At 35.1% G+C, this 72,089-nt stretch overlaps 2 protein-coding genes and 1 long non-coding RNA gene across 3 annotated transcripts; 2 read left to right on the top strand and 1 right to left on the bottom strand.

The window, feature by feature from the left end:
- The first annotated feature begins 10,206 nt into the window (after positions 1-10,206).
- LOC141665679 (uncharacterized) lies at positions 10,207-18,576 on the top strand. The gene is made up of 4 exons (XM_074471662.1): positions 10,207-10,216; positions 16,351-17,057; positions 17,154-17,721; positions 17,801-18,576. The coding sequence occupies exons 1-4, from the start codon at positions 10,207-10,209 to the stop codon at positions 18,574-18,576; spliced, it is 2,061 nt and encodes a 686-aa protein (XP_074327763.1).
- Positions 18,577-28,690: 10,114 nt separating this feature from the next.
- LOC141667011 (uncharacterized) lies at positions 28,691-29,360 on the bottom strand. The gene is made up of 3 exons (XR_012552446.1): positions 29,233-29,360; positions 29,061-29,130; positions 28,691-28,754 (listed from the first exon to the last, which is right to left on the bottom strand). It is a non-coding gene; the product is annotated as an uncharacterized LOC141667011 (long non-coding RNA).
- A 6,637-nt stretch (positions 29,361-35,997) lies between these two features.
- On the top strand, positions 35,998-38,460 carry LOC141665678 (uncharacterized). Its single transcript, XM_074471660.1, has one exon. The coding sequence runs from the start codon at positions 35,998-36,000 to the stop codon at positions 38,458-38,460; it is 2,463 nt and encodes an 820-aa protein (XP_074327761.1).
- The last annotated feature ends 33,629 nt before the right edge of the window (positions 38,461-72,089 follow it).

Below are 72,089 nucleotides of genomic sequence, written 5' to 3'. Positions count from 1 at the left end.
TTAGTTCCACTTTAATACAGGTCAATTTTGTTTCACATTTTGGTTCTAATCAACCATGTAAGTAACTTTTCACCATATTAGAGTCAGTTTTCACCCTATAAGAGTCACTTTCCACCATATATACAACAATTAACATGTTAACATCATATACATCCAATTTGATATCCTTTTACCACCTATTAATGCCACTGTCATATAAGGTAATTGTGTTCCACATTTTTGCTCTAATCAACCATGTAAGTCACTTTTCATCATATTAGAGTCACTTTGCACCCTATAAGAGTCAATTGCCAACGTATATTGATACAATTAACATGTTAACATCATGTACATGCAATTAGACATCCGTTAACCACATCTTAGTTGCACTTTAATACAGGTCAATTTTGTTCCACATTTTGGTTCTAATCAACCATGTAAGTAACTTTTCATCATATTAGAGTCACTTTGCACCCTATAAGAGTTACTTTCCACCATATATACAACAATTAACATGTTAACATCATATACATACAATTTAACTTCCTTTTACCACCTATTAATGCCACTTTCATACAAGGTAATTGTGTTCCACATTTTGGCTCTAATCAACCATGTAAGTCACTTTTCACCATATCAGAGTCACTTTGCACCCTATAAGAGTCACTTGCCACTATATATTTATACAATTAACATGTTAACATCATGTACATGCAATTAGGCATCCTTTAACCACCTCTTGGTACCGCTTTATTACAAGTCAATTTTGGGGCACATTTTGGCTCTAATCAAACATGTAAGTGACTTCTCACAATATTAGAGTCAATTTGCACCTTATAAGAGTCACTTGCCATCATGTATTGGTTCAATTAACATGTTAACATAATGTACATGCAATTCAAAATCCTTTTAACAACTCTTAGTGCCACATTCATACAAGTCAATTTTGGTCCACATTTTGGTTCTAATTAACCATGTAAGTCACTTTTCACCATATTAGAGTCATTTTACACCCTATATGAGTGACTGTCCACAATCTATTTATATAATTAACATGTTAACATCATATATATACATCCAATTTGATATCCTTTTACCACCTCTTACTTCCACTTTAATACAGGTCAATTTTGTTCCATATTTTGGTTCTAGTCAGCCATGTATGTAACTTTTCATCATATTAGAGTCACTTTGCACCCTATAAGAGTCATTTTCCACCATATATACAAAAATTAACATGTTAACATCATATACATCCAATTTGACTTCCTTTTACCAACTATTAATGCCACTTTCATACAAGGTAATGTGTTCCACATTTTGGCCCTAATCAACCATGTAAGTCACTTTTCACTATATTAGAGTCACTTTGCACCCTATAAGAGTCACTTTCCACCATATATTGATACAATTAATATGTTAACATCATGTACATGCAATTAGACATCCTTTAACCACCTCTTGATACCCCTTTTCTTGCAAGTAAAATTTGGGCCATATTTTGGCTCTAATAAATCATGTAAGTGACTTCTCACCATATTAGAGTCACTTTTCACCTTATAAGAGCCATTTGCCATCATATATTGGTACAATTAATATGTTAACATCATGTACATGCAATTAGAAATCCTTTTACAACCTCTTAGTGCCACATTTATACAAGTCAATTTTGATCCCCATTTTGGTTCTTATTAACCATCTAAGTCACTTTTCACCATATTAGAGTCATTTTGCACCCTATATGAGTGATTTTCCACAATCTATTTGTATAATTAACATGTTAACATCATGTACATGCAATTAGACATCCGTTAACCACATCTTAGTTCCACTTTTATACAGGTCAATTTTGTTCCACATTTTGGTTCTAATCAACCATGTAAGTAACTTTTCATCATATTAGAGTCACTTTGCACCCAATAAGAGTTACTTTCCACCATATATACAACAATTAACATGTTAACATCATATACATACAATTTAACTTCCTTTTACCACCTATTAATGCCACTTTGATACAAGGTAGTTGTGTTCCACATTTTGGGTCTAATCAACCATGTAAGTCACTTTTCACCATATTAGAGTCACTTTGCACCCTATAAGAGTCACTTGCCACTATATATTGATACAATTAACATGTTAACATCATGTACATGCAATTAGGCATCCTTTAACCACCTCTTGGTTCCTCTTTATTACAAGTCAATTTTGGGCCACATTTTGGCTCTAATCAAACATGTAAGTGACTTCTCACAATATTAGAGTCAATTTGCAGCTTATAAGAGTCACTTGCCATCATGTATTGGTTCAATTAACATGTTAACATCATGTACATGCAATTCAAAATCCTTTTACTACCTCCTAGTGCCAAATTCATACAAGTCAATTTTGGTCCATATTTTCGTTCTAATTAACCATGTAAGTCACTTTTCACCATATTTGAGTCATTTTGCACCCTATATGAGTGCTTTTCCACAATCTATTTGTATAATTAACATGTTAACATCATATACATCCAATTTGACATCCTTTTACCACCTCTTAGTTCCACTTTAATACAGGTCAATTTTGTTCCACATTTTGGTTCTAATCAACCATGTAAGTATCTTTTTATCATATTAAAGTCACTTTGCACCCTATAATAGTCACTTTCCACCATATATACAACAATTAACATGTTAACATCATATAAATACAATTTAACTTCCTTTTACCACCTATTAATGCCACTTTCATACAAGGTAATTGTGTTCCACATTTTGGCTCTAATCAACCATGTAAGTCACTTTTCACCATAATAGAGTCACTTTGCACCCTATAAGAGTCACTTGCCACCATATATTGATACAATTAACATGTTAACATCATGTACATGCAATTAGATATCCTTTAACTACCTCTTGGTACCCCTTTCTTAAAAGTCAATTTTGGGCAACATTTAGGCTCTAATCAAACATGTAAGTGACTTCTCACAATATTAGAGTCACTTTACACTTTATAAGATTCACTTGCCATCATGTATTGGTTTAATTAGCATGTTAACATCATGTACGTGCAATTCAAAATCCTTTTACTACCTCTTAGTGCCACATTCATACAAGTCAATTTTGGTCCACATTTTGGTTCTAATTAACCATGTAAGTCACTTTTCACCATATTAGAGTCATTTTCACCCTATATGAGTGACTTTCCACAATATATTTGTATAATTAACATGTTAACATCATATACATCCAATTTGACATCATTTTACCACCTCTTAGTTCCACTTTCATACAGGTCAATTTTGTTCCATATTTTGGTTCTGATCAACCATGTAAGTCACTTTTCACCATATTAGAATCACTTTGCATCTTATAAGAGTTACTTTCCACCATATATACAAAAATTAACATGTTAACATCATATACATCCAATTTGATATCCTTTTACCACCTATTAATGCCATATTCATACAAGGTAATTGTGTTCCATATTTTGGCTCTAATCAACCATGTAAGTCACTGTTCACCATATTAGAGTCACTTTGCACCCTATAAGAGTCACTTTCCACCATATATTGATACAATTAATATGTTAACATCTTGTACATACAATTAGACATCCTTTAACCACCTCTTGGTACCCATTTCTTACAAGTCAATTTTGTTCCATAATTTGGATTTCTCACCATATTATAGTCACTTTGCACCTTATAAGAGTCACTTGCAATCATATATTGGTACAATTAAAATGTTAACAGCATGTACATGCAATTAGAAATCCTTTTACCACGTTTTAGTGCCACATTCATACAAGTCAATTTTTGTCCACATTTTGATTCTAATTAAACATGTTAGTAACTTTTCAGCATATTAGTCACTTTGCACCCTATAAGAGTCACTTTCCACCATATATACAACAATAGACATTTTAACATCATATACATCCAATTTGACATCCTTTTACCACCTATTAATGCCACTTACATACAAGTTAATTTTTTTCCACATTTTGGCTCTAATCAACCATGTAAGTCACTTTTTTTTTTTGCTAATTAAATAATTTTATAACCCAAAAAAAAGAATACAAGTAAGAGGGGCATACCCCAATAGTCAAGAAGAAGTCCCATGGATGGCAACTAACAACCTATCTGAGAAGCCACTATATCCCAAGGTCAGGAACTAATAAGCATTACATTAGTAGAACATTAAAACCAAAGAAGGGTTTAAACCAACCCATTTTTGAAACGTAGCTGAAGAGAACAATTTCTCTTTTATAATACGTCTAATAGTACTAATAATAGTCAAAGTAGGATTAGAAGCTCCAGGGTTATGGAGTCTAAAATTTCTTTCTTTCCATGTGTAGTACACGGCAGTAGAGAAAAACAAGCCCGCAATTTTTAACTCCTTCTTCTTCAATTGGCTAGTAACAAAGTTCCCCTGGATGCAGTCATTCCAATCTTCCGAGAAATGGAAGTGGAGAGCTTTACGCACAAGATCAAAATATGGACAGTTTGAGAAAATGTGATGGATGGATTCACAATCATTGTAGCAAAGAATACAAACCGGATCAACCTGCATGCCAAATGAAACCATACGATCCTTTGTTAGAAGTCTATTAAGAATAGCAAGCCATGTGATAAAAGAGCATTTTGGAACCGAGAAGCTATTCCAAACAAAATCCGACCAGGGCACTAAAGCATTCGAAGCACGGACGGAGTCCCAAATATTGGTTATCTTAATATTCCGAGTGAGAAGACCATCCCAAGATATAACATCCGATCTACAAATCCTAACCGAATTTGCAATGTTTCTGACCTCAATAATGTCCACATGATTAGAAGAGGGAAGATCCCAAATCCCATTACGAAGATAGACATTAATAGGCACCATCGAGGTAGATTCTGATGTGGATATAATAGAATCAGATATTTTGATAAGAGATTTACCATTCGCCCAAGGATCATGCCAGAAAGAAAACACCGAATTTGGCCCAATATCATACTTGATAAAAGATGAGAAACCCACTCTAGCATTGAACAATTTCCTTATAGTCCAGGAGCATTTATAAGGCATTTTACACGTCCAAAATTTTTTATCCTTTAAAAGACAATTCTTCACCCAAGTTATCCAAATAGAAGAACCTGTATTGATTTGGATGAGATGCCAGATTTGGTGATAAATAGCTGCAAGGTTCCATTAAAATAAGCTACGAAGCCTCAACCCTCCTTCCGACTTCGGTTTGCAACAATCCTCCCAATTTACCTTGTACTGGCACTTACCCAAAGGCTTGTAGAAACCTCCCCACAAGAACTTAAACATAAGCATGTTTAATTTTTTTAGGATTCCTTTTGGCAAAAACAAGTAAATACTCCAGTAACCAACTGCTCCATAGAGGACACTACGAATTAATTGAAGCCTACCCGCAAAGTTAAGGAATTTAGCAGTCCATTGCTCAATACGCTCACATAGTTTACTAACCAGTGGCATACAGTCACGCTGACAGAGTTTGCCTGTGATTAAAGGAAGGCCCGGGTAGCAGATAGGCAATAAACCCTGTTGGAATCCCGTGAAGTTCAGAATTTGCTGGACAACCTCATCATGAACATTTGCAAAGAAACATAAGGATTTATCAGCATTGACTACCAAACCTGAGATCTCCGAGAACAGGTTAAAACCTTGCATTAAAGCAGAAACAGATTCCAGGTTACCATAGCTGAAAAGGAAGATATCATCAGCAAAGATGATATGATGAAGATTAATGTCTTTCATTCGCCAATGGAATTTAAATGAAGGATCTAGAGTACTTTTATTTAAAAGAGCCGTTAAAACCTCCATTGCAATAAAAAACAAATAAGGAGAGATGGGGTCACCTTGCCTTAAACCCGAGAGTCCCTTGAAGTATCCCTCAAGACTACCATTAAGTTTAACAGAAAACATCGTCGAGGTTACACAAGATCTCAACCAAGCAATAAATTTTTGGGGAAAATTCATTAAACGGAGAGCATTAAAGATAAAGTTCCAGTTCAATGAGTCAAAAGCTTTATGAATATCCAACTTAACAGCACACCTCGGCTGACCAGAACGAAGGTGGTAATTTTTACACAAAGCCTGGGCTAACATAACATTATCCCCAATAGAGCGAGATGGAACAAAAGCAGATTGGAAATGCGAAATAAGAGTCGGCATAACTCCCTTCAAACGACTAGCCAACATTTTTGAAATACATTTATATAACACATTACAACAAGAGATAGGTCTAAAGTGATGCATTTCAGTTGGATTTTCAATTTTTGGGACCAAGCAAATGGCAGCCGAGTTCACTATTCTTGGCAGAGACAAAGTCTGAAAGAAATATAGTATACCCTTTGTTACTTCCTCACCAACAATCGGCCAACTTCCTAAGAAAAATTCTACAGAGAAACCATCCGGACCCGGACATCTATTTTTTGCCATGCTTTTAAGAGTAGTAAGTACATCCTGGGCAGAAAAAGCAGCACACAATCTTTCGGCTGTCAAATCAGAGATCAAAGGTAAGGTGAGCGAATCAGGAAAGTTACCCACCTCCGTAACATTTCCTAACAAACTTTTGAAGTAAGAGGTTGCAATATCAGCCATATCTTCATGCCTAGTAACAGTGTCACCAGCAGAGTTAACCAGAGACAAAATCTTGTTTGAGTTCCATCTTGCTCTACAAGAATTAAAAAAAAACCTGTTGTTTGAATCCCCATTCTTTAACCAGTGAATTCTAGACTTTTGTTTTAGAAATTTTTCTTCAATGGAAAGTGCCTCAGAAAATCTGGAGATCAGGGACTGTTCCTCAATGATTTCACTTTCAGTGTAAGACATATGATTCTGAAAATCAGAGAGCGCTGTGCGAGTCTCATTAACTCTTAGATGAATATCACCCACTTCCGAGTTAAGTTTCTTCAAAGCATTCTTCACAATTTTTAATTTACTAGTAAGCACATACCATGGATTTCCCGAGATTGGGTTAACCCAGGCTTGTTTTACCACCTTTAGAAAATCCGGGTGATCCAACAAGAAATTAAAGAACTGGAACGGTTTAAACCCACCTTGATAATCCAATCCCAAAGACGTAGCAGCAGGGCAGTGATCTGAAAGACCTCGAGACAGAAATCTGGCAGAAGACCCCGGAAAAAGCCTATGCCAAGCTGAGTTAATAAGAACTCTATCAAGCTTACGAAACTTAGGGTTGGAGATATTAGAATCCCACCAAGTAAGAAAATGCCCCGTAGCACGCAAGTCAGACAACCCCAAGGATAACACCAAGTCCTTAAATTCAACCATTCCTGATGACCAACCACTATTACCTCCCTGCTTTTCATTCGTACTGAGACACGAGTTAAAATCACCACTAATAGCCCAAGCAGCATCCCTCACAGTATTTTGTAGCCTAGAAAGATCATTCCACAGACTACGTCTATCCACCACATCATTAAATCCATAGACAACCGTAAAAAAGAACGTAACATTAGCTTGAATCAAGGTAGCAGAACATGTCATTTGTTGAGCAGAAGTATCCAAAATAGATAAATTCCAAAAACGGGGATTCCATCCCAGCCATATACGGCCTCCCTGGTGATGAGAATAATTAAACAACCATCTAAACCCAGGGGATATCTCCGAGGAGATATACTTTGCAACGCTCTCCTGAACACGAGTTTCCAAAAGGCCAATCAAGGATAATTTATTAGCTATCAAAAAATCCTTGATAAAATCAACTTTATTATTAAGGCCACGAACGTTGAAAGTACAAAAATCTAACATCAAAATTACTGAGAAGAGGGGAGGGTCCCTGGGCCATTCCTGACCCTCTTCGCTCGACCACCCTTAAGATGTTTAGCAACATTAACACCCTTTGCACCTACTTCATCCACAATCACGTTCTTAAATAATAAAGGAGAGGGAGTACCCTTCGAGAGACTTCCTGAAGATTGTGTAGAGGCAGGAGATGACACCGGCTTCGTTTTAGATTTAACTTCAGTCCATGGTTCCTCATTGACAGTAGTCATCAGACCCTCTTTTTGTGGATCTCCATCTACCTTACCTCCTGGAGTATCTCTATCTGGTAATTTTTCTTTCACCACTGGAGCAGCACTAACAGGCTCACTAGGTTCTTCATGATTGGGTGGTGAATTTACCCCAGATTTTTTCCTCCAAAGTCGAGATGCTTCAGGACAAGCATTTATACGATGACCCGGGGAATTACAAGCAGAACAAAATAAGGGTTTGTTTAGATAAGAAACCTTGACCAAAACCTCCTTCTTCTCCTCTGTAGTTGGGTCCATATCCATTACCGGAATAGAACTTGGTAACGGCTCCCCCACCTTATAGCTAACACACATCTTAGCAAATGGAAGGATTTCCAGCTGGAAGTAAGAGCATCTGCTGCTAGAGGGATTCCAATAACACTAGCAATACGACTCAGTCCATCTTGTGTCCAGTAACAATCCGGAATATTAGAAAATTTTACCCATAACGGAACCGTCTTCAATTTCTCTGTATCCAATTTTCCTCCCCAATTAGATAGCACTAGGGGCCTGTTCTTAAAATACCAAGTGCCCCGGAAAAGGACGCCCAACTTGTCTTCCTCAGTGTGAAATTTAAACACGAATGTAAACTCATCCTTCTGTGACACCAGCACTAGTTTCTTTTTCCACATTCCAAAGGCCAACTCCTTAACAACACCAAAGGGAAGAGTTGTTTTTGTGAATTTACCAATAATGCAACATTTAAATTTCTCCAGACCCTTTTTTAGCACCTCATCAGGAGGAGACACTATTGATTCACCATTTTGTAATGGTACATAATCAAAAACTACTTTATTAATCGGGGGCGGAGGGTTCTGTACCACATTAGACCAAGATTTTCTCCCCGGATTGGGCTTTTTTAGGATACCCTTTAAACTACCTTGAGCCTCATCTTCACCATTCTCGATACCAAGATTCCGACTGGAGTTCCCAGATTCCCCAACACCTTTAGTTTCCAGAGCAGACCTAATTTCACATCCATTCCCATCCTTTGTCCCCGAAACTCCAGTTTCTCGCCTAACTCGAGGTACCTGAAGACCAAAAACCTCTAGTCTGTCTTTCACACCCCCCGAATTCAACCCAACTGCATCGTTAAAATTTTCCTTTCCAACCAAAATTTCCTTCTCTATGTCCGTAAGAGACATTCCTTTTTTTCAAAATAAGCCCTAAGATCCAACATTTTTTCCTTGAGAGCCACCAATTCCTCATTTTTATTTTTGTTAACTGCAAACGCAGCTTTCGAGGCCCGATGAACAGTGAGCTGCTCCATAGCCTCCCTATCAGTTATCATTTTATTATCTTCATCCGAGCTAGTCCAATCTTGCACCACCGGAATACCCCCCGAGCTACTCACCTTAACCTTATTTACACTATCATCCAAAATAGGATCTTTCTCAATATGCGAGACTTCATCCTTTTCCACCTGTTTGGTATTAGCAATCTCCCTCAAAACCGAGCCCACCACTGGAAATGAGGCACCAAATTCCTCTAATCCATACTCCAGATTAACCCCATCCTGGTCACATGTACCCCCACACGAGTTGTCACTAATAGAGCCCCCACCACGAAGTCTTAAGACCTTGTGGTCATCTTCACCTTCCTGAGATTCCTCATTCTCACCAGATTCCCCAACACCCGCTCCACCTCGAAGCCTAAGTACCTTATATTTCCCTTCATTCGAGGAATGGGAGTCCTTAGCAAGGAGTCGACCATAAGAATAATCAAGCTTACCCGCAAAACCCCCCTTTTTTGAGGCAGCAGTATAGCTAGTGTCCGAAATAGCATCCCCATATTTCTCCTTCAAGCTCTGAATTAAATCATCCCCTTCCTTGAGTAATTTGAGAGTAGAGTCTCTTAATTTAGCGAAATCATCTTTATCATCCACAATTTTCTTTGCTTGTGTCCTCGAAAAACCCATGCTTTGCACAATCTCATAGCGTTTCTCCCGATCTGCTTGAATAATCTTGTCATTTTGAAGAAAATACATTGCTTCAAACCTTGTAAAACCACAATCTTGATATTTCCACAGTCGCAAGTTCACATCAGAAGAGTCTAGGTTTTGATCCATATTTGTACTAGAAGCAAGAAACCAAGGCCTAATAAAGTAAATTATAGAATATAAAAAATATAGTGTTTAGGTGTAAGAGGTGAAGAAGCTGAGATGGATTCGTGAGTAAAATTGTTTAGATCTGATGGATGAATGTAAGAAAAAGAAGCTGATAATTAGGTGGCGGCTAGGGTTAATAGAAAGAGGCTAAGTAATTTCTAGAGAGAAGGCAGAGAAAAATTTTAGAGAGAGAAACATCTTTGGGCCACATTTTTTAGGATATCTAATTGCATGTACATCACTTTTCACTATATTAGAGTCACTTTGCACCCTATAAAAGTCACTTTCCACCATATATTGATACAATTAACATGTTAACATCATGTACATGCAATTAGACATCCTTAAACCACCTCTTGGTACCCCTTTCTTTCAAGTCAATTTTGGGCCACATTTTGGCTCTAATCAAACATGTAAGTGACTTCTCACAATATTAGAGTCACTTTGCACCTTATAAGAGTCACTTGCCATCATGTATTACTTCAATTAACATGTTAACATCATGTACATGCAATTAGAAATCCTTTTACCACCTCTTAGTGCCACTTTCATACAAGTGAATTTTTGTCCACATTTTGGTTCTAATTAACCATGTAAGTCACTTTTCACCATATTTGAGTCATTTTTCACCCTATATGAGTGACTTTCCACAATCTATTTGTATAATTAACATGTTAACATCGTATACTTCCAATTTGACATCCTTTTACCACCTCTTAGTTCCACTTTAATACAGGCCAATTTTGTTCCACATTTTGGTTCTAATCAACCATGTAAGTAGCTTTTCATCATATTAAAGTCACTTTGCACCCTATAATAGTCACTTTCCACCATATATACAACAATTAACATGGTAAGATCATATACATACAATTTAACTTCCTTTTACCACCTATTAATGCCACTTTCATACAAGGTAATTGTGTTCCATATTTTGGCTCTAATCAACCATGTAATACACTTTTCACCATATTAGAGTCACTTTGCACCCTATAAGAGTCACTTGCCACCATATATTGATACAATTATCATGTTAACATCATGTACATGCAATTAGACATCCTTGAACTACCTCTTGGTATCCCTTTCTTACAAGTCAATTTTGGGCCACATTTTGGCTCTAATCAAACATGTAAGTGACTTCTCACAATATTAGAGTCACTTTACACCTTATAACAGTCACTTGCCATCATGTATTGGTTCAATTAACATGTTAACATCATGTACATGCAATTCAAAATCCTTTTACTACCGCTTAGTGCCACATTCATACAAGTCAATTTTCGTCCACATTTTGGTTCTAATTAACCATCTAAGTCACTTTTCACCATATTAGAGTCATTTTGCACCCTATATGAGTGACTTTCCATAATCTATTTTTATAATTAATATGTTAACATCATATACATCCAATTTGACATCCTTTTACCACCTCTTAGTTCCACTTTCATACAGGTCTATTTTGTTCCATATTTTGGTTCTAATCAAACATGTAAGTCACTTTTCACCATATTAGAGTCACTTTGTACCCTATAAAAGTCACTTTCCACCATATATACAAAAATTAACTTGTTAACATCATATACATCCAATTTGATATCCTTTTACCACCTATCAATGCCACTTTCATAAAAGGTAATTGTGTTCCACATTCTTCCTCTAATCAACCATGTAAGTCACTTTTCACCATATTAGAGTCACTCTGCACCCTATAAGAGTCACTTTCCACCATATATTCATACAATTAACATGTTAACATCATGTACATGCAATTAGACATCCTTTAACCACCTCTTGGTACCCCTTTCATACAAGTCAATTTTGGGCCACATTTTGGATCTAATCAATAATGTAAGTGAGTTCTCACCATATTAGAGTCACTTTGCACCTTATAAGAGTCACTTGCAATCATATATTAGTACAATTAAAATGTTAACATCATGTACATGTAATTAGAAATCCTTTTGCCACCTTTTAGTGCCACATTCATACAAGTCAATTTTGGTCCACATTTTGATTCTAATTAACCATGTTAGTCAATTTTCAGCATATTAGTCACTTTGCACCCTATAAGAGTCAATTTCCACCATATATACAACAATAGACATTTTAACATCATATACATCCAATTTGACATCCTTTTACCACCTATTAATGCCACTTACATACAAGTTAATTTCGTTGCACATTTTGGCTCTAATCAACCATGTAAGTCACTTTTCAGTATATTAGAGTCACTTTGCACCCTATAAAAGTCACTTTCCACCATATATGGATACAATTAACATGTTAACATCATTTACATGCAATTAGACATCCTTAAACCACCTCTTGGTACCCCTTTCTTTCAAGTCAATTTTGGGCCATATTTTGGCTCTAATCAAACATGTAAGTGACTTCTCACAATATTAGAGTCACTTTGCACCTTATAAGAGTCACTTGCCATCATGTATTGGTTCAATTAACATGTTAACATCATGTACATGCAATTAGAAATCCTTTTACCACCTCTTAGTACCACTTTCACACAAGTGAATTTTGGTCCACATTTTGGTTCTAATTAACCATGTAAGTCACTTTTCACCATATTTGAGTCATTTTTTACCCTATATGAGTGACATTCCACAATCTATTTGTATAATTAACATTTTAACATCTTATACATCCAATTTGACATCCTTTTACCACCTCTTAGTTCCACTTTAATACAGGTCAATTTTGTTCCACATTTTGGTTCTAATCAACCATGTAAGTAGCTTTTCATCATATTAAAGTCACTTTGCACCCTATAATAGTCACTTTCCACCGTATATACAACAATTAATATGTTAAGATCATATACATACAATTTAACTTCCTTTTACCACCTATTAATGCCACTTTCATACAAGGTAATTGTGTTCCACATTTTGGCTCTAATCAACCATGTAAGTCACTTTTCACCGTATTAGAGTCACTTGGCACCCTATAAGAGTCACTTGCCACCATATATTGATACAATTATCATGTTAACATCATGTACATGTAATTAGACATCCTTTAACTACCTCTTGGTACCCCTTTCTTACAAGTCAATTTTGGGCCACATTTTGGCTCTAATCAAACATGTATGTGACTTCTCACAATATTAGAGTCACTTTACACCTTATAAGAGTCACTTGCCATCATGTATTGGTTCAATTAAAATGTTAGCATCATGTACATGCAATTCAAAATCCTTTTACTACCTCTTAGTGCCACATTCATACAAGTCAATTTTCGTCCACATTTTGGTTCTAATTAACCATGCAAGTCACTTTTCACCATATTAGAGTCATTTTGCACCCTATATGAGTGACTTTCCACAATCTATTTCTATAATATATATGTTAACATCATATACATCGAATTTGACATCCTTTTACCACCTCTTAGTTCCACTTTCATACATGTCAATTTTGTTCCATATTTTTGTTCTGATCAACCATGTAAGTCACTTTTCACCATATTAGAGTCACTTTGCACCCTATAAGAGTCACTTTCCACCATATATACAAAAATTAACATGTTAACATCATATACATCCAATTTGATATCCTTTTACCACCTATTAATGCCACTTTCATACAAGGTAATTGTGTTCCACATTTTGGCTCTAATCAACCATATAAATCACTTTTCACCATATTAGAGTCACTTTGCACCCTATAAGAGTCACTTGCCACCATATATTGATACAATTAACATGTTAACATCGTGTACATGCAATTAGACATCCTTTAACTACCTCTTGGTACCCCTTTCTTACAAGTCAATTTTGGGCCACATTTTGGCTCTAATCAAACATGTAAGTGACTTCTCACAATATTAGAGTCACTTTACACCTTATAAGAGTCACTTGCCATCATGTATTGGTTCAATTAACATGTTAACATCATGTACATGCAATTCAAAATCCTTTTACTACCTCTTAGTGCCACATTCATACAAGTCAATTTTGGTCCACATTTTGGTTCTCCCTAACCATGTAAGTCACTTTTCACCATATTAGAGTCATTTTGCACCCTATATGAGTGACTTCACACAATCTATTTGTATAATTAACATGTTAACATCATATACATCTAATTTGACATCCTTTTACCACCTCTTATTTCCACTTTCATACAGGTCAATTTTGTTCCATATTTTGGTTCTGATCAACCATGTAAGTCATTTTTCACCATATTAGAGTCACTTTGCACCCTATAAGAGTCACTTTCTACCATATATACAACAATTAACATGTTAACATCATATACATCCAATTTGATATCCTTTTACCACCTATTAATACCACTTTCATACAAGGTAATTGTGTTCCACATTTTGGCTCTAATCAACCATGTAAGTCACATTTCACCATATTAAAGTCACTTTGCACCCTATAAGAGTCACTTGCACCATATATTGATACAGGTAACCTTTTAACATCATGTACATGCAATTATACATCCTTTAACCACCTCTTGGTACCCCTTTCTTACAAGTCAATTTTGGGCCACATTTTGGATCTAATCAATCATGTAAGTGACTTCTCACCATATTAGAGTCACTTTGCACCTTATAAGAGTCACTTGCAATCATATATTGGTACAATTAACATGTTAACATCATGTACATGCAATTAGAAATCCTTTTACCACCTTTTAGTGCCACATTGATACAAGTCAATTTTGGTCCACATTTTGATTCTAATTAACCATGTTAGTTACTTTTCACCATATTAGTCACTTTGCACCCTATAAGAGTCACTTTCCACCATATATATAATAATAGACATTTTAACATCATATACATCCAATTTGACATCCATTTACTACCTATTAATGCCACTTACATACAAGTTAATTTTGTTCCACATTTTGGCTCTAATCAACCACGTAAGTCACTTTTCACTATATTAGAGTCACTTTGCACCCTATAAGAGTCACTTTCCACCATATATGGATACAATTAACATGTTAACATCATGTACATGCAATTAGACATCCTTTAACTACCTCTTGGTACCCCTTTCTTACAAGTCAATTTTGGGCCACATTTTGGCTCTAATCAAACATGTAAGTGACTTCTCACAAAATTATAGTCACTTTGCACCTTATAAGAGTCACTTGCCATCATGTATTGGTTCAATTAACATGTTAACATCATGTACATGCAATTAGAAATCCTTTTACCACCTCTTAGTGCCACTTTCATACAAGTCAATTTTGGTCCACATTTTGGTTCTAATTAACCATGCAAGTCACTTTTCACCATATTAGAGTCAGTTTGCACCGTATATGAGTGACTTTCCACAATCTCTTTATATAATTAACATGTTAACATCATATACATCTAATTTGACATCCTTTTACCACCTCTTAGTTCCACTTTAATACAGGTCAATTTTATTCCACATTTTGGTTCTAATCAACCATGTAAGTAACTTTTCACCATATTAGAGTCAGTTTACACCCTATAAGAGTCACTTTCCACCATATATACAAAAATTAACATGTTAACATCATATACATCCAATTTGACTTCCTTTTACCACCTATTAATGCCACTTTCATACAAGGTAATTGTGTTCCACATTTTGGCTCTAATCAACCATGTAAGTCACTTTTCACCATATTAGAGTCACTTTGCACCCTATAAGAGTCACTTGCCACCATATATTGATACAATTAACATGTTAACATCATGTACATGCAATTAGACATCCTTTAATTACCTCTTCGTACCCCTTTCTTATAAGTCAATTTTGGGCCACATTTTGGCTCTAATCAAACATGTAAGTGACTTCTCACAATATTAGAGTCACTTTACACCTTATAAGAGTCACTTGCCATCATGTATTGGTTCAATTAACATGTTAACATCATGTACATGCAATTCAAAATCCTTTTACTACCTCTTAGTGCCACATTTATACAAGTCACTTTTGGTCCACATTTTGGTTCTACCTAACCATGTAAGTCACTTTTCACCATGTTAGAGTCATTTTGCACCGTATATGAGTGACTTTCCACAATCTATTTGTCTAATTAACATGTTAACATCATATACATCCAATTTGACATCATTTTACCACCTCTTAGTTCCACTTTCATACAGGTCAATTTTGTTCCATATTTTGGTTCTGATCAACCATGTAAGTCACTTTTCACCATATTAGAGTCACTTTGCACCCTATAAGGGTCACTTTCCACCATATATACAGTGGAAGTTGGGACCTTGAATGTAGATAAGGTGTCTGTGGATTCGTTTCTTAGTAAGGAGGAGTTAAAGGTTGGGGCTAAGGGCTTGTCGGGTTCTGCTGGTGTATCGGATGCAAAGGATAACTTGGGAAAAGAAAAAGATGAGAGAGCAGAGGCTGCCAAATCTTCAGCATCTTTAGAGCCGAATGCAGAGAAGGAGCCTCAATCTAAAACATGGTCACAAGTTGTTAATGACGTACCTGGGAAGGTTAAGATTAATCTTGCTTATCTGCCACCGACCCAAGGCTCACGAGTGGTCACTCCCTCGGACGATATTCTGAGAAAAGGTAATGACAAGTTCAAGTTCACCATTGTTGGCTCACTTACTAGAGGAATAGTATCTTACACCAAGGTTTGCAAATTTGCTCGCACAATGTGGGAAGGGAAAGGGTTGTTAAATGTATCTCAGAAAGATGCTCGTACTTTTCACTTTAAGTTTGACTCCCTAGCCAGTAGGAACAATGCTCTCTCTAGAGGTACTTGGTATTTAGACAGGCAACCTATGGTAATGCTAGCCTGGGGATCCTCTGTAGGCTTGGTTAAATCTCTACCACTGTGGGTCAAATTTGAGCATGTCCCTGACTGCTACTGGACAGAAGAAGGTCTAAGCTCTTTAGCTAGCACCATTGGACCTTCTCTAGAGGTAGATGAGTTGACATCTAAATTAGAGGTGCTGCTATTTGCGAAGATTTGTGTGCAATATACTATTGGCAATGACTTGCCTTATGAATTGGATGTTACCACCATTGACCCGTTATCTGATTAGAAGTCTATCTCCAAGGTTTTGGTGAGCTACCCGACTAAGCCACTTATATGTAATGGTTGCAAGTCTCTGGGCCATTTAGTGGGAGCTTGTCCCAAATCAACGAGGAAATGGGTACGGAAAGAGCAGCAAGTGAATTCAGCTACTACTGTGGAAAATACAGATACTAAAAACTCTGCAGATGAAACGGAACAGGGTGATATAAATCTACCAGGGATTACTTCAGAGAAGGTTGAACCGGACACTAAGGTCCATAACAGGGATGATGATATCTGGCACACAGTGGTCAATAGAGAGCATAAAGCTCCGGCTTCTGACTCTGCTTCCTTGGAGGAGTCACCTGTACCGAAAATGGCTATCCATGAAGTGTCAAGGGATCCCGTGAGCCCTAATTTATCTCCTTCCCCAGCTGCTACTTTCAAGAACCTAAAAGTAGTTGATGAAATTGATACAAAAAGAGCAGCAATGGGTGGTAGCAAGATTCGTCTTACTAAGTCTCAAAAGAAGCGTGCTCGAAAGGCACAAGAGGGTACCCCTCCTAACCTCTCCACTTTTATGGTTTTTGATTTTTGTACATATAATATTAGAGGATTGAATAAATAAACAAGAATTTGCCAAAGACTTTATTAGGCATAATAGTGTTGGTTTAGTTGGGTTTCTGGAAACTCATGTCAAAGAACGTGATGCGGAGTATATTTCTCGTAATTTGGCCGATAGATTTACTTGGGTGTTTAACTACAATTACCACTCGAATGGGCGCATTTGGCTTGGTTGGGATAGCACCATTTGGAAAGTCATGGTGCACTCTGTTTCGGTACAACAAATTTCCTGCACAGTGACTAAGCTTAACACTGGTGACTCCTTTGCTTGGTCCTGTATTTATGGTCTCAACATTTACCATGAAAGAAGGGAGCTTTGGGCTGAACTCCTAAATTTTGGTAATTTAATGGAAAAAAATACTCATTGGTGCCTCTCGGGAGATTTCAATGTTTGTTTAGGACCTCAAGAAACTAATAAGGGTACGAGATGGACTAGAGGAATGCTAGATTTCAGAGATTTCATGGTGCAGATGGGTCTCTCGGACTTGAGCTGCTCAGGACCTGAGCTAACTTGGTGGGATAGCAACAAAGCTGACCCTTGTTTTAAAAAGCTTGATAGATGTATTGTTAATGGAGATTGGCTAGTTAAGTATAGTATGTCTAAAGCTCTAGTCTTACCTCGAGGCCTCTCAGATCATTGTCCTATTACTGTTAGCATTGGGCTTGCCTCCACTCGTCTCCGGAAGCCTTTTCAGTTTTTCTTACACTTGGTTGATGACCCAAATTTCTTACAAGTGGTGCAAGAAGCTTGGTTGGAAGAAGTCACTGGTGATCCGTGGTTTATTCTCACCATGAAAATCAAGAAAGTTAGAGTCTTCGTAGGCTGAATTTTGATAAAGGTAATTTGCATGTAATGGTGGAATCTTCTCGTAATGCTCTTCTTCTTTTTCAGTCTGCTCTGCCTCAATCCCCTTCTCAAATTCAATTTGAGGAGGAAGAGAAGTTAAGAACAGATCTGCAGCTTCACCTCAAAAACGAAGAATTATTTTTGAAACAAAAATCGAGAATTAAGTGGCTCAAGTGTGGAGATAACAATAACAGATTTTTCTTTAATTCTTGCAAAGGTCATTGGAATTCTAACAAAATCCTCAGTCTCAAGGACTCTAGTGGGAGTTTCAAATGTACGCATGAAGACATCTCAAAAGTGGCCGTAGATTATTTTCAGAATTTGATGGGTGGTAGTCGAGAGCTTGAGGTTTTCCCCACCGATATTGATTTGCCTCAAATATCAACTAACCAAAAGGAGGTTCTTGCTGCTCCTTTCTCGGAGCTAGACGTGCTTAATACTTTCAAATGTATGGCTAAAAATAAGAGTCCAGGCCCAGATGGGCTCCCGGTTGAATTTTATCTTGCTGCTTCGAAAATTATTAGCCAGGAAGTCACAACTGGTATCCTTCATTTCTTTGCGACAAGGAACCTTACTCGCATAGTAAACTCTTCAGCAATTGCTCTGGTGGCTAAAACTCACTCAGCTTCTTCTATGGGGGATTATAGACCAATCTCGTGTTGCAATGTCCTCTACAAATGCATTACCAAAATGCTTACTTCCAGGCTAAAGCTTATCTTACCTTCAGATATCTCGCAATGTCAGTCTGCTTTTATGGCCAAAAGGTACATAGGTGACAACATAATGCTTGCGCAAGCACTATGTAAAAACTATCACCTTAGCTCAGGCCAGGCTAGATGCACCATAAAAGTGGATATAAAAAAGGCCTTTGATACGATTAATTGGCAGTTTTTGTTGACAGCTATGTCCCGAATGGGTTTTCCTGATGACTTTATAAATTGGGTGTCCGCTTGTTTATCAACTTGCATGCTATCGGTGAAAATCAATGGTTCATTAGAGGGATACTTTGCTGCTAAATCAGGCCTTAGACAGGGCGATCCGCTGTCGCCTTATCTTTTTGTAATTGCTATGGAAGTTATGACAGCTTGTATTAAAAAATCAGTCTCTAACTCTAATTTCAGTTATCATTGGTTAACTAATGAAGCAGCAATTTCCCATCTTATATTTGCTGATGATGTTCTTTTATTCTGTAAGGGCAACCTGGAATCTGCCACTAGTCTTATGCAGGGACTAAAACTCTTTTCCAATGCCTCTGGACTGGTTCCTAAAAATGATAAGAGCCAAGTTTTCTTTGGTAATGTTCCATTAGTAACCCAAAACTCTATTCTTAGAATCACAGGGTTTCAGCGAGGAGATTTGCCTATAAAATACTTGGGTCTACCTCTTATCTCTTCCAAGTTAAAGAAGTCTGACTGCACTCCTCTAATCCATAAGATCTGTCGGAGTATTGATACCTGGACGTGCAGATTTCTTAGTCACGCGGGTAGATTACAGCTTCTTAGAGTTGTGTTGTATGGTATCCAAGGATATTGAGTCTCTCACATGTTTCTACAGAAGGGTATCCTCAAGCAGCTTTCTTCACTGTTCATCAAATTCTTGTGGGGAGGAAGTACTACTTCGACAAAGATGGTAAAAGTCTCGTGGCTGAACTGCTGTTATCCGAAGGAGGAAGGTAGTCTAGGGTTAAAAGATTTATTTCTTTGGAATGAAGCAGCAATTTATAACCAACTCTGGAGACTCTTGAGGCCAAATAATAACTCCATCTGGATTACTTGGGTCCAAAAAACAGTGCTAAAATGTAGCGCTTTTTGGACAATGAAGATACCCTCATACGCTTCGTGGTGTTTACAAAAAATCTTCAAGGGTCGTACTGGAGCTAGGAGATTCGTCAAATACTCAGTGGGAAGAAACTCTTCTTTTCTTGTGTGGCATGACCCATGGCTGGAGGGTGGTCCTCTAATCAACAGCCTCCCTAATAGCATTTTTACGCTAACAGACACTGCTAATTTGGAGCAAGTGAGACATTGGATGAATAATGGCACCTGAGAGCTGCCGACCTCTAATCACGTCTGGGTTATGGACATTAGAAGGAAGGTTGGAGGGATGAATATCAATTATCGTGACTCGATAACTTGGAATGATAGCGAGGAAGTTACTATCTCGGATGTTTATAATTCGGTCCGCAGAAGACTCATGCCTCCTCCATGGATTAAAGTGGTTTGGCACTCTCTACAGATCCCAAAATGCTCATTTTTCTTATGGTTAGCATTTAGGGGGAGGCTTCTAACTAGGGACAGAATGAATAATATTGATTTAGCAGCAAATAAATTTTGCATTCTTTGTAACAGTGGTGAGACCGAGACTGTGGAACATCTATTAACATCCTGCCAGTTCACCAAGCCAATTTTTGATAATTCTATGTTAAAGCTGAAGAATAGTTGGCCTGATTTTCTTCAAGGAGAGCTTTTCACCTGCCAGGCCCCTAAAATGCATGAACAGATCGCGCTCCTCTTCTTCTCGGTGGCGGGTCATACCATTTGGAAAGAACGTAATAACAGAGTTCATTTAAACAGCCGCAAGTGTACCTCTACACAGTTGATTAGCATGATCAAACAAACAGTAAGGGAAAGGGTATTTCTTAACAAGATATACCCCAGAAAGGCTTTGAGTAATAGAGACCTACTATGCTCCATGTACTAGATGTTTATAAGCTGTCTTTTTGATTAAACTGAGACTCAATAGAGTAAAGCTCTATTTTTGACTTAATTTATTTTTGCTTGTTGCTCATGCTAATGTCGCGGGGTATGCCCCTAGAATTGTAACTACGTTTTTGCTTTGTCTATAAAATTTTTATTTAACAAAAAAAAAAATTAACATGTTAACATCATATACATCCAATTTGATATCCTTTTACCACCTATTAATGCCACTTTCATACAAGGTAATTGTGTTCCACATTTTGGCTCTAATCAACCATGTAAGTCACTTTTAACCATATTAGAGTCACTTGTCACCATATATTGATAGAATTAACATGTTAACATCATGTACATGCAATTAGACATCCTATAACCACCTCTTGGTACCCCTTTCCTACAAGTCAATTTTGGGCCACATTTTGGATCTAATCAATCATGTAAGTGACTTCTCACCATATTAGAGTCACTTTGCACCTTATAAGAGTCACTTGCAATCATATATTGGTACAATTAACATGTTAACATCATGTACAAGCAATTAGAAATCCTTTTACCACCTTTTAGTGCCACATTCATACAAGTCAATTTTGGTCCACATTTTGATTCTAATTAACCATGTTAGTCACTTTTCACCATATTAGTCACTTTGCACCCTATAAGAGTCACTTTCCACCATATATATAACAATAGACATTTTAACATCACATACATCCAATTTGACATCCTTTTACCACCTATTAATGCCAATTACATACAAGTTAATTTTGTTCCATATTTTGGCTCTAATCAACCATGTAAGTCACTTTTCACTATATTAGAGTCACTTTGCACCCTATAAGAGTCACTTTCCACCATATATGGATACAATTAACATGTTAACATCATGTACATGCAATTAGACATCCTTAAACCACCTCTTGGTACCCCTTTCTTACAAGTCAATTTTGGGCCACATTTTGGTTCTAATCAAACATGTAAGTGACTTCTCACAATATTAGAGTCACTTTGCACCTTATAAGAGTCACTTGCCATCATGTATTGGTTCAATTAACATGTTAACATCATGTACATGCAATTAGAAATCCTGTTACCACCTCTTAGTGCCACTTTCATACAAGTCAATTTTGGTCCACATTTTGGTTCCAATTAACCATGTAAGTCACTTTTCACCATATTAGAGCCATTTTGCACCGTATATGAGTGACTTTCCACAATATCTTTGTATAATTAACATGTTAACATCATATATATCCAATTTGACATACTTTTACCACCTCTTAGTTACACTTTAATACAGGTCAATTTTATTCCACATTTTGGTTCTAATCAACCATGTAAGTAACTTTTCACCATATTAGAGTCAGTTTACACCTTATAAGAGTCACTTTCCAGCATATATACAACAATTAACATGTTAACATCATATACATCCAATTTGACTTCCTTTTACCACCTATTAATGCCACTTTCATACAAGGTAATTGTGTTCCACATTTTGGCTCTAATCAACCATGTAAGTCACTTTTCACCATATTAGAGTCACTTTGCACCCTATAAGAGTCACTTTCCACCATATATTGATACAATTAACATGTTAACATCATGTACATGCAATTAGACATTCTTTAACCACCTCTAGGTACCCCTTTCTTACAAGTCCATTTTGGGCCAAATTTTGGCTCTAATCAAATATGTAAGTGACTTCTCACAATATGAGAGTTACTTTGCACCTTATAAGAGTCACTTGCCATCATGTATTGGTTCAATTAACATGTTAACATCGTGTACATGCAATTAAAAATCCTTTTACCACCTCTTAGTGCCACATTTATACAAGTCAATTTTGTTCTACATTTTGGTTCGAATTAACCATGTTAGTCACTTTACACCATATTAGAGTCACTTTGCACCCTATAAGAGTTACTTTCCACCATATATACAGCAATAGACATGCTAAAATTATGTATATCCAATTTGACATCCTTTTACCACCTATTAATGGCACTTTCATAAAAGTTAATCTTGTTCCACATTTTAGCTCTAATCAACCATGTAAGTCACTTTTAACTATATTAGAGTCACTTGCCACCATATATTGATACAATTAACATGTTAACGTCATGTACATGCAATTAGACATCCTTTAACTACCTCTTGGTACCCTTTTCTTACAAGTCAATTTTGGGCCACATTTAGGCTCTAATCAAACATGTAAGTGACTTCTCACAATATTAGAGTCACTTTACACCTTATAAGAGTCACTTGCCATCATGTATTGGTTCAATTAACATGTTAAGATCATGTACATGCAATTCAAAATCCTTTTACTACCTTTAGTGCCACATTCATACAAGTCAATTTTGGTCCACATTTTGGTTCTAATTAACCATGTAAGTCACTTTTCACCATATTTGCGTAATTTTGCAGTCTATATTAGTGACTTTCCACAATCTATTTGTATAATTAACATGTTAACATCATATACATCTAATTTGACATCCTTATACCACCTCTTAGTTCCACTTTAATACAGGTCAATTTTGTTCCACATTTTGGTTCTAATCAACCATGTAAGTCATTCACCATATTAGAGTCACTTTGCACCCTATAAGATTCACTTTCCACCATATATACAACAATTAACATGTTAACATCATATACATCCAATTTGATATCCTTTTACCACCTATTAATGCCACTTTAATACAAGGTAATTGTGTTCCACATTTTGGCTCTACTCAACCATGTAAGTCACTTTTCACCATATTAGAGTCACTTTGCACCCTATAATAGTCGCTTGCCACCATATATTGATACAATTAACATGTTAACATCATGTACATGCAATTAGATATCCTTTAACTACCTCTTGGTACCCCTTTCTTACAAGTCAATTTTGGGTCACATTTTGGCTCTAATCAAACATGTAAGTGATTTCTCACAATATTAGAGTCACTTTACACCTTATAAGAGTCACTTGCCATCATGTATTGGTTCAATTAACATGTTAACATCATGTACATGCAATTCAAAATCCTTTTACTACCTCTTAGTGCCACATTCATACAAGTCAATTTTGGTCCACATTTTGGTTCTAATTGACCATGTAAGTCACTTTTCACCATATTAGGGTCATTTTGCACCCTATATGAGTGACTTTCCATAATCTATTTGTATAATTAACATGTTAACATCATATACATCCAATTTGACATCCTTTTACCACCTCTTAGTTCCACTTTAATACAGGTCAATTTTGTTCCACATTTTGGTTCTAATCAACAATGTAAGTAATTTTTCACCATATTAGAGTCAGTTTGCACCCTATAAGAGTCACTTTCCACCATATATACAACAATTAACATGTTAACATCATATACATCCAATTTGATTTTCTTTTACCACCTATTAATGCCACTTTCATACAAGGTAATTGTGTTCCACATTTTGGCTCTAATCAACCATGTAAGTCACTTTTCACCATATTAGAGTCACTTTGCACCCTATAAGAGTCAATTGCCAACATATATTGATACAATTAACATGTTAACATCATGTACATGCAATTAGACATCCTTTAACCACCTCTTGGTACCCCTTTCTTACAAGTCAATTTTGGGCCACATTTTGAATCTAATCAATCATGCAAGTCACTTTTCACCATATTAGAGTCACTTTGCACCCTATAAGAGTCACTTTCCACCATATATTGATACAATTAACATGTTAACATCATGTACATGCAATTAGACATCCTTTCACCACCTCTTGGTACCCCTTTCTTACAAGTCAATTTTGGGCCACATTTTGGCTTGAATCAAACATGTAAATGACTTCTCATAATATTAGAGTCATTTTACACCTTATAAGAGTCACTTGCCATCATATATTGGTACAATTAATATGTTAACATCATGTACATGAAATTAGAAATCCTTTTACAACCTCTTTGTGCCACATTCATACAAGTCAATTTTGGTCCATATTTTTCTTCTAATTAAACATGTAAGTCACTTTTCACCATATTAGAGTCATTTTGCACCCTATATGAGTGACTTTCCACAATCTATTTGTATAATTAACATGTTAACATCATATAAATCCAATTTGACATCCTTTTACCACCTCTTAGTTCCACTTTCATACATGTCAATTTTGTTCCATATTTTGGTTCTGATCAACCATGTCAGTCATTCACCATATTAGAGTCACTTTGCACCCTATAAGAGTCACTTTCCACCATATATAAAACAATTAACATGTTAACATCATATACATCAAATTTGATATCCTTTTACCACCTATTAATGCCACTTTCATACAAGGTAATTGTGTTCCACATTTTGGCTCTAATCAACCATGTAAGTCACTTTTCACCATATTAGAGTCACTTTGCACCCTATAAGAGTCACTTTCCACCATATATTGATACAATTAACATTTTAACATCATGTACATGCAATTAGACATCCTTTAACCACCTCTTGGTACCCCTTTCTTACAAGTCAATTTTGTTCCACATTTTGGTTCTAATCAACCATGTAAGTAACTTTTCACCATAATAGAGTCAGTTTGCACGCTATAAGAGTCACTTTCCACCATATATACAACAATAACATGTTAACATCATATACATCCAATTTGATTTTCTTTTACCACCTATTAATGCCACTTTCATACAAGGTAATTGTGTTCCACATTTTGGCTCTAATCAACCATGTAAGTCACTTATCACCATATTAGAGTCACTTTGCACCCTATAAGAGTCAATTGCCAACATATATTGATACAATTAACATGTTAACATCATTTACATGCAATTAGACATCCTTTAACCACCTCTTGGTACCCCTTTCTTACAAGTCAATTTTGGGCCACATTTTGGCTCTAATCAAACATGTAAGTGACTTCTCACAATATTAGAGTCACTTTGCACCTTATAAGAGTCACTTGCCATCATGTATTGGTTCAATTAACATGTTAACATCGTGTACATGCAATTATAAATCCTTTTACCACCTCTTAGTGCCACATTCATACAAGTCAATTTTGTTCTACATTTTGGTTCTAATTAACCATGTTAGTCACTTTACACCATATTAGAGTCACTTTGCACCCTATAAGAGTTACTTTCCACCATATATACAACAATAGACATGTTAAAATCATATACATCCAATTTGACATCCTTTTACCACCTTTCAATGGCAATTTCATAAAAGTTAATTTTGTTCCACATTTTGGCTCTAATCAACCATGTAAGTCACTTTTAACTATATTAGAGTCACTTTGCACCCTATAAGAGTCACATGCCACCATATATTGATACAATTAACATGTTAACATCATGTACATGCATTTAGACATCCTTTAACTACCTCTTGGTAACCCTTTTTTACAAGTCAATTTTGGGCCACATTTTGGCTCTAATCAAACATGTAAGTGACTTCTCACAATATTAGAGTCACTTTACACCTTATGAGAGTCACATGCCATCATGTATTGGTTCAATTAACATGTTAACATCATGTACATGCAATTCAAAATCCTTTTACCACCTCTTAGTTCCCCTTTAATACAGGTCAATTTTGTTCCACATTTTGGTTCTAATCAACCATGTAAGTCATTCACCATATTAGAGTCACTTTGCACCCTATAAGAGTCACTTTCCACCCACTACAAGAAAAACATGATCCTACAACCGTTTTTCACCGTTGTTTGATGTCAAAATTTTTGGTCGTCTATTGAGGAGCCGTGTGATTTCGATCAGACAACAGTGCATCGAACCATTACTAGAAGCTACAGACACAACAGGTTCATAACTGTTACCGAAACTGTCATTCTACAACAGGTTGTATAAAAGACTGTATTGTTGGAACAGTTTACCTGCAACGGTTTTCCTCAAGAAGACAACGGTGTATTACTGTCAACTAAGAGTGCAAAATTTCTATATATTATTTGTCAAACAACGGGTAGTTTGTTGATTGTTGTTTGAAAGGCTAACCACAATAGGTTTAGGACAATACAGTTATGTTATGATGTCTTAGACAACACCTTGAGCCAGAGTATTGTAAGGAAGTCTTTCAAACATCGGTTTGTGAAATGTATTTCCAATAATGAGTTGTGGTTAACGGCCATTTTAAAGCTCTTTAGACCACATTTTTTGTTTAACTCCTATTGTAGTGCACCCCTTGAGACAACAGCGTCGTATATAATGTTGTTTGAAAGGCTAACCACAACAGTTTTAGGTCAATACTGTTATTTTATGCTGTCTTATACAACAGTTTTAGGTAAATATTGTAAGGAGCTATTTCAAACAATGGTTTGTGATAGTATTTTAATACTAAGTTATGTTAACTGCCATCTTAATGCTCTTTAGACCACATTTTTTGTTTAAAGCATATTGTAGTGTTATCCTTGAGATAACACCATCGTATATTTTGTCGTTATGTGAACATGATAGACACAATATTACCATGTTTTAAAGTGTTGTGAATAGAGCTTTAGTCAACTGTTAAAACAATGTTACAGTGTTGTTCCAATTAGTTTGGTACAATGGCTGTTTTTGATTGAGAACACAATCATCTGTTGTATATAAAATTTTGCATATAAAATCCTGATTTCATCCAAACCACCTGTTTTCTAAAAACTAAATCCCAAAAATGAATCCACCAAAAATGAATCCACCAAACGAACAAACCGAGAACTAACTACCAATCACAAAAAAATCAAAATCCACCAAACCAACAAACCTAGAACTAGCTAGAACAAGAACAAGCCAATATATATAAATTCACCAAACCAACAAACTTAGAACTAGCTAGAACAAGAACAAGCCAATATATATAAATCCACCAAACACATATCAATCCAACAATCCTAGAACAAGCCAATATATATATATATCCACCAAACATCTAATATAAATCCACCAAACACAACCAATCCAACAATCCTACAACACTAGAACAAGAACCGGACAATATATATAGATTGAGCACAATATATATAGATTGACCATGCAATCTACTAATAGATTGAGACAAATCTATCAATCTACCGACAATTCTGTTTGGATTGGACCAAAAAGTGCATCACCATGACCAACTGCATAATTTAAAGTTCAAATCCGACTACTAGTTCAAACAAAAGACCACAAATTTGGAACCTAGATTGCATGGCGTTTCATGAAATATTTTGCAAAATCACAGCGGATCTCGTTAATGTCATCATCAGTGTAAACCAAGTTTGATCTGCGCATCCACTGAAAAATAACCCAAAATTTTACATAAGTCATACAATTAAGTACTGTACGAGTAAGAGTATAAGTCAATGGGAAAACCCAAAGTGAAAATCTCACCTTAGCAGCAAACTCAAGTTCTTTGTCCTGAACAATCTCCTTCATATAGCGCATCACAAACAGGCCACAATCCTTGGTTCCTGACTGCACTGGAACTCCCTGGATTAATTAAAAATGCATTACAAAAGCTGTGAATTGGAGAGAAAGAAGCTCTTGTATGTATATTGCAGAGAGATAACTATACAAAACAGATTTGGTGAATGTAAAAAATAAGTCTCTAAACTATGAGTGCAGTAGTGTTTATATACAAGCATTAATCTAACTAACTTCTATCCTTAACAACTAACTGAGATGTAACAAATAATTATTTAATTACAATATCAACTAACTGAGATGTAAGAAATAATTATTTAATTACAATATCCTTAATAGCATAGAAAAAATATGATGAGAATTGATTATTACCGCCATGTTCTCCCACAAAATTTTCTTCTTGACAACCTTGTTGAGATCCTCTTTGTAAATTTTAATGGCACTACAACCAAAATAATACCAGCAAAACCATTAAGCAACTGAAAAATGCGTGGTCTATCAAAGTTCAAGACTCCATACAGATATTTTAGAAGCTGAATCTTACTTGTCGACAACATCCAGCCATTCCACATTAGCGATTCGACGTTTTAGAGGGTCCATGTGGTAGACAACCTCTGCCTCAGGATTTGCAACAGTTAAATTCCAATGGTTCCTACACAAACATGAATGAATTGAAGCCTTGTCATAAAAATTGAAACTTAGAAGCTCCAAAAAAAATCAATTTAAAAAGGCATGTGATCCTGTTTAGCTAAAACATTATATGAGAATGTCTAACTAGCTAGCTCTTGGATTAAAACTTACACGTCATTGTAAGGCATAAGAAAGTATTGCCCTTTCTTAGCATTCTTAAATCGTGCAGCGAGTGCACGCGACCTCTGCCCTGCATTACCACAGCCAATGGCACCAATTGTGGTGGGATCTACGAACTTGATCATGTTGGTCATCTTATTTTTTTTGACGTATTCGTTTATGGAGCTACATATAAAAATATGAGAGATTAAAAAAAAATCGTTTCTGGAGCCACAGACTAACTATGAGATATTAAAAAAAAAATTGTGGAGAAACTTACTGAATAAAAAGGACGATCACAGACCCCGACATTTCACCTCCAGAGCACATCGAATATATTTCTGATAAGTAAATGGCCATCTTTTTTGTAGAGCCAAAGGCTTCTTGGGATAGTTGAAAAGAAACCGTTCGTTCATCAGCTAAGGCACCCTTTGCCCATGTCCACAAACGATTTAATGCAGATGGGTAATTTGCACCCATCTCAACAACAAGCTCTGGTTCAACATCAGCGACTAATTTATAAGTCTTCTTTTTTCCCTTTTTCTTGGCTTTCTGCAGAAAATACACATGAAAATAGTAAGAAAGAAAATACTAAATAAAAACATTCTAGCTATATAGTGCTATTCTAAATATTTTTACCTTCGGAGCTGACAAAACATTGGAAGTGCTATTGTTCCTCATTGTTATCAAGTTTCTTGGCCATGCAATAAAAGTTCCCATGGCTTGTTCCACGGTCAAAATCTCGTCACCGATGGGATATGGAATCTTAGCATCTCCTTGAATGACTTGAGTGATTGACACTCTTGCATTCTCTTCCCCAAGTCTGACTCCATGGATTGTCTCCTCTCCTTCAACAACAACAACTTCATCAATCTTCGCACAAGCTACAATGTTGCTGAGCGATCCAAGAGCCAATTTACAAACAGAATTATCCGGAGCATTCACTTTAACTTCTTCACATCTGTCTTCCTCAAAAACAATTCTACAACTTTCATCCTTGCCATCCAACCTCTGAGCATCCTCAGGATCCACCCCTAAATCAACAAACAAACTTTCAATCTTTTGAATTTTCAGACCACCTCCCTCCTGTTGAACAGGAAATAAATTCTTTGCAGTTGTAGGTGTAGCAGGATGGTTTACAGCTGCATCAACATCAACCCCGCCGTTAGAGTGACAGCTTGCTTGTTGGGAAGGATGCGTTGGAGTACATTCTTGTTGTACGGGCCTTTTCAAGATCTCTGCCCTCAGCTTTTCCATTTCAGCAGCCCAAAAATCATCTCTCGCTTTAATTATTTTTGGAGTCTCCTCTGCCAAGTACCTCTGAACTCTTTCCTGTATCTTTTCATCCATTGTTCTAGCTTTTTTTTGCCTTGGAAGATCAAAATAAACCGACTGCTTTACATGAACACCTTGTCCACGGACCCGTCCACCATGCTCAGGCTTACCGAGCGCGAGTGTTAAAACATCATCAACACCTTCAGCTATTAGTTTCCCTTCCTTAACCTCCTTTTTCAATTTTTCCTAAAATATTAAGTGTACCATATTATCACAGTCTGAGCTATTTCCATGTAAAAGACTAACATAATTAAGTACCATATACTTTCAATTAATTAAGACAAAAATTAATATATAACTTACAATTTCCGTTGCTTTATCTTCAACAATTTTTCCTAAAAATTTACCATCTTTGTCCTTCCTTGCTAGGACCCAGGTTGACGACCGATCAACTTCCTCTTCATCTGGATGAGATTGATACTGCATTCACATGTATATGATCAGGAAAGTATAATAGTATAAATATGTTAGACAAATTAGTTTGTATTAGAATAATAACTATGTCATTTCACTATTACGCACCCATTCATTCTCGAGGTTAGCATAACCTTTTCGAGACATCCGATGTGGATATACACTCAGCATCCTTCTTTGTATAGCATCATCATGACATTTCTGCATAAGAAGCACGAATGTGGTTATGAAATCAATATTAATTAAATACCAAAAACTAGAAACAACAAGTATGTTTTAATGCTAACTAGAAATAAGTATGTCATAATGCTAACTGGAAACATACCAAAAACTCAGGTGACGTGCGATCAGCAACAAATATATCCCAATGCGATTTTTCTATGAAAGAGAAATCTGCAGGAGGATAGGCCAACACTTCAGGTTGATCTCGATAAGGGAGAATGTAATTTGTGGTCAGTCGACTTTTGAACTCCCTCCATTTCTGACCAGCGGAACGTAAAACCAACTTTTTCGCAGACGGAGGTAAAATGAAACCCAGCTACATACATAAGAAATTAAAAAGATATCAGATACATAAGTAATGAACATATAATGAAAGATACATAATTATTTGAGTTTGTTTTACCAGAACACACTCCCAAAGCTTGTTCTTTGTCTCATCGGGAACACATTTCCAACTATCATGCCAGATTGGTGCTTTGGTTCTTGCCAAAACCCCAATATAGGATTGCATTTCTGCCGCTTCAGGACCATACGGCTCTCCCTTTCCATTAAAAGACACATTAAGTTTATTCCCCTGGATCTTTCGTCTCACAATTCTATGCATCGTTACACAACCTCGCTTGAGTAGTTTTAGTCCTTCATTGTTGTTCGGGGTGGTAACAGGTTTCACTTTTTTCTTCTTATTTTTGGAAATTTTTTTCTGTAAGATTTCAGATATAGGCTTCTTCTTCACAGACTTTGGGGAAGAAGTGGATGGGGTGGGGGTCATAGCAGGGGTCTGGTTGTTTAAGGACCTGGTCTTTCGTAAAGCCCTGATCACATTCATGGTAGTTGGGTGGGATGAAGACCTGGACCTTTTAAGCTCTTTCTTCTTTGGCCCTGTTCTCGGTGACTTTCTTGTGTTCAATTCTGTCTTCTTTGACTCACTTTTCTTTTTCGGAGTGGCCATTATCTATACACCAAATAAAAACTAAAGTTTAAAACACATGTATCAAATGTATATGGAAGAAAAACCAAATTTCAGAGTCACATAATATAGAACATGTAAAATGAGCTGTCATATATCTAAAAGGACTTCGCATATATGCACGAAACATATATACTCAAACAGAGGCAATGTGTTTATGTGTTCCGTGAATCAAACAGAGGCAATGTGGATCAAAATCCACAAAATCTTAAGTGAAACATTAAAATCAAGCATAGTGAAACACTAAAATCAGGGATGCTGAGTGTATATGCAGAGTGTATTTAGAGGAACACTAAAATCTAGAGTGAAACATAGAACACATGAAATCAGGGACTCACAAGCATAGTGAAAATACAAAATCAACACCCACAAGCATAGTGAAAACCACAAAATCAACAAAATAGAACACCCCACAAGCATAGAACACCCCACAAGCATAGTGAAAACCCAAAAAATCAACAAAATCAACACCCACAAGCAGCATCATATATTCAAAACCCCACAAGCATAGTGAAAACCCACAAAATCAACACCCACAAGCAGCATCATATATTCAAAATCCACAAAATGCATTTCTCAAAATCGAAACCCACAACCCCTAAATACATGAAATCGGGGACTCAAAATCGAAACCCACAACCATCATATATTCAAAATAGAAACCCAAAACCCCTAAATACATAAAATCAGGGACTCAAAATCAAGAGTGAGTGACAAAATGCATGCAAAGGACGCATATAATCGGAATGAAGATACCCAAAATATCATATACTCTACAACCCCTAAATACATAAGATGAAAAAACCCCAAATACAAAAGATAAAATCAGGGACGCTAGGGTTCTAGGGTTTAAGCCCATACCAGTGATTAAACGGTTGAGTAATCGCCCTTGTCGCGTGTGATGCTAGGTTGAGTAATCGCCGTTGTCGCCTGTGATCGCCGTTGTCGCGTGTGATAAAATGAAAATGAAAAATGAAATTGTGAATGTAAACTGGTAAAGTAAACACCGCGAAGCCAAGGTGGGAGACAATTTTTGATTGGGGGGAAATGAAAAATCAAATGAACGGTGCTGATTTGAGATAGTACCTCAATCTAACGGTATGTAATGTCTTTTAATATATTTTAATTTTTAAAAATTAAATTATCTTGTCTGAAAAACTGTTGTTAGACATACTTTGTTACAATTGTTTAGTTAATAATTTCGATTAGAAGATTTTTATTCGGTTCAGTGTTTCGTTAAAAAGATGACTTTATTTTAAGCATCTTATATTTTCCGATAAAATCTGTACATGACTACACTAAGTCGATATTAACATCCGTACGGTTGGATCGTTGACAAATCCATTTTATAAATTAATTAAGTCAACTGGGTAGTAGTACCCGTGTCAGGGACTACAGCTTTTACCGGATTTCTATTAAAAAGACGAACAAGAAGAGTTGATTATTTTCCGATAAAATTTGTACATGACTACAATAAGTCGATATTAACATCCGTACGGTTGGATCGTTGACAAATCCATTTCAGAAATTAATTAAGTCAACTGGGTAGTAGTACCCGTGTCAGGGACTACAGCTTTTACCGGATTTCTGTTAAAAAGACGAACAAGAAGAGTTGATTATTTTCCGATAAAATCTGTACATGACTACACTAAGTCGATATTAACATCCGTACGGTTGGATCGTTGACAAATCCATTTTATAAATTAATTAAGTCAACTGGGTAGTAGTACCCGTGTCAGGGACTACAGCTTTTACCGGATTTCTGTTTAAAAGACGAACAAGAAGAGTTGATTATTTTCCGATAAAATCTGTACATGACTACACTAAGTCGATATTAACATCCGTACGGTTGGATCGTTGACAAATCCATTTTATAAATTAATTAAGTCAACTGGGTAGTAGTACCCGTGTCAGGGACTACAGCTTTTACCGGATTTCTGTTAAAAAGACGAACAAGAAGAGTTGATTATTTTCCGATAAAATCTGTACATGACTACACTAAGTCGATATTAACATCCGTACGGTTGGATTGTTGACAAATCCATTTCAGAAATTAATTAAGTCAACTGGGTAGTAGTACCCGTGTCAGGGACTACAGCTTTTACCGGATTTCTGTTAAAAAGACGAACAAGAAGAGTTGATTATTTTCCGATAAAATCTGTACATGACTACACTAAGTCGATATTAACATCCGTACGGTTGGATCGTTGACAAATCCATTTCAGAAATTAATTAAGTCAACTGGGTAGTAGTACCCGTGTCAGGGACTACAGCTTTTACCGGATTTCTGTTAAAAAGACGAACAAGAAGAGTTGATTATTTTTCGATAAAATTTGTACATGACTACAATAAGTCGATATTAACATCCGTACGGTTGGATCGTTGACAAATCCATTTCAGAAATTAATTAAGTCAACTGGGTAGTAGTACCCGTGTCAGGTACTACAGCTTTTACCGGATTTCTGTTAAAAAGACGAACAAGAAGAGTTGATTATTTTCCGATAAAATTTGTACATGACTACAATAAGTCGATATTAACATCCGTACGGTTGGATCGTTGACAAATCCATTTCAGAAATTAATTAAGTCAACTGGGTAGTAGTACCCGTGTCAGGGACTACAGCTTTTACCGGATTTCTGTTAAAAAGACGAACAAGAAGAGTTGATTATTTTCCGATAAAATTTGTACATGACTACAATAAGTCGATATTAACATCGATAAAATTTGTAAATGACTATCCATAAGTCGATTTTTATTTGGATTTAATTGATTTTGACATTCTTGGACATAATTTAAGGATTATTTAAAATTTTAACAACCCAATCATTGAGCTTTGTTATGTCTGAATGAGAACATAATAATTGAAGTCAAAATTAGGTCATTCATTACTCCTCATCTTATCCCCTCCTGTACTCTCCATCGTGATTCGTGGCGGCTCCATCGCACCTCGACCTCCTCGAACCTCCATCGACCTCGACCTCAAGCTCGACCTCGACCTCAAGCTGCTTCGCACCTCCTCCATCGCACCTCGACCTCAAGCTCAACCTCCCCCATCGAACCTCGACCTCCATCGCAGAGACCTCCATTTTAGGTAAATTCGTAACCTAAATTATCTTTTTAGTGTTTTAGGGTTCCTCCATTGTTTCAGTGGTTTAAGCTCTAACACAAGCTCACCTCTGCAATTAATTGTTTGAAGTGATAAGCTTAATAGTTAATTGTTTAATTAGTTAGTCATAATCTTAATTAGTTAATTGTTTAATTAGTTAGTCATAATCTTAATTAGTTAATTGTTTAATTAGTTAGTCATAATCTTAATTAGTCACCTCTGCAATTAATTGTTTGAAGTGATGCACATTGGGAATTTGGGTTTGTGATAAGCTTAATTAGTTACTAATTGCTAATAGATTATGTAGTTGTTGCTGATTGTTTTGGTTTGGTAGTTAGTCATAAGCTTAATAGTTTTGGTTATTTGGGAATTTGGGTTTGTAATTGTTTTGGTAGTTAGTCATAAGCTTAATAGTATATGCTCTGTTTTTGACCATCATGTCACTTTCTTTTTGCAGCTTGTTTTATATCAAAATATGGATAGGTCATGGTTAAAAGCTGATAGAAGAACAAGAGAGTTTGAGAATGGAGTGGACGATTTACTTATGTTTGCCTTTGAGAATGGATATAACGAAGACAAAATAAGTTGTCCATGCTTAAAGTGCGCACATAGCAAATCTTGGAAAGCTCGGATTGTTAAAAACCATCTGTTTCAAAATGGTATTGATGAAACGTATACTCGCTGGATATGGCACGGGGAGCCAAATATTGTAGAAAGTCCTGTATTGGATGAAAGTGACAACTCGGTATCTTCTAATTACCAATTCTGCACAAGAATGGGTGAAGCTGACGATGATGATGTTCTTTCTTCAGATTCTTCAGATTTCATCAACCATGTGAAAGGTGAGCATGAACCTCTTTATCCTGGTTGTGAGAATTACACTAAGATGAAAGCTTTGGTTAAGTTATTCAACTTGAAAGTGAAGCATGGTATGTCTGATTCATGTTTTTCTGATGTTCTATTATTGATTGGGTCTTTGCTACCAGAAGGCAACAATGTCCCTTCTTCTTTCAATGAAGCGAAGAAAACCTTATGTGCATTAGGAATGGGTTATGATAAGATACACGCATGCCCGAATAATTGTCTACTATATCGTGGGCCACAAGATGAAGATGAGACTACTTGTCGCATATGTAAGGCCTCTAGATGGAAACTGAATAAGAAAGGAGAAGAACAAGAAGGAGTCCCTGCTAAGGTCTTATGGTATTTCCCCTTGATACCAAGAATAAGAAATTTGTTCAATACACCAGCGATTGCGAAGGACATGACTTGGCATGAGACCGAACGACAACAAGATGGTAAAATGAGGCATCCAGCAGACTCGCAAACATGGAAGGATGTCGATCAAAAGTGGCCTGATTTTGCATCGGAGAGTAGAAACCTCCGGTTAGCTTTATCCGCCGACGGTTTCAATCCTTTTCGTGGAAACCGTACTGATCACTCAAGTTGGCCAGTTTTGCTATCGGTTTACAACCTTCCACCTTGGCTCTGTATGAAAAGAAGGTACATTATGCTTTGCTTGTTAATATCAGGACCGACCGAGCCTGGAAATGATATAGATGTGTTCCTTCAACCACTTATTGAAGATCTGCAGGAGTTGTGGCGCGGGAAACAAGTGTACGACGCATATAGACAAGAGTCTTTCGTACTTAGGGGCATATTATTATGGACAATAAGTGACTATCCGGCCTTGGGGAACTTGTCGGGACATGTAGTTAAAGGATATAATGCTTGTATTGTTTGTGTTGATAAAACAGAGGCTACTAGGCTGGTTCACTATCGGAAGACGGTAGTTATGAGGCATAGGAGGTGGTTGCCTCGTCATCATCCGTATAGAAAGCAAAAGGCAGCTTTTGATAATAGCGTTGAGACAGGTGCTGGTCCTATTCCATTAACTGGTGAGCAGGTTTTTGAAAGAGTACAACATCTAAGGGACCATGTCTTTGGTAAGACACAACGCCAACATAAACGGAAGAAAGGTGATGCTAGACCAGTTTGGAAGAAGTTATCTATCTTCTTTCAACTTGAGTATTGGAAATTTTTGCCAGTTAGGCATGTTCTCGATGTGATGCACATCGAGAAAAATATATGTGAGGCTTTACTTGGAACTTTGCTAAATATTCCCGGAAAGACAAAAGATAGGGAGTCAGTCCGTCTCGATATGGCAGAAATGGGAATAAGAATGGAGCTAAGGCCAAAAACTCCCGGAAAGAAAGAGAAGGTACCTTTGGCTGCATGGAACTTATCAAATGCTGAAAAGAAGGTAGTTTGCTCATCATTTCTTCAAATGAAGTTACCGGATGGATTTTGTTCAAATATCAAGAATCTTGTAAATATGGAAAAACTTCGGCTTGTTGGAATGAAATCTCATGATTGCCACACAATATTGCATCATTTGCTTCCAATTGCGATTCGGTCGGTACTGCACAAAAAAGTCAGGTGCACAATAATAAGGTTTTGCCTTTTCTTCAAGGCAATTTGCAGCAAAGTCATCGATGTAGATAAATTGGAAAATATGCAATCTCAGTTGGTGGAAACATTATGCCAGCTGGAAAAACACTTTCCCCCTTCGTTCTTCGATGTCATGATCCATCTCTCAATTCATCTTGTGAGAGAGGTTAAGCTTTGCGGGCCAATCTTTCTACGTTGGATGTATCCTTTTGAGAGATATATGAAGGCGTTTAAAGTATATGTTCGAAATGCTGCTCATCCCGAAGGTTGTATTGCCGAGGCATATGTTGCCGAAGAGGCCGTTGAACGTTTGGTCAATTTTGAAGAAGCTACCATAGGTTTGCCAAAAAATGATAGGCATGAGCAAAATGCAATAAGCAAACCTTTATCTGGTGCGACAATGATCAAGCCAAGCAAAGAGGAATTGCATCTAGCACACTTATGTGTTCTGCAAAATAGCAATCACATGAGGCAATATTTTGAGTAAGTTACTAACATATGTGTGTGTGTGTGTGCATTTTGTTATTTTCTCATTATCTGCAATTTGGTAAATATATTGAAGCAATTGATTTTACTTGTAGTGAACATATGGCATCTTTAATGCTAAGATACCAGCAGCATGAAAATGACGAGGTGTGGCTAAAAACCAAGCAGAATGAACAATTCCCCGAATGGTTCAGGAAAAAGGTAAGTTTTATTTATGTGTTTATTACCTTGTTACGTAGTCCTGATTAAAAACAATACAGACAAGTAATATAAGAAGTCGAAGACATCCAATAAAAAATAAAAACACAGACCTAAAAAAATTGTTTAATTTTTTTTTTATTGTACAGATTGAGACGGAATTGCTCCATGACCATAATAGCATAGGTGATGATATAAGGTGGATGGCAGAAGGGCCTAACAAGAATGTTCCTACGTTTAGTGGTTATAAAATCAGCGGGGTTATTTATAGCACCAAGGAGCGTGATAATAATAGACAAGTACAGTGTAGTGGTGTTTGTGTTGTTGCAGATACATTAATGCTTTCCGAAAAATTTAAATCTGTTGAACATACTTCACATACCTATTATGGAGTTATAACAAGTATATGGGAGCTAGACTATAATAATTTTAGAGTCCCTATATTTCGTTGCAATTGGGTAGATATGAACAAAGGGGTTAAGGTTGATGAGTTGGGATATACATTGGTTAATTTAAATAAATTAGGATTTTCAAATGATCCTTTTGTTCTAGGGAAACATGTTAAGCAAGTTTGCTACATTGATGATACTCTTGAAAAATTTTGGTCTGTGGTGTTGAAAGTCCCGGAAAAGAACTTTTATGACCACTGTGATGATGAAAATGAAGGCTCTGTAGAAATAGAACTTGAGAATGAGCTGCAGTTGCCCGTGTTCCCGAATGTTGATGAACTGGACGATGAAAATACTAGCTATATGCGAGAGGAAGAAGAATGGATTCAACTTCCATAGTGGTAATATATATAATTATTTATAGATACTTGAGTCCATGTACCGCTCACTTTATTCTTTTTGTAGGTGAAGCTCCCATTATCCATGTGTACTGCTCGTGAACCCCTTGATGAGATTACTTTTGCCGTGATAAAATCATCATCTAGTTGACTGAGTTTTCAATTTGTGAATGCTGCTGGTTGATGCTCTTCTTATAATAGATGATGATTTTATCATAGCAAAAATAATCATTCGGCGGACATACAAGTATGGCTAGCTTCTACTGCAGAAACAGGGCTTGGAGATATGTTATCTACTGCAGAGGATAAATTATAAAATTTTCCACATCAAACTTGTGCAAATTAATGTTGATCACTTGTTTTTGTGTTTATGCAGAATTACCAGCATACGGCGGTTGTCAAGGCGTGCAAAATTATGGCTAAGCAGCATGCATGTTACCAAAGGCAGTAAACAAGGATTGTGTTTCCATTTTCATTGTAATATTCACTACTAAACAACTCTGTCTTGTATATATGGAACAATGTAATTTGAAATCTCTGTCTTGTTTAATTGAAAGTGTATGGTTTGCCAATTTTGAGGAATGGCTTACAATTTTGATTGAGGATCTCTAGTTTGTTGTTGGTTGGACCTTTGGCTGATTTATGGTATTATATCTGTTGGTTTGGGTTTATTCAGATTGGACATCTTATTGTTGGTTTGTGTACAGCAGGGTTGGGATATGTAATATGTGCAAGTCAATTTTTTTTTCCATCTTTGCTGTATAGACAACGGTTTCTTTTGCTAATCAGTAAACTGTTGTATGAACCTCTATTATCCCATAATGTTAATAACCATTGTCTATGAACTTTGCTTTCTACAATGGTATTTTAAATCCATTGTTTGATAGAGTCTAAGATATCAGTTTTAGTAAACCATTGTCTAAATTAGACAACGGACTTGTCAAAAACTGTTGTCTTAAGATGGAATGAATTTTTGTACATACAACATGCATGCAACATTATGTAAAAGGGTTACAAACAACAGCTCGTAAAATAACAGTTGTCTTAAGATAGAATGAGTTTTTGGACATACAACATTGGTTCACGCTTGTTTAAAATAGTCATAAACAACAGTCCATGAAATCACAGTTGTCTAAATAAGTCAAATCGAAAAGCTTAGACAATAGTGTGCAAAAACCTCTATAAACGTTGTTGGATGGAAAGCAAGACAACTGTTTTTTCATAGCTAAGAAAACCCCGTGGTTTGATTTTTTGGGACAACGGGTATATTTTGAACCGTTGTCTCATGACAGTTGTGTGAATGAGATTTTGGTGTAGTGACCATATATACAACAATTAACATGTTAACATCATATACATCCAATTTGATATCCTTTTACCACCTATTAATGCCACTTTCATACAAGGTAATTGTATTCCACATTTTGGCTCTAATCAACCATGTAAGTCACTTTTCACGATATTAAAGTCACTTTGCACCCTATAAGAGTCACTTTCCACCATATATTGATACAATTAACATTTTAACATCATGTACATGCAATTAGACATCCTTTAACCACCTCTTGGTACCCCTTTCTTACAAGTCAATTTTGGGCCACTTTTTGGATTTAATCAATCATGTAAGTCACTTTTCACCATATTAGAGTCACTTTGCACCCTATAATAGTCACTTGCCACCATATATTGATACAATTAACATGTTAACATCATGTACATGCAATTAGACATCCTTTAACTACCTCTTGGTACCCCTTTCTTACAAGTCAATTTTGGGCCATATTTTGGCTCTAATCAAACATGTAAGTGACTTCTCATAATATTAGAGTCACTTTACACCTTATAAGAGTCACTTGCCATCATATATTGGTTCAATTAACATGTTAACATCATGTACATGCAATTCAAAATCCTTTTACTACCTCTTAGTGCCACATTCATACAAGTCAATTTTGGTCCACATTTTGGTTCTAATTAACCATGTAAATCACTTTTCACCATATTAGAGTCATTTTGCACCCTATATGAGTGACTTTCCACAATCTATTTATATAATTAACATGTTAACATCATATAAATCCAATTTGACATCCTTTTACCACCTCTTAGTTCCACTTTCATACATGTCAATTTTGTTCCATATTTTGGTTCTGATCAACCATGTAAGTCATTCACCATATTAGAGTCACTTTGCACCCTATAAGAGTCACTTTCCACCATATATACAATAATTAACATGTTAACATCATATACATCCAATTTGATATCCTTTTACCACCTATTAATGCCACTTTCATACAAGGTAATTGTGTTCCACATTTTGGCTCTAATCAACCATGTAAGTCACTTTTCACGATATTAGAGTCACTTTGCACCCTATAAGAGTCACTTTCCACCATATATTGATACAATTAACATTTTAACATCATGTACATGCAATTAGACATCCTTTAACCACCTCTTGGTACCCCTTTCTTACAAGTCAATTTTGGGCCACATTTTGGATTTAATCAATCATGTAAGTCACTTTTCACGATATTAGAGTCACTTTGCACCCTATAAGAGTCACTTGCCACCATATATTGATACAATTAACATGTTAATATCATGTACATGCAATTAGACATCCTTTAACTACCTCTTGGTACCCCTTTCTTACAAGTCAATTTTGGGCCACATTTTGGCTCTAATCAAACATGTAAGTGACTTCTCACAATATTAGAGTCACTTTACACCTTATAAGAGTCACTTGCCATCATGTATTGGTTCAATTAACATGTTAACATCATGTACATGCAATTCAAAATCCTTTTACTACCTCTTAGTGCCACATTCATACAAGTCAATTTTGGTCCACATTTTGGTTCTAATTAACCATGTAAGTCACTTTTCACCATATTAGAGTCATTTTGCACCCTATATGAGTGACTTTCCACAATCTATTTGTATAATTAACATGTTAACATCATATAAATCCAATTTGACATCCTTTTACCACCTCTTAGTTCCACTTTCATACATGTCAATTTTGTTCCATATTTTGGTTCTGATCAACCATGTAAGTCATTCACCATATTAGAGTCACTTTGCACCCTATAAGAGTCAATTGCCAACATATATTGATACAATTAACATATTAACATCATGTACATGCAATTAGACATCCTTTAACCATCTCTTGGTACCCCTTTCTTAAAAGTCAATTTTGGGCCAAATTTTGGCTCTAATCAAACATGTAAGTGACTTCTCACAATATTAGAGTCACTTTGCACCTTATAAGAGTCACTTGCCATCATATATTGGTTCAATTAACATGTTAACATCGTGTACATGCAATTAGAAATCCTTTTACCACCTCTTAGTGCCACATTCATACAAGTCAATTTTGTTCTACATTTTGATTCTAATAAACCATGTTAGTCACTTTACACCATATTAGAGTCACTTTGCACTCTATAAGAGTCACTTTCCACCTTATATACAACAATAGACATGTTAAAATCATATACATCCAATTTGACATCCTTTTACCACCTATTAATGGCACTTTCATAAAAGTTAATTTTGTTCCAGATTTTGGCTCTAATGAACCATGTAAGTCACTTTTAACTATATTAGAGTCATTTTGCACCCTATAAAAGTCACTTGCCACCATATATTGATACATTTAACATGTTAACATCATGTACATGCAATTAGACATCCTTTAACTACCTCTTGGTACCCCTTTCTTACAAGTCAATTTTGGGCCACATTTTGGCTCTAGTCAAACATGTAAGTGACTTCTCACAATATTAGAGTCACTTTACACCTTATAAGAGGCACTTGCCATCATGTATTGGTTCAATTAACATGTTAACATCATGTACATGCAATTCAAAATCTTTTACTACCTATTAGTGCCACATTCATACAAGTCAATTTTGGTCCACATTTTGGTTCTAATTAACCATGTAAGTCACTTTTCACCATATTAGAATGATTTTGCACCCTATATGAGTGACTTTCCACAATATATTTGTATAATTAACATGTTAACATCATATACATCTAATTTGACATCCTTTTACCACCTCTTAGTTCCACTTTAATACAGGTCAATTTTATTCCACATTTTGGTTCTAATCAACCATGTAAGTAACTTTTCATCATATTAGAGTCACTGTGTACCCTATAAGATTCACTTTCCACCATATATACAACAGTTAACATGTTAACATCATATACATACAATTTAACTTCCTTTTACCACCTATTGATGCCACTTTTATACAAGGTAATTGTGTTCCACATTTTGGCTCTAATCAACCATGTAAGTCACTTTTCACCGTATTAGAGTCACTTTGCGCCCTATAAGAGTCACTTGCCACTATATATTGATACAATTAACATGTTAACATCATGTACATGCAATTAGACATCCTTTAACTACATTTTGGCTCTAATGAAACATGTAAGTGACTTCTCACAATATTGGAGTCACTTTACAACTTATAAGAGTCACTTGCCATCATGTAATGGTTCAATTAACATGTTAACATCATGTACATGCAAATCAAAATCCTTTTACTACCTCTTATTGCCACATTCATACAAGTCAATTTTGGTCGACAGTTTGGTTCTAATTAACTATGTAAGTCACTTTTCACCATATTTGAGTCATTTTGCAGTCTATATTAATGACTTTCCACAATCTATTTGTATAATTAACATGTTAACATCATATACATCCAATGTGATATCCTTTTACCACCTCTTAATTCCACTTTAATACAGGTCAATTTTGTTCCATATTTTGGTTCTAATCAACCACGTAAGTCATTCACCATATTAGAGTCGCTTTGCACCCTATAAGAGTCACTTTCCACCATATATACAACAATTAACATGTTAACATCATATACATCCAATTTGATATCCTTTTACCACCTACTAATGCCACTTTAATACAAGGTAATTGTGTTCCACATTTTGGCTCTAATCAACCATGTAAGTCACTTTTCACAATATTAGAGTCACTTTGCACCCTATAAGAGTCACTTTCCACCATATATTGATACAATTAACATTTTAACATCATGTACATGCAAAATTAGACATCCTTTAACCACCTCTTGGTACCCCTTTCTTACAAGTCAATTTTGGGCCACATTTTGGCTCTAATCAAACATGTAAGTGACTTCTCACAATATTAGAGTCACTTTGCACCTTATAAAAGTCACTTGCCATCATGTATTGGTTCAATTAACATGTTAACATCGTGTACATGTAATTAGAAATCCTTTTACCACCTCTTAGTGTCACATTCATACAAGTCAATTTTGTTCAACATTTTCGTTCTAATTAACCATGTTGGTCACTTTACACCATATTAGAGTCACTTTGCACCCTATAAGAGTCACTTTCCACCATATATACAACAATAGACATGTTAAAATCATATACATCCAATCTGATATCCTTTTACCACCTATTAATGGCACTTTCATAAAAGTTAATTTTGTTCCACATTTTGGCTCTAATCAACCATGTAAGTCACTTTTAACTATATTAGAGTCACTTTGCACCCTATAAGAGTCACTTGCCATCATATACTGATACAATTAACATGTTAACATCATGTACATGCAATTAGACATCCTTTAACTACCTCTTGGTACCCCTTTCTTACAAGTCAATTTTGGGGCACATTTTGGCTCTAATCAAACATGTAAGTGACTTCTCACAATATTAGAGTCACTTTACACCTTATAAGAGTCACTTGCCATCATGTATTGGTTCAATTAACATGTTAACATCATGTACATGCAATTCAAAATCCTTTTACTACCTCTTAGTGCCACATTCATACAAGTCAATTTTGGTCCACATTTTTGTTCTAATCAACCATGTAAGTAACTTTTCATCATATTAGAATCACTTTGCACCCTATAAGAGTCACTTTCCACCATAAATACAACAAATAACATTTTAACATCATATACATATAATTTAACTTCCTTTTACCACCTATTGATGCCACTTTTATACAAGGTAATTGTGTTCCACATTTTGGCTCTAATCAACCATGTAAGTCACTTTTCACCATATTAGAGTCACTTTGCGCCCTATAAGAGTCACTTGCCACTATATATTGATACAATTAACATGTTAACATCATGTACATGCAATTAGACATCCTTTAACCACCTCTTGGTACCCCTTTATTACAAGTCAATTTTGGGCCACATTTTGGCTCTAATCAAATATGTAAATGACTTCTCACAATATTGGAATCACTTTACACCTTATAAGAGTCACTTGCCATCATGTATTGGTTCAATTAATATGTTAACATCATGTACATGCAATTCAAAATCCTTTTACTACTTCTTATTGCCACATTCATACTAGTCAATTTTGGTCGACATTTTGGTTCTAATTAACCATGTAAGTCACTTTTCACCATATTTGAGTCATTTTGCAGTCTATATTAGTGACTTTCCACAATCTATTTGTATAATTAACATGTTAACATCATATACATCCAATTTGACATCCTTTTACCACCTCTTAGTTCCACTTTAATACGGGTCAATTTTGTTGCACATTTTGGTTCTAATCAACCATGTAAGGCATTCACCATATTAGAGTCACTTTGTACCCTATAAGAGTCACTTTCCACCATATATACAACAATTAACATGTTAACATCATATACATCCAATTTGATATCCTTTTACCACCTATTAATGCCACTTTCATACAAGGTAATTGTGTTCCACATTTTGGCTCTAATCAACCATTAAGTCACTTTTCACCATATTAGAGTCACTTTGCACCCTATAATAGTCACTTGCCACTATATATTGATACAATTAACATGTTAACATCATGTACATGCAATTAGACATCCTTTAACTACCTCTTGGTACCCCTTTCTTACAAGTCAATTTTGGGCCACATTTTGGCTCTAATCAAACATGTAAGTGACTTCTCACAATATTAGAGTCACTTTACACCTTATAAGAGTCACTTGTCATCATGTATTGGTTCAATTAACATGTTAACATCATGTACATGCAATTCAAAATCTTTTACTACCTCTTAGTGCCACATTCATACAAGTCAATTTTGGTCCACATAGTGGTTCTAATTAACCATGTAAGTCACTTTTCACCATATTAGAGTCATTTTGCACTCTATATGAGTGACTTTCCACAATCTATTTGTATAATTAACATGTTAACATCATATACATCCAATTTGACATCCTTTTACCACCTCTTAGTTCCACTTTAATACAGGTCAATTTTTTTCCAAATTTTGGTTCTAATCAACCATGTAAGTAACTTTTCATCATATTAGAGTCACTTTGCACCCTATAAGAATCACTTTCCACCATATATACAGAAATTAACATGTTAACATCATATACATACAATTTAACTTCCTTTTACCACCTATTAATGCCAGTTTCATACAAAGTAATTGTGTTCCACATTTTGGCTCTAATCAACCATGTAAGTCACTTTTCACCATATTAGAGTCACTTTGTACCCTATAAGAGTCACTTGCCACCATGATACAATTAACATGTTAACATCATGTACATGCAATTAGACATCCTTTAACCACCTCTTGGTACCCCTTTCTTACAAGTCAATTTTGGGCCACATTTTGGCTCTAATCAAACATGTAAGTGACTTCTCACAATATTAGAGTCACTTTACACCTTATAAGAGTCACTTGTCATCATGTATTGGTTCAATTAACATGTTAACATCATGTACATGCAATTCAAAATCCTTTTACTACCTCTTATTGCCAAATTCATACAAGTTAATTTTGGTCCACATTTTGGTTCTAATTAACCATGTAAGTCACTTTTCACCATATTAGAGTCAGTTTGCACCCTATATGAGTGACTTTCCACAATCTATTTGTATAATTAACATGTTAACATCATATACATCCAATTTGACATCCTTTTACCACCTCTTAGTTCCACTTTAATGCAGGTCAATTTTGTTCCACATTTTGGTTCTAATCAACCATGTAAGTAGCTTTTCATCATATTAAAGTAACTTTGCACCCTATAAGAGTCACTTTCCACCATATATACAACAATTAAGATGTTAACATCATATACATACCATTTACCTTCCTTTTACCACCTATTAATGCCACTTTTATACAAGGTAATTATGTTCCACATTTTGGCTCTAATCAACCATGTAAGTCACTTTTCACCATATTAGAGTCACCCTATAAAAGTCACTTGCCACCATATATTGATACAATTAACATGTTAACATCATGTACATGCAATTAGATATCCTTTAACTACCTATTGGTACCCCTTTCTTACAAGTCAATTTTGGACCACATTTTGGCTCTAATCAAACATGTAAGTGACTTCTCACAATATTAGAGTCACTTTACACCTTATAAGAGTCACTTGCCATCATGTATTGGTTCAATTAACATGTTAACATCATGTACATGAAATTTAAAATCCTTTTACTACCTCTTAGTGCCACATTCATACAAGTCAATTTTGGTCCACATTTTGGTTTTAATTAACCATGTAAGTCACTTTTCACCATATTAGAGTCATTTTGCACCCTATATGAGTGACTTTCCACAATCTATTTTTATAATTAACATGTTAACATCATATACATCCAATTTGACATCCTTTTATCACCTCTAAGTTCCACTTTCATACAGGTCAATTTTGTTCCATATTTTGGTTCTGATCAACCATGTAAGTCACTTTTCATCATATTAGAGTCACTTTGCACCCTATAAGAGTCACTTTTCTCCATAGATACAACAATTGACATGTTAACATCATATACATCCAATTTGACATCCTTTTACCACCTATTAGTGCCACATTCATACAAGACAATTTTGGTCCACATTTTGGTTCTAATTAACCATGTAAGTCACTTTTCACCATATTAGAGTCATTTTGCACCCTATATGAGTGACTTTCCACAATCTATTTGTATAACTAATATGTTAACATCATATACATCCAATTTGACATCCTTTTATCACCTCCTAATTCCACTTTCATACAGGTCAATTTTGTTCCATATTTTGGTTCTGATCAACCATGTAAGTCACTTTTCATCATATTAGAGTCACTTTGCACCCTATAAGAGTCAATTTCCACCATATATACAACAATTAACATGTTAACATCATATACATCCAATTTGATATCCTTTTACCACCAATTAATGCCACTTTCATACAAGGTAATTGTGTTCCACATTTTGGCTCTAATCAACCATGTAAATCATTTTTCACCATATTAGAGTCACTTTGCACCCTATAAGAGTCACTTGCCACCATATATTGATACAATTAACATGTTAACATCATGTACATGCAATTAGACATCCTTTAACCACCTCTTGGAACCCCTTTCTTACAAGTCAATTTTGGGCCACATTTTGGATCTAATCAATCATGTAAGTGACTTCTCACCATATTAGAGTCACTTTGCACCTTATAAGAGTCACTTGCAACCATATATTGGTACAATTAACATGTTAACATCATGTACATGCAATTAGAAATCGTTTTACCATCTTTTAGTGCCACATTCATACAAGTCAATTTTGGTCCACATTTTGATTTTAATTAACCATGTTAGTCATTTTTCACCATACTAGTCATTTTGCACCCTATAAGAGTCACTTTCCACCATATATACAATAATAGACATTTTAACATCATATACATCCAATTTGACATCCTTTTACCATCTATTAATGCCACTTATATACAAGTTAATTTTGTTCCACATTTTGGCTCTAATCAACCATGTAAGTCACTTTTCACTATATTACAGTCACTTTGCACCCTATAAGAGTCACTTTCCACCATATATGGATACAATTAACATGTTAACATCATGTACATGCAATTAGACATCCTTAAACCACCTCTTGGTACCCCTTTCTTACAAGTCAATTTTGGGCCACATTTTGGCTCTAATCAAACATGTAAGTGACTTCTCACAATATTAGTCACTTTGCACCTTATAAGAGTCACTTTCCATCATGTATTGGTTCAATTAACATGTTAACATCATGTACATGCAATTAGAAATCCTTTTACCACCTCTTAGTACCACTTTCATACAAGTCAATTTTGGTCCATATTTTGGTTCTAATTAACCATGTAAGTCACTTTTCACCATATTAGAGTCATTTTGCACCCTATATGAGTGACTTTCCACAATCTATTTGTATAATAAACATGTTAACATCATATACATCCAATTTGACATCTTTTACCACCTCTTAGTTCCACTTTAATACAGGTCAATTTTGGTCCTCATTTTGGTTCTAATCAACCATGTAAGTAACTTTTCACCATGTTATAGTCAGTTTGCACCCTATAAGAATCACTTTCCACCATATATACAACAATTAAAATGTTAACATCATATACATACAATTTAACTTCCTTTTACCACCTATTAATGACACTTTCATACAAAGTAATTGTGTTCCACATTTTGGCTCTAATCAACCATGTAAGTCACTTTTCACCATATTAGAGTCACTTTGCACCCTATAAGAGTCACTTGCCACCATGATACAATTAACATGTTAACATCATATACATGCAATTAGACATCTTTTAACCACCTCTTGGTACCCCTTTCTTTCAAGTCAATTTTGGGCCACATTTTGGCTCTAATCAAACATGTAAGTGACTTCTCACAATATTAGAGTCTTTTTTTTTTGCTAAGTAATAATTGTATAAACCCAACAAAGAAAAATACAAAATACTAGGGTATACCCTAGAGCATCAAAGATCAGGAACAGACTCCCAACAAAGCCAAGACATTCAATATTAGAGTCACTTTACACCTTATAAGAGTAACTTGTCATCATGTATTGGTTCAATTAACATGTTAACATCATGTACATGCAATTCAAAATCCTTTTACTACCTCTTATTGCCACATTCATACAAGTTAATTTTGCTCCACATTTTGGTTCTAATTAACCATGTAAGTCACTTTTCACCATATTAGAGTCAGTTTGCATCCTATATGAGTGACTTTCCACAATCTATTTGTATAATTAACATGTTAACATCATATACATCCAATTTGACATCCTTTTACCACCTCTTAGTTCCACTTTAATGCAGGTCAATTTTGTTCCACATTTTGGTTCTAATCAACCATGTAAGTAGCTTTTCATCATATTAAAGTCACTTTGCACCCTATAAGAGTCACTTTCCACCATATATACAAGAATTAAGATGTTAAAATCATATACATACCACTGAACTTCCTTTTACCACCTATTAATGCCACTTTTATACATTGTAATTGTGTTCCACATTTTGGCTCTAATCAACCATGTAAGTCACTTTCCACCATATTAGAGTCACCCTATAAAAATTCACTTGCCACCATATATTGATACAATTAACATGTTAACATCATGTACATGCAATTAGACATCCTTTAACTACCTCTTGGTACCCCTTTCTTACAAGTCAATTTTGCGCCACATTTTGGCTCTAATCAAAATGTAAGTGACTTCTCACAATATTAGAGTCACTTTACACCTTATAAGAGTCACTTGCCATCATGTATTGGTTCAATTAACATGTTAACATCATGTACATGAAATTCAAAATCCTTTTCCTACCTCTTAGTGCCACATTCATACAAGTCAATTTTGGTCCACATTTTGGTTCTAATTAACCATGTAAGTCACTTTTCACCATATTAGAGTCATTTTGCACCCTATATGAGTGACTTTCCACAATCTATTTGTATAACTAACATGTTAACATCATATACATCCAATTTGACATCCTTTTATCACCTCTTAGTTCCACTTTCATATAGGTCAATTTTGTTCCATATTTTGGTTCTGATCAACCATGTAAGTCACTTTTCACCATATTAGAGTCACTTTGCACCCTATAAGAGTCAATTTCCACCATATATACAACAATTAACATGTTAACATCATATACATCCAATTTGATATCCTTTTACCACCTATTAATGCCACTTTCATACAAGGTAATTATGTTCCACATTTTGGCTCTAATCAACCATGTAAGTCACTTTTCACCATATTAGAGTCACTTTGCACCCTATAAGAGTTACTTGCCACCATATATTGATACAATTAACATGTTAGCATCTTGTACATGCAATTAGACATCCTTTAACCACCTCTTGGTACCCCTTTCTTACAAGTCAATTTTGGGCCACATTTTGGATCTAATCAATCATGTAAGTGACTTCTCACCATATTAGAGTCACTTTGCACCTTATTATAAGAGTCACTTGCAACCATATATTGGTATAATTAACATGTTAACATCATGTACATGCAATTAGAAATCCTTTTACCATCTTTTAGTTCCACATTCATACAAGTCAATTTTGGTCCACATTTTGATTCTAATTAACCATGTTAGTCATTTTTCACCATACTAGTCACTTTGCACCCTATAAGAGTCACTTTCCACCATATATACAACAATAGACATTTTAACATCATATACATCCAATTTGACATCCTTTTACCATCTATTAATGCCACTTACATACAAGTTAATTTTGTTCCACATTTTGGCTCTAATCAACCATATAAGTCACTTTTCACTATATTAGAGTCACTTTGCACCCTATAAGAGTCACTTTCCACCATATATGGATACAATTAACATGTTAACATCATGTACATGCAATTAGACATCCTTAAACCACCTCTTGGTACTCCTTTCTTACAAGTCAATTTTGGGCCACATTTTGGCTCTAATCAAACATGTAAGTGACTTCTCACAATATTAGTCACTTTGCACCTTATAAGAGTCACTTGCCATCATGTATTGGTTCAATTAACATGTTAACATCATGCACATGCAATTAGAAATCCTTTTACCACCTCTTAGTACCACTTTCATACAAGTCAATTTTGGTCCACATTTGGTTCTAATTAACCATGTAAGTCATTTTCACCATATTAGAGTCATTTTGCACCCTATATGAGTGACTTTCCACAATGTATTTGTATAATAAATATGTTAACATCATATACATCCAATTTGACATCTTTTACCACCTCTTAGTTCCACTTTAATAAAGGTCAATTTTGTTCCTCATTTTGGTTCTAATCAACCATGTAAGTAACTTTTCACCATGTTATAGTCAGTTTGCACCCTATAGAGTCAGTTTCCACCATATATACAACAATTAATATGTTAACATCATATACATCCAATTTGACTTTCTTTTACCACCTATTAATGCCACTTTCATACAAGGTAATTGTGTTCCACATTTTGGCTCTAATCAACCATGTAAGTCACTTTTCACCATATTAGAGTCACTTTGCACCCTATAAGAGTCACTTGCCAACATATATTGATACAATTACCATGTTAACATCATGTACATGCAATTAGACATCCTTTAACCACCTCTTGGTACCTCTTTCTTACAAGTCAATTTTGGGCCACATTTTGGCTCTAATTAAACATGTAAGTGACTTCTCACAATATTAGAGTCACTTTGCACCTTATAAGAGTCACTTGCCATCATGTATTGGTTCAATTAACATGTTAACATCATTTACATGAAATTAGAAATCCTTTTACCACCTCTTAGGGCCACTTTCATACAAGTCAATTTTGGTCCACATTTTGGTTCTAATTAACCATGTTAGTCACTTTACACCATATTAGAGTCACTTTGCACCCTATAAGAGTCACTTTCCACCATATATACAACAATAGACATGTTAAAATCATATACATCCAATTTGACATCCTTTTATCACCTATTAAAGGCACTTTCATAAAAGTTATTTTTGTTCCACATTTTGGCTCTAATCAACCATGTAAGTCAATTTTTACTATATTAGAGTCACTTTGCACCCTATAAGAGTCACTTGCCACCATATATAGATACAATTAACATGTTAACATCATGTACATGCAATTAGACATCCTTTAACTACCTCTTGGTACCCCTTTCTTACAAGTCAATTGTAACACCCCCAAATCCGGGGTCGGGGATCCGGGTTGTCACGAGTTCCATTTCCCTTAATAATACTTAATCTTAATAATCAACCAACTACTGTGTACTGTGACCCCATAATATACACACACACACCACAAGTTATAGTCTCAGAGATGAATACCAAAAATAACACAAGTCATTTTATTCCACAATTATAAGTCATTACATCTCAAAAGGGTTTCTGAATAAATTTACACATTCTTTGCCATTATTACAATTTATAAATATACATAAGTCTGGTACAACAAAAGTTGAAAGCCTAGCCTATTGGTAGACCCTACCTCAACTACAACGGCATCAACGCCTACAGGAAACTGCGGAACATTTCCTATCCGCTCGCGAATTGGGAGCTTGATCATGTTCATCTTGTCTATCTGTTGTTGTGTGATGAAAGAAGAAAGCAAGGGTGAGCAACAAGCCTACCAAAATAATATGTATTATAATTAACAATATATGAGCATTCTCATAGTACTCATGAAAGTCTTGGTCAAGAAGAAATGAACCAAGTTTGTTATTTTAATGCGACGAAGTCGCAAAATATTCAGTATACATATATACTTCTCAAATCTTTGAAATCCTCTGACATGTATAATATACACAGAGTTCCAGTTTATAATTGTATAAAATATCGTTGCAAGGTGATCTCATATATCTAACCTTGTCTCAACGTTTTTCTGAAAATCTTTGTCATGCATAAGATAATCATTTACTAGATATAAGTTAAAAAGATGAAGTTACAAGATACTCCCATATACTTATATCTTTTCCGAATACTACTTGAACTACCACCGTTCAAGTTATAATTAGTTTCAAAAGTTCATCACACAGATGAGACTACAAGATAATACTTGAATAGATTCAATCTTTGAAATATTATTGAATGAAATGAAGTTACGAGATACTTCATTAAGTCCCGATATATATCCATATATATCTCTCATACATTTCCTAAAAACCTCTGTCATGTAAAGTATGAACAAGAGTTGCAATATCCAATGAATTTGGAAAGAAATGAATTTTGGCATAGACCCGATATCTTGCTGATCAGGCAAAGATACCAATAAGTAACCTTTTCTACTAGTAGATGGATAAATCCCCCACCGGTCATCACCCTGGCCGCATTAGGACCTTGTGCTGGACCGCCACCCGGCCTCTTACGCGTTGATGGACTGCCACCAGCCACTTACACTTTGATAGACCGTACCCCGGCCTGTTGCTTATGCCGACTCAATTAGATGGGCTTACTTCCCGAACATTGGGCAAGTAATCGAATTGTTTTCTCAAAACAGCAACCTCGTTGCGAATGTAAAATACATCACAGAGCCGGATCCCTCAGATTTTGAGCGAGTATTTAAATCCCCTTCGAAAGGAGGATCTTAAATATAAAAATGAGTTTTGGGATCCGTCCTAACTTTTAAAAATCATTTTGAAGACTCGAAAACATTTTTAAGAATGTTTGGAGTAATGCTGATTTAATGAAATAAATCAGTCCCGATATATTAGAAAATATCTGAATATTATTATTTAAATAATATTCCCATAAGGATAACCTTTATAAAAAAATAATTGAAGTAGAAGTTTTAAAACTCATACTTGAAATGAATAATAAATAACCAAAGATATACTTATGCGAAAGTACGATCTTTATTTGAATAATCGAAAATAAGTTTGATTATCGAAACATTATTCTTTAATAAAATAAAGAATATTATTTAATAAATAAGCGGAGTCATAAGTCCACGAATGAATATTCAAAATAATATTCATTAAATAAAATAAACGGAATCATAAGTCCTCGAATGAATATTCAACTAATAATATTCATTAAATAAAATAAACGGAGTCATAAGTCCTCGAATGAATATTAAACTAATATTCATTAAATAAAATAAACGGAGTCATAAGTCCTCGAATGAATATTCAACTAATAATATTCATTAAATAAAATAAACAGAGTCATAAGTCCTCGAATGAATATTCAACTAATATTCATTATTTAAAATAAAGTTATCGAATAAACCTTATTCGATTAATAGTTCTGAAAACTATATATATATATAAATATATATATATAATATACTCGGGAACATCGACTCCCGGTTTAGAAAATGTTCACCTTTGGGTCCCCTATACTAAGGGTATACGCAACTACTGCTTATCTCTAGCATAGGTATTATGCAACTTATAAGCTTTTGAATCAACAATTAGATATCAAGATTATAAAACAGGCATGCATATAAATATCATATCACATGCCCCAATATATCGCAAGACTTTGCTAATAATAATCATCCACTTATCACAAGATAATGCATATACATATATACATCACAACAACAGTATAACGGGTAGAAAACTTGCCTGAGTATTCCCAGTTAGACTTAAGTTTAGAGTGGGTCCGATAACCTATGAACAACAACATAAGTCGGAATTAAACCACGGTCGCTTAAGAAACTAGACTTTAACCAATCGAACCCTAACGTTTGCGTATGGTCACTTCTACGCTTAACGAATCACATAAGTCGTTCGAGTACCCTTGGCTCCACCATTTTTAATAAATTAACCATTAAGAATTTTAAGGCGATTCTTTCGCGAGTACCCTACCAACTGCCTAATCCACTTTACATAATTGTTTCATACTCCAATTAGGCATTTAAGGGCCTTAACCAAGGTTTCAAAGTAAGGCGAGGGGTAATGGTTCGTTTGCGAAACGACGTTACTTAAAACGGTCGTTTCTCCTAAACCGTACATCGGAACCAAGTGATCCACATATCAAAACGAAGCTTACGACATGCTCTAGCTAAACATGGCAATGTTACAGATTGTTTATTGAGTTTTCTATCCTGAACACTAAGAACAAGCAGTTGAATAAAAATGGGCATTACGACGGCTATATTTACGAGTTTTCCAAGTTTCTCACTACACCAAAACCTCACCAAACAACCCACAATCATTAACAAATAAAAACCTCAACTAAATAATACTATACCAGTCCTTATTCTTCAGATTCTTCATCTCAACCAACCACAATCAAGTTTTATTAACTATAACAAGATTCATTCACCAAATCACTCCAAATCCAAATCAAACTACTAATAATCAAAGGTCATGCTTCTCATTTAGAAAACCAACCATCAAAATCACTAATAATCAAAGTAAAGGATAGGATTTGAAGTTTATACCTTTCTTGGGAGGTGTTAAGTTGCTAGGAAGCCTTAGGGAGCCTCCTACAAGCTTGATCTTTCCAAAGAAATCAAGAACACAAAGTTAGGCTTTGAAGTTTCTAAAAGTCCGATTTAAAGAACTGTAAAAATGAGGATCTTACGATGCTTATTTGGATGAGACTTGTGAATAAGAGTTGTAGGCCATCTCAATACCTTTCCAACGAGCTATAGAACACAACATTTGAGTGAGAAATGAAGGAGATACAGCAGTTTTAATGTGCTGGTTCTGTTTTGGCCGAGAGCAATGAAAATGGGGGAGGAAGATGAGAGCTTGTGTTGACTTGAACTTGTGGTGGAAATGAAATGATTTTAGGATATTTACTTGACTAGTTGTTTTGTTTAAATTAGTGGAAAGTGACATAAGCATGGTGATGTCATCAAACTTACATAATCCTTGCCACTTGTCTCATCCTTATGGTGGAAGCATCTTTTTAAGCTTAATCCTTATATTAAGATATTAACTAAGTGCATTAATCTTGCACTAATTGACCCTCCTCCTTGCCTCTTGCATTACTTAGTCGTTTAATTAATTTACGACTCGTTTATTGTTCATTCTCGTTGATCGTTTGAGGGATCATATCCGGGATCTCATTACTTGGGTTCCCCTAAACCTTTCTCAATATTTCATATTCTTTTTATGGTCCTCTCTTATAATCCTTGAATTTAAATCATTTTAATCATGTTACCTTATACTCAATTCTTTCGGTATCTGGTGGATTTTCGGGAAAAATCAAAGTGTTCGAATTTGGATTCTGACGATCTTTACATACACTTATATACCATATGGAGTACTAATAAGATCTCAGAATATCAATAAAAGAACTCCTACATAGTGTGGCATGAAAAGTTTTCTTAATCAGCATAATCAGCAAAATCACTATTCATCAGTGTTTCAAAGATTCCAAAAATTGGGGTTATTACATCAATTTTGGGCCACATTTTGGCTCTAATCAAACATGTAAGTGACTTCTCACAATATTAGAGTCACTTTACACCTTATAAGAGTCACTTGCCATCATATATTGATTCAATTAACATGTTAACATTATGTACATGCAATTAAAAATCCTTTTACCACCTCTTAGTGCCACATTCATACAAGTCAATTTTGGTCCACATTTTGGTTCTAATTAACCATGTAAGTCACTTTTCACCATATTAGAGTCATTTTGCACCCTATGGATTAAGGGAAGGGAGTGAACTGAGTGAGAGTCTAGGTTGCTCCCTGGAAAAAGGAGAGGAAAAGAGTGAAAATATGCAATCCAGTTCTTCAGGATTGGCAAAAGAGAGTGTGAGGAGTCCCACCTTAGATGGTGAAGGTGAGGGTATGAGGGTGGTGAGCCAAGGTGTGACCTTGATGCAATAAAAGAGAGAAAATGAGAGAAAATGCGGAAAGGATGCTAAACTTGGTGCAAACCATACAGTCCATGCAAAGAGCTAAGGATGCCATCACAGCTTTGCCTTCTACAGCTGGTGATGTTGATTATGAGACTGGTGGTTCAAAAGAATTCTTTGGAGGTGAAGGTGAAGATAGTGAAGAGGAGCCATTAGACATAGGGGGAGAAGTAGGCTCTAGTTCAAGATCAGGCATACCATCTTGGGCATTTTCAAAGCAATGTGATGAACACTACTTCAAGACAACCCTGATTTAACTCATAAATCAGACAAATTCTGCTCTTCAAACCACCACAAATGCTAGCACCAAAAAGCTCCTTCAAGCATATCTTGCTTCTCTGCAACTACAACAAATCTAAGGTTTTTAATATGCTCAAGATGTCAACACTATCAAAAGTGATATTGATGAGATGAAAAAGGCCATTTCTGACAAGATGGACTCTAAACTTCCAGAAGCTACAATGCTTGACATTAAGAGACAACTCAGGAAAAATTCTGATCTTGCCACAAAGATAGATGCCTTGGATACAAGAATGACAGAAATGGAAGCATCTCTTATAGTAATTCATCTACACCAAGCTCAACAAACAGACTTGCTTCAGAAACTGGTGGCTGCACAAACCTCCTCATCTACTCAGCTTGATGATAACAAAAATGGGGAGAAAGAGAGTTCTAGGAGTGAGGGGGAGCAAAAAGTGCTCAACATTCAAGTTAGCAAAGTAATTGTGCCTACAATTACTATCTCAAAGCCACCAGCTAAGGACAGTATTGATCTGATAAAGGAAGCAGCAGCTACTTTGAAAGAAGCTGAAAAGGAGCAGTTGAATCCAATCAACTGGGAGAAAATTGATGAGGATATTCAAAAGAAGTTTGGGCTATCAAAGAAGCCAGAAAAGTCATCCATTCATCACTCTCAAGTCAGGCAAATCTCTGTGAATGAAATGAGCATGAACTATTTGGAATGAGGACAGCCATCCTGCATCAAATCTCCAAAGGCTGAAGTACTTTTGAATTCAAGGGTGAACTATCCAAAATCATCACTAAAGAACCCTTTGAATACAGTGTATGAGACACCAAAGCCTGGTGAGAAGAAACCGTTATCAAGATCCATTGCCTTCTATAAAGATCCAGCTGATTCAGCTTTGAAAAGGAGAATTGCTAAAGTTTTCAGGAATGGTAAAGAAATTTGTGTGGTGGCTGGACATCCTCAATTTGCTGAAGCAAAGAGAGAAAAAAAGGCAAGATTGAAGCAAGAAAAGAAGCAAGTTGCTCTAGATGCTAAAAAGGTTAAACAAAAGAAAGAGCAAGCTGCTATCTTGGCCAAGCTACAAGCTGTGAAACCAACACAACAAATTCCTGCTCAGCCATCTGAAATCACTGAATCTCAAGATCCAAAGAAACAAGTTGAACCATAATAGAAGAAATCTCACATATACAAGGAATTGGCCAAAAAAACAAAAGGAAATTGAACTTTGTTGGTAAGGAATTGGAGGATCAGTTTCCCAAGGAATCTATTCCAACTACAACTTAAGCATCAAAACCCTCAGTGGTATTTGAAGATATTAAGGTGGTGGATCCTTACAGGAATATTCATGGTGAACCTATTGTGCCTAAGGATGAACCAATAGACTGGGAAAGTCTACCAATTCCTGACTTCAATTTGCCAATCTTTAACAAGCCAAAGAGAACAAAGTCAAGAGCAGTCAAGAAAGTGAAGTTGTCACCTCTCAAATCCAAATCTCTAACCAAAGCTCAATCCAAATTCAACAAGGGAGATTACATGTACTTATGTGACATCAAGGAATTCTTTGATCTAAACCTCTATCTAGATTAACTAGAAGAAGTTAGAGGGATTGATGCCTACAGGAATCTACCTGAAAGGTTAGTTTTCAAGTACAAGGGAGGAAAGGAGATTCAATGGCCACTTCACAAGATCCTTCAAGAAAGCCAATCTGTGTTGATAAAGGTTTATTCATCATTCAAGAAGAACTTTGGATTCAATGTAACTGTAAGAAGACTTGTTCTAAAGAAGATTGAAGAAACGAGGAGTATTAGAGCTAAAGATGCACTCCCAAAGACTCTAACTATTCCTTACACAGGGAGTAGAGTGCATCTAAGGCCCTACTGGCTGATGGAGTTCATGGATGATAAAGGAGTTAGAAGATTTTTTAGATTAAAAGACCAATTGAGCATCTCTAGCAATGAGACTCTTTTGGAAATGCAAGAAAAGCTAAATCTCTCAGAATCTGATGAACTGGAATTCCACAGACAGCTCCAAAATCAGATAGAAGAAAACAACAGAAAGCTTGGAAAGAGATCCAGATCTTTAAGGAATTAAATTAATATGCTCAGGCTAGAGGAGCACCTTGAAAATGACTGTGAGCTAATCTTTGTGCATTTTGTTATTTGAAGCACTTTACAGTTTTATCTACTTACTTTTAAAGTTGTATTTTTAGGGTGTTTTTTTATCATCAAGTTTCTCTTAATTTATGGCTACAATTCCGGTAGACATAAATAGGGGGAGATTGTTGTGGATATGTTGTGAACTTGATGATTTCATTAACAAAACACCTTAGTAGATTTTACTTAGTGAAAATGTAGCACTCGATGGATAAGGAATATAGTCCCGACGGATGACTCAATATAGTCTCGACGGATGATGATTTATTATCCATCGAGTGAGTAGCTTGTGTAATAATGAGTCTGTAGCACATTTCTGCATACACCTTGTTTAGATTCTGTAGTAGCACTCAAGTCATGTTGACTTTAATTAGATATGCAGAATAGGTTGATTAATTATACATAGATGATGTTTTGTAATTCTGCATAAATGAAATGAAGTCAAGTGTCAGATAGACAAGGCAATAAGGCTACTCGACGGATGATCAACAAGGCAACCCGACGGATGATCATGTACCCGACGGATAATCAATTCAAACATCTGTTGACAGTGATAACACAGTCACATGTGTCAAGTGTATGCAAAAGGAATGTGGAAGCCTATTTAACTGGGTTTTAGAGAATAAAGAAGCATTGCCATTTCCATGCTATTATGAAGATATTCAAAGATGCTGGAATAGAGTAATGAAGCATCATAGTATTAGACTTGATAGGTTTTGTTTTATCATCTTGTCTTATTACTTTGTAATCTTGGTGATATATGAACCAAGAAGTAGCAAATAGAACAACAAGAACAAGACTAAGAACATTCTCTCAGAGAAACAATTCTAAGCTGCATCCTTAGTATTTCTCTGTAAACTTAGTTGTTCATATTTGTAAACAGCTGTGAGCTAATCTTGCTACACAGAGTTCTCTTGATATAATATATATCTCTGGTGGATACATTTAAATCCACCAGAAAGTTTTAAAGACTTGTGTTTTTAATTACTTATGTTTTGATTTTACTAACTTCTTATTCCGCACTTTGCAAATCAAACACTTATATATTATTAAGATAGAACATTTTATATCTTTTTGAAAAAGGTTCAAGAATTCCATTCAACCCCCCTTCTGTAATTCTTGTTGCATTGTTAGGGACTAATAAAGCTCTTCCAGATGCTGACTGAATAACAATAATGCAAGATAAGCTTAATGAATTTGAAAGGAACAAAGTCTGGAATCTTGTGCCAAGACCAAAGAACAGATCAGTTGTTGCTACAAAGTGGGTGTTCAGAAACAAAACTGATAGTGAGGGCATTGTTACACGAAATAAAGCAAGACTGGTTACAAAGGGCTATTTACCAAAAGAAGGCATTGATTATGATGAGACTTTTGCTCCAGTTGCAGGGCTTGAGGCAATCAGAATTTTTCTAGCCTATGCTGCTCACAAGAAGTTTAAAGTGTTCCAAATGGATGTAAAGAGTGCATTTCTAAATGGAGAACTCGAAGAGGAAGTTTATGTTGAACAGCCTCCAGGGTGCATTGATCCAAAATATCCAGATAATATCTACTTATCGGATAAAGCACTCTATGGACTAAAACAAGCTCCAAGGGCCTAATATGAAACACTTGCTCTATTTCTGTTAGAAAGTGGTTTCACAAGAGGTACAATTGACAAAACTCTCTTTTACAAATACCATTGTAAAGACTTGTTATTAGTACAGATATATGTTGATGATATCATTTTTGGTTCTACTAATGATAAGCTTTGTGAGAGATTTACAAAGCTAATACAGTCTAGATCTCAAATGTATATGATGGGAGAATTGAGTTATTTTCTGGGATTACAAGTAAGACATACTGATGAAGCGATCTTTATAAATCAATCCAAATACACCAGGAATTTGCTCAAAAGATTTGGAATGCAAGACAGTTCAACTGCATCAACTCCCATGGCCACTGCAACCAAGTTAGATTTAAATACAGACTCATCCGTAGATATAACTAACTACAGAGGTACGATTGGCTCACTCCTATATTTGACTGCTAGTGGACCTGATATCATGTATGCTACCTGTCTTCGTGTAAGGTTCCAAGCTGATCTAAGGGAACCTCATCTATTAGCTGTGAAAAGTGTAACGCCCCCAAATCCGGGGTCAGAAGATTTGGTCGTTACTATAAAACCTCAATCCAAATTAACCTGTTAAATCAATAAATAAATGCCAGCGGAAGATAATTATTATTTATGACCCCAAACTACTCCAAGATCTTTTAAGGTTACAGTTCTAGAAATAAAATATCCAAATTCCATAAATAATTTTTCACTTTCTTTTAAAACTCTTTTCAATTAAATCTAACTCAAAACTAAACCCACTAGTATAACTTCGAAATGAAGTATAATAGGCCCAAATAAAATAACACAAATATAATACAATATAATATAAATAGCTTTACACAATAGAACTTACACTAGCCCGCAAACCCTGGAACAGTCACCTTCCAAAAGCTTCTTCTATGCTTCCTCGAATTACGTAGTTAAATAGCGCAAGCTAGTCCTCACTTGAGGTTAAATTTAAAACAGGCAAGTATGAGCGAAAGAAATGCTCAACAAGATCATTGTAATATATATGGTCGTTTTGATATAAAACCGACGTCTGCAATAGCGCAGAACATTTAAAATCATAATTGCTGAATCATAAAATTTTAGTTGAGGAACCCCATAATTGATTCCTTAATTGTATTCAAAACCATTTTGATATTTTTGAGCGTAATGCTTCAGCAATACTTTGAATCTTGACGAGAATAAAACTCGTAAAACAGTGTTTACGGAAATATCGTAAACTACAATAACATGAAACAATGATTATAGAATGAATTATAAACTTTACTCAAAACCGAACTCTTGATATTAATACCCATTTTGTTGTCATATCAAATTAGATATCAATACGAACTTTGATGCTCACAACATCCCATACTGAAGTCAGCATCAATCATCTATACTAATACCACCTTTGATATTTAACAACAAAGTAAATATCAGCATGAATCAGAACTGAATCAAAACGGCTTTCCACCTTTTATCCGAAACAGAAATAGTTGATAAACCATTTATTCTATGAATATCAAAACAATTTAGAAACAACAGTTTAGATTTGAACCAATTATATTTCATGTTGTTCCTGATGATCAGTCATGAAACAGCACCGGTATCCCGCAGCCATACCATAAATATAGGTACTACCCGTATCCCGCAACCATACGGTACCTATAGGGCGCCAGAAAAGGCATATACTCACCTTGAAAGATATTACAGTTGGACCGATATCTCGATCACCAACGCTGTAACCAGTAACCATTCCAATTTTAAAAACCTTTTTCATTGAAAAAGGACCTGAATCAATCGACATCCTAAATAAATTTTTTCCCCATTCACTTGGGCAGGAATTCTCGCAACAAAATCATCTTTCTCAAAATCCAAAATATTTATAAATCCATTAATTTGATAAGTAAAACATTTAACTATTCTGAACATAGAATAACAGGGGTACTTGTATAAACAGAATCATTTAATTCAGCGATATGTAAAACATTTATTTATTCTGAACTGAGAATAAGGAAAACAATATTTGCATAATAGGATTCAAAATAAATCACTTGAACAATAAGTGATGATAGGGATACTTGTCTTTGGTCCTTAGCAATCATACACACTCGCAATAACACAAATATCTCATGATGCTTTCTCAAGACGTCACCATTTTCTATTCTTAATTATTTGATATGTCGCTAATGCGGTTACTGCGGTCTGATACGAAATCTTATCCAACTTCAGTCTTGATCCCCAACGTCTGGTTATGTTTGTCTCGAACCATCCGTAACTACTGAACCACTATGCAACTTTCCCTTTTTCTTTTCTTTTGCTTGGTCTCACGCCCTTAATGCCCAATCCTATCATAAGCAAAAAGATACTACTTTAGTATCCTTCTGAAATGACTATCTTATTTCCACCCTTTCGCGTTATATATATACATATATATATACATATGGCACATTATATAACACATAACAAGTAGCACACATTATAGTTTAAAACTTACTACCAACTCAGAATATTATTTAACACGAGAACGCGTAACTTATGATAATATTTCTACGGAAAATTCGGCATGACCTATTCGTAATATGGATAATACAATGAATAACCACACCACAAATACAACCCATAAGTCATTTCAATGTTCTTACCCAGACATATCCTATACGTGTTACAACTAACAATCATAACATGCTTTCAAATCATTGAAATCAAATAAGTCAAATAGATTTAGATACGGGGGAATTTTAGAAAATTTTGGCATGAAGTATTCGTAATTAGGACTATCCACCTGTTTTTCAATTCCACAATTTAATCTTATAACCATACAAAAATAAAGCTGCCTCAACTTGCAGCAACATAAAAGTAAATAAGTAAGAAAAGTACCCGCCCAGACTTCCGGCACCTAAACAATTAAGGAAAATTACCCGCCCAGACTTGCGGCACCTAAACAATTAAGTATGCTTAATAATTTATAATATTTGAACTTACAGTTATATAATTTAGCATCACCAATTCAACTTGAGTAAACACTTAAATAAATAACCTTGTAAATATATCACATAGACTAGTAACTATACACATATTCAAATCACAAATAATTAGCAACGAAACTCAATCTCAAATAGGCATATACTAACATGTATTTCCATAAAACACATCGTTGTTATCACAATACTAAATTATAGTAGTATAATACTACTATATAAACGTTACGACCACTTGCCACATTTTAAAAGCAATACAAAAGTAAGTCACTGTATAATATTAAAGCAAAACACATTGTCATATAGGCACTTTTCGTGCTAGTATATATCCAGATACAAGCAAAGTATCCACACATTTGTTATCATAAATTTTTCATCAAAATAGTCATTATCAATCATGGCATCCCATAACCATTAACAAAAGTTGCACACCCAAAATATCTTACATATAGACTATTAAAATTTAAAGTTTAAACCATTCAGTCCCCAAAGAATACTAATTTACTCTATTATAATCAAGTCGAATGAAACATCATAAAACATGAAAGTTGTAGATACTTCTGAGATCTTTCCAAAATGGTAAGACTCATTAAAAACGGATAAATAACGAATTCAGAAATTAAATAAATGTGGGCTGCCTGAACAGAGTCAGGCCCTGATCATAGAAGTAATTTGACATTTTAGACCTCTAAATTATAGAATATGACTCTAAGTTGTGAACACAAAATGTAGTTTTTGAAAATATCTTTCCAGAATGGTATTGTTCAAAATTTTCTGATAAATTTTCAATTTACTATAAAATTTTAAAATCTGCCTGTTACTTTCGAAAACATTCTGCTAGGTTACAAAGAACTGCAGAAATAACCTACTTATGAACTGAATTTCGAAAAACTTAAAGCCCAAAAGTTGTAGATAATTGAATTATCTTTCTAGATACTGTAAAATCATGATAATCCGATTAATAATGAATTTTATAGGAATTTAGCAAGAAAATAGATCCTAAGACCTTAAAAAAAATTCAAACCTAAACAAGTTTAATACCATTCGAATTCTTGTACCAAATTCTAACATGATTCTAGAAATGCTTCAAACAACAATTACTCCTCATTTTAGTTGTTCAAATTAGATTCAATCATCAACACCAAGCCTAACCCTTTTTAACTTAAACTCGAACTCCAAACCTTAAGATTCAATTTCATGGAATCATCAAACCTAGAGTTATCAATTATCTAATGCTTCTAACAACTAAATTAGCAATCCATATAGTAATTAGAACAATTTAGACTATATACTCCTACTCAGCAATAACAAATAAGCAACATGTAATCATAAAATATATATGAAATTGATTTCTAAGAAAGATACTATCATAACAAGCATGGTGATGCTACTATTATTCTCAAATCAAAGCTAAAACACCAACCCAATCTTCTTCACTCCATAAACACACACACGCACACCGCATAACACATATATACATACACTCGCACACACACACATAAACATAATCGCACAAACAGAGCCGAAGAAGAAGTAGGGAAAAACAAGGAAAACGAGAAGAAAAGAGAGAAAGGGAAAAAAGACAGGGGAGAGAAAGGATACGGGTCGGGCGGAAGAACGGAGCAGGAGAAACGGAGGTGTGGCGTCCGGAGGAGAGGCGGCGAACGGAGAGAAAGAGAAAGAGGGATGGCGAGGGAGAGACGGGAGAGAAGAGAAAGATGTGAAGGAGAGAGATTGAGAGAAACATAGAGAGATTTGAGAGAAAAGAGAGAGCAAAGTGGGAGAGTAAACAGGTGAGAGAGAGGAATAAAAAAAATATGTTGTATAAACTGAATTCATAAGCTGCTGCCACGTTTACAGAAATGCAAGACACGTTGCCTGTTTTCGGGTTCAGTTCCGGTTTAATTCAAAATAACGGAACAAAGCTACGGGTAACGATTCACTGGAAAAATATGGAAATAATTTTAAAAAATCATAAAATAATTAATTATATAAGATATAAAATTCTCGTGATTTTTGAATCATTTTTGAAATTTATAAAAAATACCCCACATTAATTCACATAGAAAATCAATTAAAATGAAATAATTACCGAAATAATATTTTCTGAATTTTATAAATCTTTATAAATATTTAGTGAAATTATAAAGCAATAAAAATAATTTTATTGGCACTTGACAATTTTATAGAATTTAATCACATAAACTCCCTATTAAAAGTAGAAAATAATGACATGGCTCAGCTAACTAATAGAAATAAAAAAATACACCGACTTTCAAAAATATATAATCACATCACATCCAGATAATATTGAGCACATAATAGTCAGACAATGATTTTATTTATTTATTTAAATAATTACAGAAATTACAAATCGTTACAGCCTATATTTTTACGACTTGTAATTATTTTATTAGAGAATTTACAAGATTTACCATCTTAAAAGACGGTAAGACTTTAGAAATCACTAAAATTATTGGAGCCCAAATAAAATAAACTTGCATTTTTAAAACATTTTGTTAGGTCACACACACACTGTAGAGGGGGTGAATACAGTATAAAGTACAATCAAATCGAACTTTAATGACTCAAGTAACAGAAAACAAACTTTATTGAAACAATAAACTCTGTTACAGTATGGAACTGTTACCTCTCAGTGATGAGCAAATATCACGAGAGCTGCTAGGGTTATAATAAATAATCTTCTCGAATATAATAACACTTATAGTGTAAACCCTATGTCTGTGTTTATATACTACACAGTTACAAGATAATCGCTAATTGATATGGAATATAATTCTGCTTCCTAAAATATATCAATCAAATATCTTTTCTTCCAAGTATTCTATTCTTCATAGAATTCCTTCTTCATGCATATCTCTTCATATGTTTATCTCGATCTTCTTTCATTTAATCAGTTGTTGTCCTTATCTGAACGTCCTTCAGCACTTAAGTTCTGATATCCATCTTCTGATGATTATCTCCTGATAATATAAGTACTGATATCCTTAAGTCCTGACTTCCAGTAAGTACTGATTTATCATGTTTAAGTAAGATCTGAAAACTAAACATAAATCATATTAGCCATGACATTATCAAATATATCTAACAATCTCCCCCAACTTGTAAATTAGCATAATATACAAGTTTAATAGATATTTGATGATGTCAAAAACATTAAGTACAAATGCATGAAAATTAGACTAGATAACTACAACTTACAGTCCTTAAAGCTTTACCAATTTTTAACTTCTGATAACAGCTTCAGTCTGTACAAATATCAGAATTTAATCAGTTGTAGAAGTTATTTTGTTAATGAAATCATCAAGTTCACAACATATCCACAACAAGCTTCTTCCACTTTCTTGGGTTCAGTTTGAGATAGAAAAGAATGGTAGAGACATTCATTTTGAGTGGCTTTCCTGGTTCTTACACCACTATCAGGATTTCCAATGATTAAGTCAGGTGTGTGTGACTTAGACCATTTTCTTGCAGATGAAAGTTAACTCCTTGAAGAAGAACCTCCCCTTGATCCATGAACTCTCTGATATTTCTTTGATTTGTACCACTATCATGTCCTGATGTTCCCCTGAATCAGTATTCACATTTCTATCAGTATTTGACTCATCAGAATTTGAGGAATGAGAGTCTGATGACTTATTTATTGATATTCCTTGAGTTGAATCACTTGTAGAAGACTCTGGATTTGAATCATGTTACTCCCCCTCAACATATGCTTCAGTATTTGAAGAATTTCCACTTTCATGTGGATCATCAGAGCTTGGAGTGATTTCAGGATTTAATGTATCAGGATTTGTCAGTGAATCAGTATTTAACTATTCAGCATATGGTACTTCATTTTTAAATCTCAACTTATCATGGTCATCTGCATCTTTTAGACCTGTAATCTTCTTGTCATCAAAAGACACATGTATAGATTCCATGATTTTCCTTGTTCTCAGGTTGTAAACCCTGAAGGCTTTTGTAGACAATGGATATCCAACAAAAATGCCTTCATCAGCTTTTGGTTCAAATTTAGTAAGCTGCTCTGGATGAGTTTGGAGAACAAAACACTTGCAACCAAAAATGTAAAAGTACTTAAAATTTAAGTTTTTTCCCTTCACCATCTCAAATGGTGTTTTTCCATGCATGTTGATCAAAGTTGCATTTTGTGTGAAATAAGCAGTTTGCACAGCCTCATCCCAGAAGTAGGTAGACAATCTTGCTTCCTCTAGCATGGTTCTTGCAGCTTCTATGAGAGTTCTATTCTTTCTTTCAACAACTCCACTTTGTTGTGGAGTCCCAGGAGCAGAAAATTCTTGTTTTATCCCCTTGTATTTGCAAAACTCTTCCATAGAACTGTTCTTGAATTTAGTTCCATTATCACTTCTAATGATCTGCACTTTGTACGTTGATCCTTTTTCCATCCCTCTCACATGATCAAGAAGAATGGATGGAGATTTATCCTTGGTGTGCAGAAAGTACACCCATGTGTATCTTGTATATTCATTAACAATTACAAGTGCATACCTCTTCTTGGAAATCGACATAATATTGACTGGACCAAAAAGATCAATATGAAGTAGATGATATGGTTCAAGAATAGAGGATTCGGTTTTACTCTTAAAAGATGTTTTCCTTTGCTTGGCTTTCTGGCATGAGTCACATAAGCCATCAGGAGTAAACACTGCATTGGGCAATCCTCTCACAAGATCTTTCTTCACTAGTTTATTGATATTATTGAAATTGAGGTGAGAAAGTCTTTTATGCCAGTTCCAGCTATCGTCCACAGATGCTCTACCAAGTAGACAAACTTCTGATTCATCAGTATATGTGGAGACACTGGCTTCATATAAACTACCATGTAATACACCAGTCATTGCAATCTTACCATTAGACTTACTAATAATTTCACAATGTTCTTCATAGAAATTCACATGATAACCTTTGTCACATATCTGACTCACACTGATCAAATTATGCTTGAGTCTTACAACCAGAGCTACATTTTCAATGATGAAATTCCCAATTTTGATTTTTCCATATCCCAATATTTTTCCTAAGTTGCTATCTCAATAAGAAACACTTGGACCAGCTTTCTCCTTAAATTCTGATAGCAGTGATTTATATCCAGTCATATGTCCTAAATATCCACTGTCCAAGACTAGAGAATTTTTCCTATTACCCTGTAATCAGTATTTAAAATTAGTTAGAGTTTTTAAGGACCTAGACTTGTTTGGATCCTTTGGGCTTTTTTTTGCTAATTTCCTTTGGGCTTTTTAAGTTTTTTAACATATGCAACAAAAGACTTCATATCAGAGTTTATGTTAACATTCTTACTATCAGTATATACACATGCAGAACCAGATTTTGCTTTATTTAAAGAGGGTTTCAGTTCATAATAATCATAATATAAACTGTGATACTCTTTACATGTATAAATAAAGTGTCACACACTACCACAATGAAAACAAGGACTCTGTGGTTTATATCTAACTGTTCTATTCCTAAAATCTGATTTGGGAGGAAAAGTATTTATCTCTTTATTCTTCCTTTAAGAATTAGAAAGATGATTAGTACTACCACGGTTCAACCATGTCTTTCTAGGTGCATTGGGAGTAGTTACATAATTACCATTCTTATTAACAACTACCTTGCCATTCCTAATTTTCCTAGGCTTTTTCTCCTTGTTTTTCATGTGTAATTCCTTCAGCTTTTACTTAAGTTGTTTCTGAGTCATTAGACCAATATTTATTGATCTTGTGTGAACTTGTTCACTTTTATCAGTATTTAAGTTTGATCTAGGTGCTCAAGTTGAACCTACCTCATTAACTAACTTAACAGCATCATCACTTGGATTAAACTTAATGGGCTTCAACTGAACTTTGTTCAGTCTGACCTTAGTATCAGTATTTACTGGTTTAGTTTTCTCAGTTCCTTTTCCAATTTTCTTATCAGAATTAGATCTATTAGCATATCCTAATCCTGATCCCCAACAGCCATTCTCTAAAATTCCATGAGTTGTTTTTCTAGAGATAGTCCAAAGCTTAATGACCTCTCTCTCTTTAGCTAACTCCTTTTCTAGATAAGCATGCTTTTCTAACAACTTTTCTTTAACATAAACAACATTATCTTTTTATTTTTGAATTTCTAGCATGTAAAGCAACTCAATTTCTAGATGATCATTCCTTTTCTTTAACTCGGAGTTTTCACTCTTGATTCTATCATTCTTTAAGGTTTGATCCCTATAACTAACATGCAGAGATTTAAGAAACAATCTTAATTCATGGATATCATCAGTATCAAAAGCAAGGGTCATCTAAGGTACCTTTAATTCAGCATTTCCAGCCTCAATATCAGTATTTGCCATGAGAGCATAGTTGACACCATCATCTGAATTTGATGTATCATCCCAATTTTTCTTCTTTGTGATCAAGGCTTGTTTTTCTCAGCTTTTTGTTTTTTGCATTCAACTGCAAAGTGTCTAATTCCATCACAGTTATAGCATCTTTCCTTTGACTTGTCAGATTTTCCAAACTTTGATTCCTTCCTATCAGTATTTCTTCTGTCATTCCTCTTATCAGAGTTTGAGGAACTGGAACTTTTTCTGAAAAACCATTTCCCTTTCTTGAAGTTCTTGTAGACCTTCTTCTTGAAGCTTTTAACCAATAGAGTAAACATTTGTTTTATGTCTTCATTATTATCATGATCACTATCAATATCTGATTCACTATCAGTATTTGAGTCATCATCAGAGTTTGATGACTCAGTATCAGACTTTGCAACCATAGCTTTTCCTTTGGAGTAACCTTTTCTACTAGCTTTCTTATTTGACTTCTCTCCAACCTTAAGTGCAACTGGTCTAGACTTGGATCCCTTTTTCTTGCTTCTTTGCTCCACCTCTAGTTCATGAGTTTTCAGTATGCCATAGATCTCATCTAGAGGTGTTTCATCAAGTTCATAATTATCCCTTATTGATATGACCTTATAGTCCC

The sequence above is a fragment of the Apium graveolens genome, chromosome 6 (genome assembly GCF_009905375.1).
Source record: "Apium graveolens cultivar Ventura chromosome 6, ASM990537v1, whole genome shotgun sequence".
Lineage (NCBI taxonomy): Eukaryota > Viridiplantae > Streptophyta > Magnoliopsida > Apiales > Apiaceae > Apium > Apium graveolens.
The sequence above is the reverse complement of the archived record's forward strand: the minus strand, read 5'-3'. Positions and strand labels throughout refer to the sequence as shown.

Bases quoted from the DNA above. Each gene is read 5' to 3' on its own strand.
- LOC141665679 (XM_074471662.1), top strand. The intron at 17,058-17,153 runs GTGCTGCTATTT...TTATCTGATTAG, and splicing joins AGTTGACATCTAAATTAGAG to AAGTCTATCTCCAAGGTTTT. The intron at 17,722-17,800 runs GTACATATAATA...GTGTTGGTTTAG, and splicing joins TTTTATGGTTTTTGATTTTT to TTGGGTTTCTGGAAACTCAT.
- LOC141665678 (XM_074471660.1), top strand. From the start codon at position 35,998: ATGGATAGGTCATGGTTAAAAGCTGATAGAAGAACAAGAGAGTTTGAG.